This window comes from Schistocerca gregaria, chromosome 4 (genome assembly GCF_023897955.1).
Source record: "Schistocerca gregaria isolate iqSchGreg1 chromosome 4, iqSchGreg1.2, whole genome shotgun sequence".
Taxonomy (NCBI): Eukaryota; Metazoa; Arthropoda; class Insecta; order Orthoptera; family Acrididae; genus Schistocerca; species Schistocerca gregaria.
Genome location: NC_064923.1, coordinates 65,879,598 through 65,951,686, shown reverse-complemented (window position 1 = coordinate 65,951,686; position 72,089 = coordinate 65,879,598).

Here is a 72,089-nt window from a genome sequence, read left to right as displayed (position 1 = left end):
GAGGTCGCGGTAAATACTAGAAAACGAAGCACTAAAAGTATTAGATGAGTTTTGCTATATAAGGGCTAAATTTACAGAAGATAACTGAAGGAAAGAAAATACAATATCAAGAAAAGCTTTTGAGCCTAACAGTGATTCATGATCGAATACAAAGTTAGGTGTTAGCTTTCCATTTCTGTATCACTCTGGAGTACAGCTATACGTGCATGAGAATCGCGGATGACAAACACTGTAGTCAAAAAAAGGATTAATGCTTTTCGAAAGTGGAGCTACGGAAGAATTTTAATTGTTATAAGGGGTTATCGGATGGTCACTGAACGGATACTAGATACAGTCAGCGAGAAATGCGCCATATGACACGACTAAGAGGAGCAGTCCTATACCACTAAACACAGACGTTAAGTACCACATAAATTTCTAGAAGCAAATATTATTGCTAATAGTTTTGTATTTCTATAGCTTCAAAACTTCACTCATGAGGAAGACAAAATAAATTTTTCAAGTATCATACTTATTTGATACATTTATCATTAATAACTTCCGTAATTTAATGAAAATAATTACAACGCTGGGTGATATCAATACAGAAGTTACAGAAGAAATATGTGTTTTAGTACTCGTTACTTACCACATTGTGACTGTAGCAACGTTTCTGGACATTGCTTTGTTGCATCAGAATGGTCACGCTCGGCATTCCAGACGAGCCACGATAAAGAGTGAATTTGTGCATCTCGTGCAAGAGGAAAAATTGATGAGTGTGGGGTTAAGTCATGTTTTACGTGACGCAGGGCGAGTGATGTGTGTGGGCAAATGAATCACTGAGAACTGAGTAATGACGCTAGTCATTTAAAATTGCAAATCCACCATCTTTTCACTAACTTCAGTCATTGATACCTAGGCTAAGAACCTGCATCTTCCCTACTGTAATAGAACCTGTGAATTATTGAAAGAAACGTATTTAAAATAAATCGACATTTCAGTTTAGTTAGCAATTATGTTATCAGTTGAGTAATAACAACTCAATTAAACAGTCAATCCCTTAATTGTAAGAGTCAGAGACAGTGAAAAATCATTATAATTTAAATCAATATCTTGTAAAAGTAATAACAAAGGTATCTAAATTCAATAATACTAATAAACTAAAGATCTTTTAATTTCATGAAAGATTTTGAGAAAATTTTTTCAGTGCTTCGTGTGGCAGCTGCGATGAATTTTGGTCATCGTTACTTAATTTACAGATTTCTAAATAGTTTGGGAACACCAAAAGTTTGATACTCTATTTGTGAAGCTGATGAGCATTGCCTGAGAAGACAAACGTTATTGCGAGGTAAGACCTTTCTGATTGAAATGGATGGAGGGTCTGACGTTTAATCATTTCCGTAAATATTGTCAGATTTTTTTTTCTTTTTTTTAACGTATCGTATCCTCTAGTGATTCAGAAGCATTGTTGATATCTGGTTCTATGTATGATTAAGTGTGGAAACCATTTTGTCATAACCTGTTTGTTCAGGTAAGTTACGTAAAATTTATTGTTCTGACAAACTACTGTTTTATGGACAGAGTTTTGTTGTTTCAGACTGGCAGCGGAAATAAGAAATAACTTCATTGATTTACTCTCAGTTACTCAAAAATGTAATGGTAATTTTTGTTGACTTCGTTGTGTGTAATGTGTCTACTTTGAGAAGACCTTTCAAAATGATAAGATGTTATAATGGTAGGATGTTCAGTTGTGGAGTCAAAACAGTGGAGAGAGACTTAGATCTGACTATAATAAAGATACTGAAATTGATAAAGGTCGCAGTAACTACGTCCCTTTCTCTGGTTACAATAGCGTGGAGAGCTACATCAAACAAATTACAAACTATGGAACGTAATGTGAAACTTGATGGAGAACGTACTGTCCTAAACACTAAAGTTTAAAAAAAACTTTAAGAATATCTGAAAAGAAAACACCTGCTGATACGCAAGTTCCTGGTCTCGAGTGCCGACAGTGTACCAAAAGGACGGCGGAGCACGCCCATTGCAGGCGTAGACAGGCAACCCGCGTCTCCCGATGCAGGCACGCTCATTAATTATTCAGCGAAGCGTCTGACACGGCCCCTCTCGTGTTGTGGGCGGGAATCTCCGCTGGTAGCCGTCGCTTCTTCGGAAAACTTCTTCAGGCGAGGCATCATCTCTTTCGGAAACTCCGTTACTCTTACAAACACTTTTAATGAGGCAAATGTTTGGCTCTTAGCTGGCCGTAAGGCTTTTAATCTGACACAACTTGGTAAATGGCTAGCCAATTTCGCTTATTATCTCTCTCAATGAGCTTCTCTCGTAACCTCAGTAGGCTAAGAGGATTCGGTTTGAAAATATGCGTTCCTGTAAAGCTCAGATTTGCCACCGGCAATTAAGCTCAGAGCATCCAGATCTATGAGGATGGAACCTATTATCATAGAGCGCTTTTAATATAAGTCGGGGATGAGTATGCAGAAAATGAATTCTATCGGTGAATGGATAATATTAAAGACGGTTCTGTTTCGGTAACGATTTAAATCTATTGTCAGAAAATTCCAGCACTCAGTTTTATAGTGCGTGTTGTACAGCGATGCCATTTAATTGCGCTACAGATTCTGATTAATTCTTCAAAGCAACTACATAGAGACAGTATACAGGGGTTTCATACATACTTTTACAAACATTGGTAAAGGTTCTTTACATCAAAACAAGATGGAACAACAGTTAAACTTATGTCCGAATATCCTTCGTTTACGAGCTATTAATGGAAGTTTAGAATTAGATCGTGGGGACTCGTCAACACATAAACTCGTCATAAATGCTCGAAATGTCCTCCTCTTCCTCCTACACATACACGCACCTGTAGAATCATAGACTGCCGTACCCTTCGAAAAAGTCCCTAATCATTTCGAATTGTTTCGCGAGCTTCCATGACATGTTGATTAAGAGTTACTGCATCCAGTACCTTGCTACGTAGCTCCATCGTTTCAAGTACCCTCCCCTCTCCGCCCTCCCACAGACAGAGATAATTATATAGAGAATTTATGTCGGGAACGTGTAGGGCAGGGAATTGGTTCTGTTCTTCCTATCCATCAGTTGTGGTAGATACAAACCTGTGCATTTCGAACACTGGAACTTCCATGTGTTGGAGCTCCATCGTGCGTAAACCATACGTTCCTTCTTATTAGTAGGGGTACATCTTCATGCAGTTCTTGAAGTCTTTCTGAATAAAGTTCCTGTAGCCAGTAACCGCAAGAGTGCCGGGAGAACGTATAGCACGACCAAATTCTCACCTACAGATCCACGACACACATTAAACTTCACGGGCTCGCGCGGGCGGTGGAGTGACTGCCGTTTTGTAATTTGGCACATACTTACTCCAAAAAGGTAACGAGACGGCGGGAGGGACATGTATTCTCTAGTTGCACCTTTTTCCGACAGATGCTGCTCGAAGTTCGTCCAAGTCGCACCTATCTGCTTCTCAGGACGAGTTTAAATAGGTCCGAACACGTTCGGCGGTCAGTTTACCGCCTTGCGAGCGCTTACGAGACTTTGTTCTACTCGTCTACTTCGGAATGTTTGCATTTCATTTTGTAATTCCCCTATAATTCCTCAATTTTATACACTCTTCCAATTCTCTAGTCAATGTGCATTACTTTCTATAAATTTTGCCATTCACAAATTCTGTTTTCCTTTCTACTTTAGCACTTCGCTATTCTAAGAAATTTCTGTTGGCAAAATTAATAATTATTTTTGTTTTTTAAAGGGAACGACAAACCTTACGTCATACATAAAATCTTAGCTGAATTGGAGAGACAGGAAGCAGAGCGGAAAGACCATGAGGAATCCCTAGAATATTACGTTTCCGATGGCACAGATTATGAACAAGATGGGATTGAAGATGATATACATCAAGGTAAGTCGGAAATTGATTTGGAAAACGGGGGAGAAAATGACATAGATCAACAGGAGCTACCAACAAATTACATCATACTTTATATAGGTAAGGACATAGAAATTATTTGGGCTAGTAATGCCAATATTACCAGCACAAAATCAAAGTCAAAAAATATAACAAAATTCTACCAGGTCCTAGAGGACAAGCCAGACAATGTGAAACTCGACTAGAAAGTTTTCAGTGTATAATAATTGCCGAAATAGTAGAAGGGATTGTAAGGTACCCGAATATGCTGAAAGGAAAAAATTGGCACGTCAAACACAGGCAGGAGAAAGCAGTAACTCTGAAGTAATTGAAAGAGATTATAAGCAGACAACAGCGGCTGAAATGCTAGCATTGTTTGGTGCTCTGTTTTTGATTGGGGTCAAAAGAGGTAACCGTGGAAATTTCTCAGAATATTTCAATAGCAATGGAACAGGTCTGACAATTTTGCGAGCTAATTTCAGCCTAAATAGATTTAGAGTTTTGCTACGAGCTATACGATTTGATGACCTAAACACGAGATTCGAACGTCAAGCAAGGGACAATCTTGCTCCTATATCAGAAACTTTGTCTTCTTTCATAGCTAACAGCCAAAAATCATTCCGTTTAGGGGAATTTGTCACTGTTGATGAGATGTTGGTTGCGTTTAGAGGACGATGTTCATTCATCCAGTTCATGTCTCAAAAACCAGCCAAATACCGATTGAAAATGTATGCATTGTGTGATGCACGGACTTTTTATACATATAATTTAGAAGTATACTGCGAAAACCAAGTGCCAGGCCCTAACGTACTCTCCAACGAACCATACGACTTAGTCGCTAGATTGGTTCAATGCATAGAAGGAACAAATAGAAATGTAACAACTGATAATTATTTTTCAAAGTACCGGTTGGCTGAATACCTCTTTAGCAAAGGCCTCACGTTCTTAGGTACAATGAGAAAAAATAAAGAAGAAATTCCCCAGAATTTCTGACAGTAAATAGAAATGCAATGGCCGGAGACTACTTGTTCGGTTGTCAAGATGAGAAAACTGAGATTTCTATGATAACAAAAAAAAAAGGAAAACTGTTGTAGTGCTCTCCACAATGCATGATATCGACAGACTATAATTCAACCAAAGGTGGAGTTGATACTGTAGGCCTCATGTGCTCGAGAATTTAAACATCAAGAAAAACACAAAGGTGGCCTGGATGTATATTTTTCCGCTTTCTTGACTGGCCAGGAGTAAATTCGTTACGCATTTTTCAATTCAACAGAGGTAATACGAAAGAAAAGACTAGATGACAGTACTTACATGCGTTATCTTTGGAACTGATGAGCGGAAACCTGAAAGAAAGATCTAAAATGAAGCATTGACAAAAAGATTTGTTAGTATTTTTGGAAAATTACAGAGAGAGTGACGTAGTTTATCCAGCTATATCAACCCCTACTAGGAGAGGAATATGTTATTGGTGTGGCTCAAAAAGAATATAAAAACAAAGCGAGAATGCGGTGAATGTGGAAGAAACGTCTGTCTACGACATTCAACCACGACAGTTACGTGCAATAATTGTTGTCAGCCTCAAAACGAAAATTAAATTGATACAGAATGATGAGCATTATTCATCTGACAGAAATGTTTGTGACGTTTTCAATCAAAAATTATTTTTTCAAAGCAAAATTAGCTTTTCTTGTGACGATTTAAGACAGTGAGTAATTCTAGTCTGATGTATTACATTATATAGTCCCAAAACATTACAATTAAAAAAAATGCTCTTATATTTCATTCGGGTATTTGGCTTCCTTTTTGTATTCCTTTGTATATTTTATTGTTAGGTAAATAATTTTGATCACAAATGTGTTTCCAATATTGTGTGAGATATCCTACGCCGGTATTTTATGGAAATATGACTTTTAAAAACGGAAAACCTCAAGAGATTGACGAAAACTCTGAGGCGGTCGGCCGACCGCCCGCGCGAGCGCTGCCGTGGCTATTTCTAGCTCGAGCCTCAAATGTACCATGAAGATAGCTGTCGGCCCGTATGTGATGGTTGTGGAAATCTGTGGTCTTAGCTCTTCTAGGCGTTGCCTCGTCTGTGAATAAAACTGAAGAGCCAAGCAACTGACTCGCACTCTGTGCAACAAACGATAGGAGAAAGTTCTCCAGTTGTGTGTGATTGGCAGGTGTAAGGCCCTGCACACATTGGAGATGAGACGGATACATGAGTTCCTCCTGAAGTATCCTGAAAGTATAGGTGCACCATATGACAAGACCACTTGTCTTGGAGTGATATATGGATCTTCTTCGATCGCATATAGAACATTCTCGTCCTAGTCAAGCGAGCGAGGAACAATTAGTCTTCCTAGGCCAGTAGTCTGTGGTGTTACGAATCCTGTCTCAGGAACGTGTCAATGTACAGTACCAAAGATTGGGTGTCTCGGTTCTTCGGTTCGGAAAATCAGCCTGAGCCAGTCGTGTAGCTCGTGTTCCTTATCAGAACATAAAAATCGTGTCTGTCTGTTAACGAAATGACTATCCTGTCATCTTCGAGCGGAACACTTTGTGTTAACTCACTACTTGCAGTGAAGGTACGCAATGAAGACGCCGAAGACGGACGAATAATAAATGTGAACAAGTTTACCTGACAACACAACGCCGTCTAGGATGCTATTGGTCAAAACGATGCATAGATTAGTGAAGTAGTTGGGTTATAGCTGGAAACCCCTTAAGAGTCAAAGTTAATCAATAATTCTAAAATTAAGGATTATAGGACATCGGTTGATACGGACTTTTTGCCAGTCTTCGTTTGAGGAATCTGCCACAAAGTTTTAAAAGTATATGTGAAATACCCTGTATATATAGCTCTAGTTAGTGCAATTAATGTATATAGTTATCTCTTTGGCTGATTTGTTTTGAGTCCGAAAAAAATCCTTTACCACTTCACACTAGATATAAACATGAAACAATTCCTGAAGGCTTTACCCAAAGCAGAAAAATGTTTCAGAAATTCAATCTAGTACACTCTTTATCTGTTACAAGCAGAATTGAAAGAAGCTTTGTTTGTTGACATTCAAAAACTACCCGATTTCTGCTTTGAGCCAGAAACTTCAGAGAGAGATAGGAGAGAGAGAGAGAGAGAGAGAGAGAGAGAGAGAGAGAGAGAGAGAGAGAGAGAGAGAGAGAGAAGAGAGAAGGAGGGAGGGAGTGAGGAATAGGAAGAGGGAGAGTGACGGTTTGTTGTAATTCCGGCAAAATATTGTTAAGATCGTACACAATAAAAATAACGGACAACATACACGGTATTTCAGAAGGACGCCATACATATTACGAAAATGGGTACTTTCATCTGTGTATGTTCCACATCTCCACCTCCACCAGTTGCCTGATCTCAACCAAATTTGGTACACATATCCGTTAGTGTTAGACGCCAATCGATGTGGGGGTTGGAACCAACGTTCCATTACATAGTTCAGGAGACATGAGGTTATAAACAGTAAGATGCGAGAGAAACAGCCACATACTGCTTGACGTTTATATTTATTGCTTCATTGCTACTAGCTCTATTCGCAGTACATTTTGCATACCTTACACTTATATCCCGTTCAATGTTCGCACACAAACATATCATTGTGCGACACCTAGTTCAAAAGACATGATGTCATATACACTGAGATCCATGAAAAGATGCCGCATCATGCATGAAGGTCTTTTTTTCGTTACTGCGAAAAGTCTAGAACACTAGAATCAAGTAAAAGCAGCGATTTAGAAAACTTTCAAGTGCGAAGGAGGGACCGGGCTTGGGAGACAATAGCCATCTCCAGAACAACAAAGAGGCATTTCCATAGAGACATTTACAAAATCGCGTCATAGAGACGAGAAGTAGGTGCACCACTCTCCCTGCACATCTAACTAGAAATAATGCAACTGGCTAAATATCATTCAAAACTTACCCTCACAGAACGTGCTATGTGAAAGCAAATGATTAAGGACAAATTTGATTTTCACAAATTGCACCTAAAACTTCAATGCTCTTTCCAATCTTGACAACACCACATCTAAATCTTTTGTTGTCGTCTTCCGCTCTTTCATGCAGGCAGCATAATTCAGAATCCCTACTTCCAGTTCGTCTCTTTTGCTTATTTCTCGGTTCGCTCTTGATTGCGCGTGACTGGAGTTCGCAGGAGCATGGCCATCTAGGAAGAACATGTCACAAGTTGACACCGAATGAGCATTTCCCAGTAAGCTCTCGGATTAGAAATCATGTTCTCCGCTACTTTCAATCTCTGAAAGAACATCAATGACAATCTTCACTGATACCATTGCTATCTTTCGTCAAAAAGAAGAACTACGGGATCTGCTGAATGAAACGACAGTTTAGTGAGCCTATAATACATATTGAAAGAAGACTAATGAATGACGAAAGTAAAGAGTAGTAGCAGAAATAAAATTTGTCGTAAGCCAAACACCATGCACTGGGGTGGCGAGTGTCCTGGAATAGCGTAACGCAACATATACAGATGGCAGTAGCATCACGTCCACAAGGTATAAAACGGCAGAGCATTGGCGGAGCTGTCATTTGTACTCAGGTGATTCATGTGAAAAGAAATCTGACTTCATTACGGCTGTACGATTGGAAATAACACACTCTGAGCATGAAGTAGTACACTCCTGGAAATGGAAAAAAGAACACATTGACACCGGTGTGTCAGACCCACCATACTTGCTCCAGACACTGCGAGAGGGCTGTACAAGCAATGATCACACGTACGGCACAGCGGACACACCAAGAACCGCGGTGTTGGCCGTCAAATGGCGCTAGCTGCGCAGCATTTGTGCACCGCCGCCGTCAGTGTCAGCCAGTTTGCCGTGGCATACGGAGCTCCATCGCAGTCTTTAACACTGGTAGCATGCCGCGACAGCGTGGACGTGAACCGTATGTGCAGTTGACGGACTTTGAGCGAGGGCGTATAATGGGCATGCGGGAGGCCGGGTGGACGTACCGCCGAATTGCTCAACACGTGGGGCGTGAGGTCTCCACAGTACATCGATGTTGTCGCCAGTGGTCGGCGGAAGGTGCACGTGCCCGTCGACATGGGACCGGACCGCAGCGACGCACGGATGCACGCCAAGACCGTAGGATCCTACGCAGTGCCGTAGGGGACCGCACCGCCACTTCCCAGCAAATTAGGGACACTGTTGCTCCTGGGGTATCGGCGAGGACCATTCGCAACCGTCTCCATGAAGCTGGGCTACGGTTCCGCACGCCGTTAGGCCGTCTTCCGCTCACGCCCCAACATCGTGCAGCCCGCCTCCACAGGCGTGAATGGAGGGACGAATGGAGACGTGTCGTCTTCAGCGATGAGAGTCGCTTCTGCCTTGGTGCCAATGATGGTCGTATGCGTGTTTGGCGCCGTGTAGGTGAGCGCCACAATCAGGACTGCATACGACCGAGGCACACAGGGCCAACACCCGGCATCATGGTGTGGGGAGCGATCTCCTACACTGGCCGTACACCTCTAGTGATCGTCGAGGGGACACTGAATAGTGCACGGTACATCCAAACCGTCATCGTACCCATTGTTCTACCATTCCTAGACCGGCAAGGGAACTTGCTGTTCCAAAAGGACAATGCACGTCCGCATGTATCCCGTGCCACCCAACGTGCTCTAGAAGGTGTAAGTCAACTACCCTGGCCAGCAAGATCTCCGGATCTGTCCTCCAATGAGCATGTTTGGGACTGGATGAAACGTCGCCTCACGCGGTCTGCACGTCCAGCACGAACGCTGGTCCAACTGAGGCGCCAGGTGGAAATGGCATGGCAAGCCGTTCCACAGGACTACATCCAGCATCTGTACGATCGTCTCCACGGGAGAATAGCAGCCTGCATTGCTGCGAAAGGTGGATATACACTGTACTAGTGCCGACATTGTGCATGCTCTGTTGCCTGTGTCTATGTGCCTGTGGTTCTGTCAGTGTAATCATGTGATGTATCTGACCCTAGGAATGTGTCAATAAAGTTTCCCCTTCCTGGGACAATGAATTCACGGTGTTCTTATTTCAATTTCCAGGAGTGTAGTTGGAGCAATTTGGAAATCGTTATGGAATTCAATATACCCAAATTCACACTGTCAAGAGTGTGCCAAGAATACCAAATTTCAGCCATTTGCTCTCACCATGGACAATGTAGTGGTCAATGTCCTTTACTTAACGACCCAGAGCAGCAGCATTTACAAAGAGCTGTCAGTACTTACAGAGAAGCAACACCGCAGAAATAAGTGTGGGACGCATTATGAACGTATCAGTCAGGACAGTGCGAAGCAATTTGGCGTTAATGGGCTGTGGCAGCAGACTAACGACTCGAGTGCCTTTACTAACAGCATGACACGCCAGCGTCTCTTGTCACCACATCGTTTGGACCCTAGACGAATGGAAAATCTTGGCCTGATTGGATGAGTTTCGATTTCAGTTGGTAAGAGCTGGTGGTAGGGTTTGCGAGTGGCGTAAACCCCACGAAGCCATTGACCGAAGTTGTCATTAAAACACAATACAAGCTGGTGGTGACTCCGCAATGGTGTGGTCTGTGTTTACATGAAATGGACTTGGTCCTCTCGTGCATCTGAACCGATAGTTGGCTGTAAATGGTTATGTTCAGCTACTTGGGGACCATTTTCACCCATCCATGGACTTCATGTTCCCAAAAAGTAATAGAATTTTAATGGACGACAATGCTGTATGTCACTGCCCCGCAACTGTTCGTGACATGCTTCGGTCCTTCATGTTCCCAATAACTAAAATAATTTCAATGGACTACAATGCGGTATGTCACTGCCCTGCAACTGTTTGTGACATACTTCGGCCCTGATCTGTGGAACAAATTTCTGAGAATTTAGGCATCTAGCACAGCATTGTATGGAGGTGAATCATAGAAGGTGAGAAAAACAAAAAAATAACTTAATTCGAACGTTTGAGAGGTGACGCTACACAAGGGCGTCGGAAAATTCATGGATTGAAAAGGTAACGCATGCAGAAGTTCTTCGAAGGGTTCGAGAGCAGTGGAACATATACAAACCATTGACAAGAAGAAGGTAATGGTTGACACAACATGCGCTAAAACATCAAATTATAACTACGAAGATACTTGAGGGGACTGGAAGTGGTAAAAACTATCTAGGAATACAGAGACTGGAATATATCCCACAAATGAATGAACTCGTTTGGTGCAAGTGCTACTCTCAGATGAAAAGGCGAGAGAACTTAGTGGCTGGCTCATACGACTAATGATATGTGTCATTAGAAATTGTAGGTCGAAGTACTGTTGTTATAGGTATACATGTATGGGGACAATGTATGACTATAGTGCAAAACTATGATAAAATGGGACCTGTTTCGATATTTATTAACACTATCAACCACTGCGTTGGATATAGGGCATTTGACCGAAAGTATCCACACAGTAGTTAACGTCCACCCTTCCTGTTTATAATGCTTGAACTTGCTGGTGACACTTTCAATGAGGTTTAACAATTTCTGTGCAGAAATGGCGGCCTATTCTCCGTCAACTGCCGAAACCCGATAAGGTAGTGATGGACGATTGGATATGGGTGAGGGGGGGGGGGGGAATCGACGTTCTAGCTTTTCGCAAAAGTGTCCCATTGTGTCCAGGTCTGGTCTCCTGATAGTCCAATTCATTTCAGGAAAGTTCTGGTCCACAAACATATTTACTTACATATGCTACTGTATGATAGAGTGCATTGCCATGTGAATAGATTCATCGGCTCAGCACATTCCTTTGTTGTGCACAGATCACAATACTGTAAAATGTGTTGATGACATTCCGCATTCAGCCTATTCTTCAGCTCAAGAAGGGGTCTACTACACAACCACAAGGAAACTCCACGTGACGTAACACCAGCTTCTCCTCACATAACTGTGAGCATTGCACATGATGGCAGGGGACATTTCCATGCGATATTTCCTTATTAATAAACATCACTCGTTTCTAGTCACACACTGTCCAAGGGAATAGTTATTAATGCCAATTTGTCAGTAGACACAATGGCTTACGATAAGCTTCTCGACCACTGTATCTCAATACGTTGAACTCCCAGCGCAGTCATTGGGCTAGCTGAACATCTGGTATCGCTTTAGAACTTACGAGTGAGCCCTTCCGCTGATTTCGAGTAATTTGTTACATCCACACTCTTCAGTACTAGACGGTACTCAGTACATGAGACCTCCCTAGCCTAGGATTAAGAGTGGTTGTTCTTTCTCGTTTCCACTTCATGAACGCTTCACCAAGTCTACGAAGGCAGCTTTACAAGTTATGGGGCTCACATTTGAAATCGCTGAGATGTCCTGACTAACCGACCTTGCTGTTAATGTTTCTCTCCTGACAATACTACCCGCCACCTTTTATAGCAGTGAGTCTACCTATCGTGACATGTAGTGGTTATTCCGCACTACCTACTGCTCTCGAGGTACTTTAGGGCAGATACTGGATTCTCCAGTTGTCTCACCCCTCTTTTGTATGTGCTTGGCCGACATGGGCTCTAGCCCCTCAGTCACCACTTCGCTTTCTGTGCTATAAGTCTATGTTTCTGCTATTCTTTTTCCTCTCTCACATTCCATTGAATGGTCGTCTTGGTGCTGATCATGCTTGGTTCTGGTTTGTGATTTTGGACACTCGTAGTTTTATCTTCCAGTACATCATCAAACTTTTCATCCTGCACTACATCGTCCTCATTGTTGGATTTGAGCTACGATAACTCTTCGAAACTATAAGAAGAGCAGACTGAGCCTGGAAGGTCCCACAATGCTGTGTACATTCCACTAGTTTTGTCTTTTTAGCCCCCTCGCATTCTGGCAAAAGTAACACACCCAGAATCCAAAATGGTAGACATCCACTTGTGCTAGGGTCGTCAAGTAGCAGCTCAATGGTAGCTTCTGACAACACAAGGAAAACACAACTGGCACCTGCACTGGAAACTGCCTGTGTACGATAAGCATTATTTGCCCCTCGTAGGGCATAGCGGTTCCACCTAATAGTTACCTCCGCAGGTAGCCTTTACTGAGGAGCGCCCCATTCAGAGTGGGTGGCACAAGCGCAGATAACTCGCGAGTTCATTGGTCCAAACATTATTTTGCTGGTGGTTGTACAGGATTACTACAATGTGAGGTGGTCTGAGCCCACAAGTTTTGCTTCCTGGATTATGGGCTCGGGGAAATGCAGCGCTAAGAAGCCAGTAGGAAAACACTTCTTGGCTCTAGGACTGATGAGGATGCCTTATTGTTCACAAAAACATAATGCTTTGTTGACCAACTTGAGGGCATGTTTGGGGAAGTAGCAGCGATTTCGGAATTGAAAACTGGTTCAGTTCTGATTAAAATGGTACCCTTATCAGTATCTGTTAACCAGAGCGCACCATCTTCCAGAGAGAAAAGAAAATACAAGAATGTTATCTGAATCACATACAGGAGGCTAAAAAGCTATATTATCGTTGTTAAGATGATGATTGCTATGATTATAACGTCATAGTCCCCTCTAGACAGAGTACCCTCACACTTAATGCCATCTACTTCATACCATCCCGGTCACTCGACTGCACCTTGTCCCCTCATCATTGGAAGCCATCTCCTGTTGTTTCTCCCGTAACTGCTTTGAGAGTGCTGACTCCCCACCGATCAGGAAAGTCTATTCCTAATCGCCATCTGGAGAAGCAACACCTTACTCCAAACTCTCTTAACAGGAAGGGATCCCTTGGGGCACTACTCTCCCAGGACCATCCTGATCTGCAACTAGGTACCATACTCTGAGTGAAGGAGTCACAGGTTGCTTGTCATAGGGCTTCACGTTCCTCCTCTGTCCCTGAAACTAGAAAGTTCCAGAATATCGCAATCATCCAAGAAAACAGGGACACAATGTTGACCTCCAAGTCAGCAGAGGTTCCAGTGGTCCCTGTTATAATGGACGATATAACACTCATTGCTACAGTGGTCATTCTCAGCTTTATTCCTGGAGAGGGTTGGTTCAAATGGCTATAAGCACTATGGGAACATCTGAGGTCATCAGTCCCCTAGACTCAGAACTACTTAAACCTTCCATAAGGGCATCACACACATCCATGCCTGAGGCTGGATTCGAACCTGCGACAGTAGCAGCAGTGCGGTTTCTGACTGAAGCGGATAGATCCGCTCATCCACTGTGGCCGGTCCTGGAGAGCGCTGAGGTGATTCTACAATATATAAAATATCAGATCACTTCATTAGAAACTGCAATGTACTATGAGCTTTTGTGCAAAGTTCTATCCAATTATCACGCCTCTGGCTGAGTAGAGAGACAAAGGTGTCATGTTTGGTGATGATTGCTAATTGGGACAGGTGTACTGCGCTCAGATATAGTACGCTGCCGTCTAAATCAAAACATTGTAGCGGTTTAATAGCGCACCGCTATAAATTGAGTCCATTTCCTTTTCGGCCTTTCGAGTGCTTAATATGCCAAGCAAATACGGAATTGCTGTGCAGTTAATTGAATTTCCCGTCAAGCGTAAGCAGGGTGTTGCAGTGGCATATGGAATCTCTTCTAGTTGTGTCTACACAATTGTATCGTTCGTCTTTGCTCCTGGCACCTGGCGCCGAATATATTTCCTTGTAGTTCTATCATTAGGTAACAGCCTTTCCTTGTTACCTTGCACTTCAGACGATTCTGCAGACAACATGCCACCGTACTCCACATGATCCAGTAGTGTAATTGGGATGGATGTCCCTGTAGCACAAGATCCTCCCACACAATCTGAGTCAGTCGGAATGTGTACTAATGCTCTATCCTAACAACCATCACCCTGATGCATGACCCGCCTTCTTCGCCTCTTAATGGCCCGACATGATGCTAATAGTGTGATCGTCCAGTGGAACTGTAGCAGGTTTTTCCACCACCTGGCAGAGCTACGATGTATCTTAGGCACTTGCCCTGCTTTGTGCAAAGCCACATAGAAACCCGGGTCACAGCATTGCAAACTTCTTTTCTCTGCAGCTGTTGGGGCTGTTTTATGACTGGAAATCACACAGAGGTCGGCCGGTATGGACGAGCGGTTCTGGATGCTTCAGTCAGGAACCACGCGACCACTACGATCGCAAGTTCCAATCCCGCCTCGGGCATGGATGTGTGTGATGTCCTTAGGTTAGTTACGTTCAAGTAGTTCTAGGTTCTAGGGGACTGATGAACTCAGATGTTAAGTCCCATAGTGCTCAGAGCCATTTAAACCATTACACACAGCGTCAGATGTACGTTCTTAGATCTATTTCCACTTAACACGTGCCGCTCAGTAGGACTTTGGAGTCTGTGGCTGCTCATGTGAGGATATCTCTGTATTTTACCATCTGCAATGTGTATCTCCTTTCCGATTGTGAAGTGTCTGACAACACATTGTTAGCACTGGTTTCTCAGCTCACCCCACACTTTCTGAGCGACTTCAGTGCCCACAGACCTTTGTACTGTGGAACTTTAACCCCTTTGCTCTCAATATCAGTGCCTCCCTGCCCAATTCTGTGTGCCATATGAATTTTATTCGTCCACTGATCTCACCTTTTGCAACCCTGGTCTTCTCCCATCACGAAGGTGAGAAAGCATGACCGTCCCAGAACACCAAAGCAGTTAAATAGATCCTTGCAGTAGACAGTTATCGCCAAATTTGACTCACTAATGTTCTCTACAAGTTGCTTGAACCTATGATGAGCCAGCAGCTATGTCGATACCCTGGGCCTCGGTGTATTTTGACTGTCACAGAAGGATTTCGCCAAGGTGGCCCTTCTGCTGACAATTTGGTCTGCCTAGAGTAATCCATATGAACACCTTTGCCTGGTCTCATAATCTTATCGGACTGTTCTCCGACTTCGAATTCGAAACGCCTTATGACCTGGTTCCAACTACCTGCCCCTCCTCCCCCCCCCCCCCCTCTCCGCCAACCCTCGAGCACAGCACACTGCAATATAGGCTCTGTATTGTGTGTTCCCCTTTTATCTAGTGGCTATCAATCATCTAACTACAGCTGTCGGGTCTACTATATCTTCCGCCCAGAACGCTAACGATTTTTGTATTTACTATTATTCCTCCACTTTTAGTGCTGCTCAATGCCGACTGCAGGGTGCTATAAGAACGGAATAGTTGTGGGATCTCCCCAATATCTTTTGGTTTTCAGGTGCCAAGACATGGGTCATACACTTCTTTCGTCATTGTGCTGTCTGTCCGTAACAAGAATTCTACCTAGACGACCACTGCTCAGTGTTGTGGAGTCTTATTGCTATCCGGGACTGGTCTTACATTGATGGTTGAAGTGCCTTTCTCATCTTCGCCACTTTAATGAACGTCCTGGTCACATCCTATTAATATTCTTAGCTGCCTCACTAACACAAAGTTCGGTACAGGACGCTCTAGACATTTCCAGCCTCACAGAACTTTGGTCCTGCTACATCTTTATTATTGGAGTCTGGCATAAGGCTCGGCATCGCCGTCAGTATTGCAGATGCTGGACCTGATGCACCACTGTGAGGTCCGACTTGCGACATATGCTTTTCGGACCAGTTCTGCAAGCAACCGACTCAGGGACGCTCGGAGACCTGTGATAAACATTAGGTACCAACAAACGCTGCTCAGCTAGGTAATACATTTTCGATGCTTCCTTTATCACCGGAATAAACCTGTCTTTCAAAGATTTTTTTTTACATAATGAACCATGGACCTTGCCGTTGGTGGGGAGGTTTGCGTGCCTCATCGATACATATAGCCGTACTGTAGGTGCAACCACAACGGAGGGGTATCTGTTGAGAGGCCAGACAAACGTGTGGTTCCTGAAGAGGGGCAGCAGCCTTTTCAGTAGTTGCAGGGGCCACAGTCTGGGTGAGTGACTGATCTAGCCTTGTAACAATAACCAAAACAGCCTTGCTGTGCCGGTACTGCGAATGGCTGAAAGCAAGGGGAAACTACAGCCGTAATTTTTCCCGAGGGCATACAGCTTTACTGTATGATTAAATGATGATGGCATCCTCTTGGGTAAAATATTCCGGAGGTAAAATAGTCCCCCATTCAGATCTCCGGGAGGGGACTACTCAAGAGGATGTCGTTAGCAGGAGAAAGAAAACTGGCGTTCTACGGGTCGGAGCGTGGAATGTCAGACCCCTTAATCGGGAGGTAGGTTAGAAAATTTAAAAAGGGAAATGGATAGATTAAAGTTAGATATAGTGGGAATTAGTGAAGTTCGGTGGCAGGAGGAACAAGACTTCTGGTCAGGTGATTACTCGGTTATAAACACAAAATCAAATAGGGGTAATGCAGGATTAGGTTTAATAATGAATAGGAAAATAGGAATGCGGGTAAGCTACTACAAACAACATAGTGAACGCATTATTGTGGCCAAGATAGATACGAAGCCCACACCTACTACAGTAGGACAAGTTTATATGCTAACTACCTCTGCAGATGACGAAGAAATGGAAGAAATGTATGATCAAATAAAAGAAATTATTCAGATTGTGAAGGGTGACGAAAATTTAATAGTCATGGGTGACTGGAATTCGGTAGTAGGAAAAGGGAGAGAAGGAAACGTAGTAGGTGAATATGGACTGGGGCAAAGAAATGAAAGAGGAAGCCGCCTGGTAGAATTTTGCACAGAGCACAACTTAATCATGGGTAACACTTGGTTCAAGAATCATAAAAGAAGGCTGTATACATGGAAGAAGCCTGGAGATACTGACAGGTTTCAGATAGATTATATAATGGTAAGACAGAGATTTAGGAACCAGGTTTTAAATTGTAAGACATTTCCAGGGGCAGATGTGGACTCTGACCACAATCTGTTGGTTATGACCTGTAGATTAAAACTGAAGAAACTGCAAAAAGGTGGGAATTTAAGGAGATGGGACCTGGATAAACTAAAAGAACCAGAGGTTGTACAGAGTTTCAAGAAGAGCATAAGGGAGCAATTGACAGGAATGGGGGAAAGAAATACAATAGAAGAAGAATGGGTAGCTTTGAGGGATGAAGTAGTGAAGGCAGCAGAGAATCAAGTAGGTAAAAAGACGAGGGCTAGTAGAAATCCTTGGGTAACAGAAGAAATATTGAATTTAATTGATGAAAGGAGAAAATATAAAAATGCAGTAAATGAAGCAGACAAAAAGGAATACAAACGTTTCAAAAATGACATCGACAGGAAGTGCAAAATGGCTAAGCAGGGATGGCTAGAGGACAAATGTAAGGATGTAGAGGCTTATCTCACTAGGGGTAATATAGATACTGCCTACAGGAAAATTAAAGAGACCTTTGGAGAAAAGAGGACCACTTGTACGAATATTAAGAGCTCAGATGGAAACCCAGTTCTAACCAAAGAAGGGAAAGCAGAAAGGTGGAAGGAGTATACAGAGGGTCTATACAAGGGCGATGTACTTAAGGACAATATTATGGAAATGGAAGAGGATGTAGATGGAGATGAAGTGGGAGATACGATACTGCGTGAAGAGTTTGACAGAGCACTGAAAGACATGAGTCGAAACTAGGCCTCTGGAGTAGACAACATTCCATTGGAACTACTGACGGCCTTGGGAGAGCCAGTCCTGACAAAACTCTACCATTTGGTGAGGAAGATGTATGAGACAGGTGAAATACCCTCAGACTTCAAGAAGAATATAATAATTCCAATCCCAAAGAAAGCAGGTGTTGACAGATGTGAAAATTACCGAACTATCAGTTTAATAAGTCACAGCTGCAAAATACTAACGCGAGTTCTTTACAGACGAATGGAAAAACTAGTAGAAGCCAACCTCGGGAAGATCAGTTTCGATTCTGTAGAAACACTGGAACACGTGACTTATCTTAGAAGCTAGATTAAGGAAGGGCAAACCTACGTTTCTAGCATTTGTAGACTTAAAGAAAGCTTTTGCCAAAGTTGACTGGAATACTCTCTTTCAAATTCTGAAGGTGGTAGGGGTAAAATACAGGGAGCTAAAGACTATTTACAATTTGTACAGAAACCAGATGGCAGGTATAAGAGTCGAGGGACATGAAAGGGAAGCAGTGGTTGGGAAGGGAGTGAGACAGGGCTGTAGTCTATCCCCGATGTTATTCAATCTGTATATTGAGCTAGCAGTAAAGGAAACAAAAGAAAAATTCGGAGTAGGTATTAAAGTCCATGGAGAAGAAATAAAAACTTTGAGGTTCGCCGATGACATCGTAATTCTGTCAGAGACAGCAAAGGACTTGGAAGAGCAGTTGAATGGAATGGACAGTGTCTTGAGAGGAGTATATAAGATGAACATCAACAAAAGCAAAACGAGGATAATGGAATGTAGTCGAATTAAGTCGGGTGATGCTGAGGGAATTAGATTAGAAAGTGAGACACTTAAAGTAGTAAAGGAGTTTTTCTTTTTGGGGAGCAAAATAACTGATGATTGTCGAAATAGAGAGGATCTAAAATGTAGACTGGCAATGGAAAGGAAAGCGTTTCTGAAGAAGAGAAGTTTGTTAACATCGACTATAGATTTAAGTGTCAGGAAGTCATTTCTGAAAGTATTTGTATGGAGTGCAGCGATGTATGGAAGTGAATCATGGACGATAAATAGTTTGGACAAGAAGAGAATAGAAGCTTTCGAAATGTGGTGCTACAGAAGAATGCTGAAGATTAGATGAGTAGATCACATAACTAATGAGGAAGTATTGAATCGGATTGGGGAGAAGAGAAGTTTGTGGCACAACTTGACCAGAAGAAGGGATCGGTTGGTAGGACATGTTCTGGGACATCAAGGGATCACCAATTTAGTATTGGAGGGCAGTGTGGAGGGTAAAAATCGGTAGAGGGAGACCAAGAGATGACTACACTAAGCAGATTGAGAAGGATGTAGGTTGCCGTAGGTACTGGGAGATGAAGAAGCTTGCACAGGATAGAATAGCATGGAGAGCTGCATCAAACCAGTTTCAGGACTGAAGACCATAACAACAACAACAATTTGAATCTTGACAGTTGAGCTCCAAACTCCTTCGGTTTTTTTTCCATATTGGTGGATCTCACAGTTAATATTTCTTTTGGGAGCTGAGGTGAAGTTTATGTTTGTAGTTAAATCATCTAATACAGTTATTTGTTTTCACCTACGCTACCAGGTAACAAAGACGAGTCCAAAAATTCGTAGTTGTGGACTTGCAAGCACTTGCATATTTGCCAAACTCTACCGTGTCCACCCTACTTATTTTACTATCTCACCTTGTTACCTATCTTCTGTTCTCTTTCTTCATCTGAAATGTCCTCCTCGGTGGATAAACTAAAATATAACCAGAAGCATAAGCCATTCTCGACTCATATTTGAAAATTGCATTGCAAAATTTTCTTGTTTTTCACATTATTTCATCGGTTTTTTATTACATTATCTTGCCTTATCCTTCATGGTTATTGTATTTGACATTTACAATGGTTCATGGATTGTCTATCCTTTTTTGTAGATCCTTGACTTAGTTTATCCTTCAAGCTGGATCGTTTTAGGTTCACACGTTTATCATGTCTCATTCCTGTGCCTTCGTCTCAGTTTTCCTCCAAACGTTCAGCTGTCTGTTCTGTCAACAGTAAAAGGAGATACAAAAAGAACTATCCCATAATACTCTCATCAGACTACCATATAACCATAACTAATAATATAAACCGATGTAATGTTTCATATTTCAACTATAGCCTCACAGTGCAACTTTCCAGCACTTATGCTAAAACCTTTCAGTGCGGCGTTCCTTCAAGCCTGCTCTTTGAACACGCATTTCATTGCTGCCTAATATTACTCCCATAAACTCAAATTATCAAACTCCATGGCTTCTTGCTCAGTGCTCAGATCTCTGATCTACTGGTCGAAAACACTTCCTGTCCTTCAATGTCAGCATTATCTCATAAATCTTCTATTTCTTTACTTTCTGTAATCGAAGCTAGAGTGACATATTCCATCAAATCACTTGGTAAAACCTCCTCAGAAACTCTTGTTGACTCGTGGCTAGCTTCGAAAACTACTTCACCCCACTTGGTCCTCTTCGATCACAAACGATATGAGAACCATGTCTAATGAATGACATCCTTCCCCCAATGTTTATACACAGTCTATAAATTTTAATATGATAATATCATTCTTCAAATTCACTCATATAAACCCGTAATTTAAATGTAGTGACATCCCCTAAAGTTTCAGAATATCGAGTCCTAGCGTGGCTTTCAATGTCAAATTCTTCACAATCAAGAAATTGGCAACAAGAGCTTGTTACTGGGACTCAAAATCCACTTTCACTAGCTTCTTAAACTCATCAACCTTTCTGTTCTCCACGCCACATATTCTTATGTTCTGCATCTTAAGTAATAGCCACTCCTTCTCGTATACCATAACTCAAAATTTCCATGTGCGACACCGACACTTGGCTACCTCAATCAAGTATATACTGCACTACGTTTTCTGATAAGATCGCACTTATGATATTTGCATTGTTCTCCATGCTACTGTCAAATCCCTTGACTGGTCGTAACTAATTATGACGCTAGAGCCTCCACCACAACTCAGCTTCTCGGTGCATTCTTTTCTTCTTCATTCCGCCCTTTTTTGTTTTGTCAGGTCCAAGAACATACACAATTACGAGTCTTCCATCTTGCCGATCGTCATGTCTCCAGTTACCTTACCGATATCACATCTTCATTTACTTCTCCTATCACCTGTTAAACACTGTGTTTCTGTGTTAATTTGGCCCAACTCATCCATTTCCAATTGTGGCTGTCTCGCTCTCCAGTTCTGCTTATTCGTTTCTATTTTCAAATGTGAAGTAAGTCTGAATAAAGTGCCCAGTTTCCATCGCTTCTTTACTTCGACTGTAACCTAACTGTTGCAGTAAATGCTGAAACCCACGTACATCATGCATGTTCCTAGTATCGATTATTGTTTCTCCCTGTATTTGACACAGAAGTTTACTTAAACAAATTTGTGTTAGTTCTGCTGGCTTACTACGCACATCTAAGAATTGGCTCCTGTCGACCATCTCCTTGAAACGAAGTTTCGAGTCCTGCCACCTCTAATCTGCATAATGGGCCAATATCAATATCCCTGTTTCAACTTGGTCTAGTTTTTGCCTTGAACCAATACTCTTGAAGGAAGACAAGTTTAAAGTCTTCACTTGACTTACATTCTCCTGCAACAACTCACATTCTCACTGCTGCCTCCTCTTTAGAAAATGTATGCAGATAAAGTTAATTTCTGAACATTGGTCTGCAATCTCAATAAAGCCGCTTGGAAATTCCCAATACAAATCTTTAATTGTGGGTTTTATATGCTTCCAGAACCAGCGAATATTTTTGCATTCGTGATAATTGTTTTTTTTTAATTTCTTTTTCGTCTATTTCACATGATAAGGTTTCGACAGTTGTAGTGGTGACTACCAGTGGAGTCGAATGCGCCAGTACGCTCTTCATGTGACATAATCTGGCTAAATTCTCTCTCTGCTTCCTCTCCATTTCTCTCCTCTTTGCTTTAGTTGATCATTTTCACTCTTCTACTACTGCTCGAACTTCAACAGCTTTCCTTTTATTTCATTCGAGCATCTACCATTTACCTATCTACTGATGTAAATTTACAGCTCCTTGAACAGTACCAAATTTCCAATCTCTTCACGCTCGTGAGAGTTTAGCAGGTTTTGTTCCATCGGACGTGGTTTCATTGCCTGTCGGTAACTACTCAATGGCGGTGGTTAATATCTCCCTTGATCTATTGCCTTGTCCTAATGTATTCTTCTGTGAATCAGTGCTATGACTGTCAGTATCAATACCTTGTCTTAAATCGTCTGTGGTTCCTTTAATATTTTGCGTCAGCGTATCTGCTTTCGTATTAAAGTCTTGTGCCTGATAACCAACCTTCTTTGTGCACTGTTTTCGTGCATACGTATCCTGAAAATCAATCTCATTTACTAATATTTAACTTTATTCTTCACATCTCTTCACCTGATCATCGAGTTCCTTGATCATGGTCAGTATGTGTTCGTCTACCTTTTCGTTAACATCTTTATATTGCTTTTTTTAATATAGTGCATCCTAATTTTCATACCATTAAATTAAAATTAATTTATTTTGATAATTTAATGATTACTGATACGGCAAATACGAGTCCTCGTTTATAAGTTCAGTTTTAAATAGAGAAAAAGTTACGTAGGTCTGACTATCGCATCAAGCCTTCTCAGTAAATATATCCTGAGCAAAGCCCTTAAACTGTAACTTGTAGATGGTGGAGGTGCTTTTATATTGAATCTTTAATCTTCTATATTAATATTGCTTTGTATATATTACATACAGTATGTACATCGCTACCCACCCAAGAATGATAAAAAAGCTCATTCCACTACGAAATTATAGAAGTGTTTCAATTACACATGAATTCAAAAGAAATAGCTGGACAATAACAATCTAAGGTTCAAATGGCTCTGAGCTCTATGCGACTTAACTTCTAAGGTCATCAGTCGCCTAGAACTTAGAACTAATTAAACCTAACTAACCTAAGGACATCACACACATCTATGCCCGAGGCAGGATTCGAACCTGCGACCGTAGCGGACGCTCCGTTCCAGACTGTAGCGCCTAGAACCGCACGGCCACTCCGGCCGGCTAACAATCTAAGGTCCCGGCATTCTTGGACAAAGGTATCTTGAGTGTGATTAAAATGAAGTTTTACCTGAGTAGACGATTTGTATTCGCGTTAACTGGTATCGTTAGTTTCTATAGATGGCAAAGCATGTGTTTTGATATATGCCTCTAGCTTAAATCAGGTTGAACCTCTAACTTCAAACTAATGTTCAGAATGAAGACTGAAGTTACTAAACATTGTTAAAATTGACTAGACTTTTAGTACGGTTCACCTCGCATTGCGGTTGGATCTCACCATACGCGTAATATGCACGTGGTGGCTGAAGTGGTAGCAAAGTCAGTCATTGTCTCTGTACCAACAACTTGTCTCCGTCTCGAAGTTCAAATCAGCCGTATGAGAGCCTCCAATCACCATAGTGAGTTCCGCCAGTTAAGTTGCCTGTCAGAGAAGTATGCCTGTCAAGTTGCTGAAATGAAACGTAACATTCTGTAGTGTACTTCTCACAAGGAAGACTTGATGCTCTGATCCGACCCGCCATTGCATAATTTACATTGGCTAAATGACAAACGTTTCGTCAACTAATATGAAGTTGTCTTAAAGGACGCTGACTTCGCTTGTTTACTCTCATTTTAGTTGTGTAACCAGTTACAAAATTCACTATACTTGATGCTCGAATACTGTATGCTACTCTCTTCCCCTTTGTCGGTGTTTATATGCTGTCCAATGAGGGAGGACCTCTGTGAACACTGCTGTGATTCTTCTCCCCCTCTAAATTATTTATGTTAACCAACAGTAGCTCTTTCGCCATTCCATTAAACATTCTGTTTTGCTGGACTTGATTGTCATGTCGTGTCTCACGGTCTTCAAAGGTGCTCTAATCTTTTTTGGTTCTCGTGCGCTCTCTAAGATGTTGCCTTAACAGCCAGCGTATTTTGACCAGTTCTGACTGACTGTAGTTCGGTCCACAATAGATGCTCTTCCGAAACTCTTGCCAGAAATGATACCTGCCCCGTCGACATACATCTCGCTAAAAACAGACCATGTAGCTCCTACTCAACTTGGAGATATAGTATGTATTTTGACTTTGAGGCTTGCGGCACCAAGAAGGTTTTTCTCATTTGCGAGCATGCCTTCGTAGAATTCTGCTGGATGCGGTTTGCATTGCCGTTTTCATGACTCATGGCGCTTCCCTCTGCCTACAGCCAAGTGCAACTTGCTTCCATAGAAGCTTGTCATTTAAGTGCACATGTCACTCAGTTTAGGAAATTGTAATATATCTAGTTAAATCCTTTTAATTTCTGGTACAAATTCAAAGCTCATTTTCTGGTTGCGATTAATTTATCCCCATACGATTTGAAATTTTCATCTGAGTCTTACATCAGCTATCGGGCAGTTTGGATGAGAAGACGGATGCACAATGTCGATGCAAATTCTTTGGCTGTTCAAAGTGTTTTTAATAATCTCGCCTTTATGGGGCACATAGTTTTTGATCTTACGCTGGTGTGGATGGAGAGTCACCTAATCACAGCCGTTTCTACCATTATGCGGCCGGCAAAATTTTTGTGATGGCAAAGGGCGAAAAAAATTAATTTCAAATCTGAGCAAACTAGGAGAAAAAACGAAGAAGAGGTAATATTGAAACACTCAATTGTTTACAAGAGCATACAAATTAGTTACTTAATAGTTCTAGTCGGTACGAAACGGAAACAAACATGACATTCAATAATCTCTGTCAAGCATTAAAGCGGAGCACATGAGCTGGCATGCGATCATGCTGAGACTTGATACCATACCTCCCACACTCCCTCTTCTGAGTACATTGTTTCGGAAATTAAAAAAAAAAAAAAACTGAGGACAAGAAGTAAGAAATTGAGTACATTTTTTGTCCTCGGTCATTTTTAAAGGTACTGAGAATAAAGTATGATATTGAGGTCTGTTCTCTAAAACTGAGGGTTTCTGATCACCTTACTTTGGTGATTAAAGATTAATAATACATTTGCATTATTTTGCCGTTGGATGTTAGTGGTGGTGGTGTTGCAGGCGGCGATACTGGGGAGACAAACAGTACTAGAAACGAGGGGGCATCCTATTTCAATTCTCGCCTAGGGTGGAAAAACACCTACCAACGCCCTTGAACCTACGAAGATTAGCCAGAAACTAATGCACCGCATATTTTTTCTCAGCTGAAAACAATGCTACGCATGAGAAACGTTACATATTATTGATTGGGGTCTCCTGATTGAGCGCGCCATGTTTCCGTCACTTCTGACAAATAGCGTTGTTGAAGGAGAGTTTCAAAATGGTGTCTGTAGGTAATGTACGTACGCTACAAGCAGCGTGCCATCATTGAATTTCTCACTGCAGAGACAGAAACTGTGGGAACTATTCACAAACGCTTGTGCAAAGTCTGTGGAGCGTCTGCTGTTTACAGAAGAACAGTTAGTCGCTCGGCACGGAGGACATCAGAAGGCAGATCATCTGTGTTCCATGATATACAGCGGTCGGGGACAACATCCGCGGCTGTCACACCTGATTGCAGAGAGTTGATGTTGCCATTCGCGAGAAGCATGCAGTTGACGCTGCATCTGTCTATCAGCAAAGGAAGTTTGAATGCAATTATCGGCAGTCTTGGAGATTCAAAAGTGTACGCATGGTAGGTCCCACGGTGTCTAACGGTGGATCACAAATCGCACAGAAGAAACATTTCTCTTGAAGTGTTACAACGTTTTGAAACCGAGGGGGAGGCCTTCTTGTCCCGGAATGTGACGGGTGATGAAACCTGGGTTCACCATTTTGACCAGAAAAAAAACGACAGTCGATGGAACGGCTCCATTCCCACTCCCCAGAGAAGAAGATCGTGATCACTGTGTTCTGGAACTATGAGGTTTTGAGTCTCGTTGATGTGATGCCAAGAGGCGGTACCATTAATTCAGAAGTATATGTCAACACATAAACAAAACACAAAACGCGCTTCCGGCGACTTCGGTTCCACAGCAACCCAGGAGATGTTTTGCTGGAACACGATAACACTCGACGCCAAAAATGTCTGAGTACTGCTGAACACATCGCAAAACAGGAATGGACAGCGTTACACCACCCACCCAACACACATGTCCTGGCCACCTCGGACTTCCACTTGTTTGGGCCATTTAAGGATGCCATTCATGGAAGTTATTTTGAGGACGTTGAGGTCATGATTCACATAGTGAAGTACTGGCTCCACCACCATGAGAAGGGTTGGTGCAGCCAGGGCATACACGCCGTTATTTCGCACTGGAAGAAGGCTACAGAACGGGTTGAAGACTACTAGGAAAAAATAGGATGCGTAGATAAAACGCCATTCTTTCGCGTGTGTGATTCTCATTAAGTGCAATAAAGAATATTTGAAGAAAAAAATGCGGTGGATTACTTTCTGGGCAACCCTCATAATTTAAAGTAACAAGAAAGGAAGAAAACTTCTGTGCATTCCACTCACAGTCAGCTACATGGGTAGCAGCTTCTAACGTTTATTGCAAACTTGGCACATTTAAGGAAATCCAACACTTCTCAAGTCAATGGCAGAAGTCCATAAAATCGTAGCCTAGCTTATCAAATATTATTCCAAGTTTCTAGTGCAAGATATCCATTCGACCTAGAACGAGGAAGCTCAATCAGTTGTGCAGCGATTGTGCATAATGTAAATGTCACTGAGATGTTGTGGACAATGCTGTTCATCTCAACCTTCTAAGCCATAAATTCGAATGATTCAGATGTGACATTTGAATGCAACGTTACAGAGCGCTCTTTATCGACGAAGTAATTACTTTATACTAAAACAAAAACAATGAGGCGATTGAGCATACAATTTGTTTATCACATTAAAATCTTACTCTGATGTATGTTTATTATGTAATTAATCATATAAATACTCTTAATAATTAAACCATTATTAATTAAATGATGTCTTTTACTTACATCTACGGAGTTGGAGACTTACATGATGTGATGAAGTTGGCCATACTATATCTATTATGTCACTAAGAACTGTATGTTGGCATTTAATCTACCTTGCGCGTATAATTCAGTTATATACATGGATTAACGTAAATGTGTTTAAGTCGGAAAATCATTACCATAGTAGAATTTAGTGAGAACTCTGTTGTGTGATATAGAAATTTAATATTAGTTTAGGTTAATTTTGATTTAAATTGTGACACAAGAATTACCAGTCCGTAAGAGCCGATCAGAAAACATGCAGTTGCAATAAGCGTTGTAAGTATTTGTTAAATGAAACTATTTCACAATATGTAGACAAACTGTCCTTTCTGACCAAAACCCGATACAAATTCAGTATGCACATTGTCAAGGTATTTAATTACCCACAATTCGGTTTGTAGCAAAGGAACGCGTGAATGTGTTACTATAATCTAAAGTAAATGTGGTTTCCAAGATGCTGCAAACAAATTTTTTGTATTGTGTATTTGTGCTTATTTCATTCAACCACTGTGTAGAATACTGTATAACGCCTCTCCAAAGACAGGAATAATACTGGATATAAAACTTCCTGGCAGATTAAAACTCTGTGCCGGACCGAAACTCGAACTCGGGACCTTTGCCTTTCGCCGGCAAGTGCTCTACCAACTGAGCTATCCAAGCACGACTCACAGCCTTACTTCCGCCAGTACCTCGTCTCCTACCTTCTAAACTTTACAGAAGCTCTCCTGCGAACTGTGAGGACGGAGCGTGAGTCGTGCTTGGGTAGCTCAGTTGGTAGAGCACTTTCCTGCGAAAGGCTAAGGTCCCGAGTTCGAGTGTCGGTCCGGCACAGAGTTTTAATCTGCCAGAAAGTTTCACAACAGCGCACACTCTGCTGCAGAGTGAAAATCTCATTCTGAATACTGGATATACTTTTCTTTCTGCCAGTACATTGCCATTGGTAATGACAGGTTTGAAACCTAATAATTCACTTAATTGAGATTGTAGAAGATGATCAATCAAACAAAAGGCGAACATTTCGTCGAAATGTAAACTATATCGAGCTTTGGAGCAGCTCATCGCCTGGCGAGCGGGCCTGCTCCTGCTGCGAGATTTCAGAAAAATTAGCTGTGTGACGCAGCAATCTCGCGGGCTCATTCTTCACGCTAGGTGATTAATTGCAGCGCCGGTGCTCCTGCGATGAGCGACCATTAGTCGCTGTGCCTCGCGCTGAGGAGGTTAACGACACACTTCGCAGAAACACCTCGGGCTGCCCGTCGCCCACCCACCGGAGAGCTCCATTCCCACACGCTCTAGCCGCCCCTCCGCCGAGAAAACGTGAAAGCCGTTCATTCAGGTACAAAATATTTCCACACTAAGAACCTTATGAGTTGTAATAAGCTTCAGAATAGCACCGTCGACAACGGCAGCCTCTTTCTCCTTGCCCATCTACCACGCAAGCAAGAAGTTTTACAGCTATAAATCGCAATATACCGAAAGTTTCACGAAATTTTCTGCTTGAAATAACCCAGGAACTTTTCTAACGAGAATACTGTCGTTATTACAACTTCTGTGACTTTTCCGTTTACTCTCAAAAATAGAACTATTACTCTGTAACGAGGAGTGCAATCAACTGAGTCAGTTATCCTGGAATAATATAGAGCGTTTTAAAAATGATTTGAAAATTCCTATAAATTAATTCATAGTACCTAGATGGATGATTGTAGTGTCAATTTGTAAGGAAATACATCAAGTTTTGCCTCGCGAAGTTCACTAGTGCCGAATCGCAACGCAAGGAGCGCTAGCGGCAGTTGCGTTAAAGATGGCTGCCTACACTGAATCCGAGCGTGCTGACTGTGTGAGGAATCGAAGTCGGCGATAACAGTTCAGCATAATTTCCTTACTAACTACGCTGAACATCCCCCCAGTAGGCCTAAAATTTGTGGGTGGGATAGATTTTTTGTAGGGTGCTCGGTAGGATGCGGGAAATCGTCGTGTCGTCCAATCACATCTGATGACGTCGTTGAGCGAGTGATACAACGTTTAGTCAACAGCCCTACGAATTCGACCTGGAGTGCAACGCGCAAACTGGAAACCCCACATAGGAGTGTTTGGCGCGTGTTGAGAACCGTTTGCATTTCAAACCGTACAGGTTGACGATCGTACAAGCAACAAAAGACAGTGATAAAATTGCTCACAATAACTTGTGTGCGGATATGTTAAATATACTACATGAGGACAAACATTTTTTGGACAAAATCATCTTTTCTGACGAGTCGACTTTTCACTTAAGTGGCAAGATTAACACACGTAACTGTAGGATTTGGGGCAGTGAAAATCCACATCAAACATTGCAACACGTTCATGATAGCCTTAACTGAAGGTTCTTTTACGCAATTAGCAGTGTGCGGCTCCTTCTTTTCCGCAAGAGAATCATCAACTGGATAGCGTTCACGAATACGTTACAACTGTTTTTGATACCACAGATCGATGAGGATGACCAAGAGCGATATGTTTTCTTTATGCAAGATGGTGCACCAGCCCAATACCTGGCAAACATACGGGATTTTCTCAGTGACTATTTTCCAGGTCGATGGATTGGCCATGATGCGCAAATTTCATGGCCCCCATGTTCCCCAGGCCTGATAACATTCTTTTTTTTTTAATGGGGATTCATCAAGAATATCGTGTTTGTACTTCCTGTGTCAACTTCTCTACTTGAAGTTAGAGCAAGAATTTACACCGCCACTGAGAGAGTTACGCCTGCAATGTAGCAGTGAGTTTGGGAAGGATAACTAACGGAAGCCACATACAACATCGTCACTTTAAGGTAAAAGAACTTGATGTGTTTCCCTACAAAATAACACTAAACCCAGATCTACGAAATCTTCCAATAAATTTATATGAAATTTTAAAGTTGTAAAGTCAGTTTTGAAACAACCTTATAACATTTATTGGGAAAACAACAATGTATGTCACTCAGTGTGGCCCAGTGGCAGCTTTGTTGCCGCCAGAAGACAAATGCGTGCCATAATAGCAGCTTAAAGTTGTGCATTTATTCCCTAAATGTCGCTAGCTTTACACACGACTAGCAGCAAACATAATTACCGGAAACATATAATTAACCTTATTAGGAAATACAAGACCATATACAGCAATAAATTTAATTTCACAACTAATTATTGGACAAATACTTCTATTAATTCTAGAATCAGCAATAGCTATAATTCAAGCTTATGTTTACTCAATTTTAAGAACTTTATATTCTAGAGAAGTATACTAAACTTACGTTAACAACTCTGACTCAGCAATATGACGTTTCCAATGCTCGTGCAGTTCAAGAACGCCTTAAGGCCAACTGACGAATTTACAGAATTCATTCTACACGTAGCTACGCATCACATCGTTCTACTTGCAATTCCGACCGCGCGTAGTCGACACCACCGACTTCGTCAACTTTATGGTGCATGTAGAGCATGGCAGCAAATGAAAGTGAGAGAGACCGGGGCTCCTGAGGGCCATGTGTTTAGAAATAACGGAAAAAAATAATATTTGGGGTGCGTTTGGCCAGGGTTGAGGCGTTGGGGCGTTTAAGTCAAAACATAATGACCACTGCCCACCGTGACGATGAATGCCGTCTGGTGGTGTTGACGGCACGTGATGCAGTAGCAAAAATATGTAAGAGGAGCAGACACTTAAGGGGGATCCTCATGGGCAGAAAATGAGGAAATTTATTGAGATGGGCAGCGTGGAGGTTAAAAATCGTTGAGGGAGACCAAGAGATGAATACACTAAACAGATTCAGAAGGATGTAGGCTTCAGTACGTATTGGGAGATGAAGAAGCTTGCACAGGATAGAGTAGCATGGAGAGCTGCATGAAACCAGTCTCTGGACTGAAGACCACAGCAACTACAAGTGACTATTACTACAATTACGCAGAGCCTGTGAACGAGTACGTCGAAAACGGGGAAGCTGGTTGTGTGGTCACGTGGTTCCGTCGTGAGAATCTGCGGATAGGGGTAGAAGGACAGTGAAACTACCACTAGGCACTAAATGGTTGGGCGTCCACGACTCTTTACAGAACGTGGGTTGCAGAACGTAGGATAATGGTGATTCGTGGCATCTCTGCCGAAACAGAACAACGCTAGTGCACGCACAGGTGTTTTGGAACACTCTGTCCATTGTGCTTTGTTGAACGTGGAGCTCATTAGCAGACCACCCTTGCGTGTTCACTTGTTGACCCAATTAAATCGTCAATTCGACCGCCGAACAGTAGAAACGTTTCGGATTTTCTGGTGAACCACATTAATATTATACTAGGTCTATGGTCGTCACCACAATCGCGTCACCGAGATGAACGGTGGCTCAAATCGGCCAGCACGCCACGGAAAAAGGATGGTGAGTGCATAATTATGCTATGGGAGAATTTCTCCTGCGCCTACACGATACCTGCAGTAGTAATCGAAGACATTGTCAACAACCTGTATCCCTTCATGCTTAATCCTTTACCCGACAGAGATGTCGTCTTTGAGCGGTATAGTTGTTCGGATCTCGGAGCCAGAACCATGCTCCAATGATTTAATGAGCATTATGGTGTTAACTGTCGTTGACGTCTCGCTGACCCAGTTTGGCTGATGTAAATGATATGAAGGTATCTGCGTAGCTGCCGGGCGCCATCACCGCGAACACAAGTCAGCGGCCAGTTATCTAAATGAATTCCATGAAGTGTGGGTAGACATCTTGTTGTAGTTGCCAGCAGAGCAAACACCGTGTTAGGAAAGGACGCCGAAATGCACGCGTTTTAGCTCACGCAGGCTGGCGTGAGGAGGGAAGAAGTATACTGACGTGAGGTCAGAAACATGGCAAGGAATTAGAATTCGGAAAGCTGACGTCATTAGTTTCATACTTAACGTTATCCATTAATGATGATCATCGCTCTTGACGGTACATGATTCACAATATTATCTGTTCAGAATAGTTACTGAATATGGCGCCTTGCTAGGTCGTAGCAAATGACTTAGCTGAAGTCTATGCTAAACTGTCGTCTCGGCAAATGAGAGCGTACGTGGACAGTGAACCATCGCTAGCAAAGTCGGCTGTACAACTGGGGCGAGTGCTAGGGAGTCTCTCTAGACTAGACCTGCCGTGTGGCTGCAATCGGTCTGCAATCACTGATACTGGCGACACGCTGGTCCGACGTATACTAACGGACCGCGCGCCGATTTAAAGGCTACCACCTAGCAAGTGTGGTGTCTGGCGGTGACAACACACATCTAATGCCACATACCTCCACAAACCTACCAACGACCTATCGTATCGCTGTTGCTAATGATCAGTGATGTATTTCTTTCCTTAGACGGACAAACAAGTTATTAAGAAGGTTGTCATAATGCGCTGTTCGTCAGTGTATGTTTGCATAATCTTTGAGTGCCGGTAGGCGCTGCACTTACAGTGTAAAAGTGCATTCCGAATGGTATGTACTCAAATCGCTGGGCGGTAACATTTTATTTTTACCTTTTATTTTCAATTGTTACGTTATTTCCTGAGCAAATAAATTTAAATAACGCACAACACAGTATTTATTGATATTTTTAAAAATGTGTGTAAAGGAAATACAAAAGATAATTTCACAGAAAGAGATTGTAGGGTATACACGAAAATTAGACACTTTTATTACTTCACAGCTGATTTACATATGCTGGGGTGTCATGCACTATAAAAACCGGGGAATCAGTAATTTACTCGACCTCTTACACATAATATAAATAGCGCTTTTTTGATATGACGTGGATGTTTTATAGTTTCTGTGTAGATACAAAATTTGTTTACATTCATAAAAAATTCTCTCTCATTGCACAGTTGGCAGGATAAAAAACGCGTAACGCACCATTTTGCCAAATTTTGGCTAGGATAGCTGGTGATCGACAGTGTAATGTATTGTTATATGAGATGTGATTTCTTTGTCTTTCTCGATAAAGGCACTTGTGAAGAGTTTTTATCAAATTCTTTTCCTGACTATAAAAATACACCCATAAGGGTAGCGTTAACAGATTGTATTTGTGAGGAATCACTTAAATACTTCATCTTCGTACTCAATAATCTTGTTGTATAACTGTGGTTGTGCTTCTCCTCTGCACCAGACACATATGTTCTCTTGCACTTAAGATTTCAAAACATGATTCACAAAATTCATGTTCACGCATTTTACCAAAATTTTAATAAATGCCATATACTGAGCATTATTTCGGTTCATCAGCAATAATGAAACTAAAATTGGAAATAAATCTGTATGGTACCCCTTATTTTCAGATAAGAGACCATTTTACTTTATTTCCAGTTTTACTATTTCAAGTACGTGAAGTGAAAGTAACAGCGCTGCAGTACAGAAGGAGTATGAAGGCGGCGGCGGCAGAGCGTAGCAGAGGCAGTTGGCCATCTGGCGCACTCAGATCAAGTGAAATGAGATGCTGATGCACAGATCGTTCGTGAGGTCAGCAAATAATTACATAGAGAATGTATATTTATTATGGCAAAAATCAAGTAACTATTATTAATAAAATTTTCTAACAAAAGTTGCCTTCGGCCAGCCAGACACTGGGAGGATTCTGTGTTGTTTTGGTCTTCAGTCCAGAGACTGGTTTGATGCAGCTCTCCATGCTACTCTATAACTGTGCAAGCTTCTTCATCTCCCAGTACCTACTGCCACGTACATCGTTCTGAATATGTTTAGTGCATTCATCTCTTGGTCTCCCTATACGATTTTTATCCTCCACGCTGCCCTCCAATACGAAATTGGTGATCCCTTGATGCCTCAGAATATGACCTACCAACAGATCCGTTCTTCTTGTCAAGTTGTGCCACAAATTTCTCTTCTCTCCAGTTCTATTCCGTACCTGCTCGTTAGTTATGTGACCTACCCATCCAATCTTCAGCAATCTTCTGTAGCACCATTTTTCGAAACCTTCTGTTCTCTTCTTCTAAAAAATATTTATTGTCTATATTTCACTTCCATACATGGCTACACTCTTACAAATGCTTACAGAAAGTATTTCCTAACACTTAATTCTATACTCGATGTTAACAAATTTCTCTTCTTCAGGAACCCTTTCCTTGCCATTGCCAGTCTTCATTTTATATCCTCTCTACTTCGACCATCATCAGTTATTTAGCACCCCAAATAGCAAAACTCCTTCACTACTTTATGTGTCTCATTTCCTAATCTAATTCCCTCAGCACCACCCGAGTTAACTGGACTGCATTCCATTATCCTCGTTTTCCTTTTTTTGATGTACATCTTATATCATCCTTTCAAGACACTGTCCATTCTGTTCAACTGCTCTTCCAAATCCTCTACTGTCTCTCACAGAATTACAATGTCATCGGCAAATCTGAAAGTTTTTATTTCTTCTTCATGGATTTTAATACCTACCCCGAATTTTTCTTTTGTTTCCATCACTGCTTGCTCAATGTAAAGATTGAATAACGTCGGGGAAAGGCTAAAACACTGTCTCACTCCCTTCCCAACCACTGCATCCCTTTGATGTCCCTCGACTCTTATAACTGCCATCTGGTTTCTGTACTAATTGTAAATAGCCTTTCGCTCCATGTATTTTAACCCTGCCACCTTCAGAATTTGAAGGAGAGTATTCCAGTCAACATTGTCAAAAGATTTCTCTAAGTCTACATATGCTACAAACGTAGGTTTGCCTTTCCTTAATCTTGCTTCTAAGATAAGTCGTAGGGTCCGTATTGCCTCACGTTCTCCAATATTTCTACGGAATCCAAACTGATCATCCCCGAGGTCGGCTTCTACCAGTTTTTCCATTCGTCTGTAAGGAATTTGCGTCAGTATTTTGCCGCAAAAATTCAGGTGGGAAAGCATAGCCATGCCTATTTATACTGTGAGCCCCGTATACCACCATCTACAGACTCACCGACTAAACTGAGAAATTTCTGGGGGCTTAGTACGAGTGGGGCGGACTACCCTTACATTACCGTTGGGTACCCTTTCAGCTGCACCAACCACAGCCTGGAAACTGCACTAAACTTCATGTACTGCACCGCGCGTGCCGTAAATCTTGGAATTTCTAAATGATTGGCATCATGCAGCTTACACGTCTGTCAGGCTGTCATCTTCATTTCTGGTCAGTCACTGCCTGTTCCATGACACTTGACTAAATCAGAGTAGGTCGGAACCCTTGTTAGTGTAACAATCTCTGAATTGGGTTACGACTTACATTACAGTCTTAATAGAAGGTATATTTTCAGATGAACAATTGTAAACAGATGTAAACGCAAATGATGACAACGTATCACAATGGTGTAGAAGAAGTCGAGAGGAACCTTCCGATGTTCGACATTTGTCGGAAAACTACCTCAAACTGGAGTACAGAAATCGACTGAGCTAAAACGTATGAGCTTTACTTAATGTTGTCAATATTCCTTTGGTGTCTGCACATCAACTGTAAGCCCCAGAGAAAAAAATGACAAGGGTATTTCTTGTAGATAATTGAGTGTAATTTAATTTTATGCTGGGATATATTACGCTAGGCCTGGTTTCTACTCATTCACGGAAAACTTACCAAAGGGCCATCAAACGTACCCACCCTGCCTCACCGTCACCGCTCAGGACATTAAGTTTGTTGATCATGACACACCCTCCTGCCACTGCACAAAACATTGCGAGTGCATTAGTTATTTGCCACATTCGACCTTATCTGATCTTCATTATCTGGCTTCGCCGTGCACTTACAAACTGTAAAACTGTCTGTGAAAATTTCATTTCCCAGTTTTGTGAATTTTATCAACATTAAATTAACATTTATGTTGCATTCTTCGTCTGGCCTTCTTTCTATGGAACTATTTTTTCGCTTATGGGGATCAAATTGAGCTCAAATTGAAAACTTGATTAGTTTAAGCATGACGTTTACAAAATCTTATTTGTTTCGAAATAATAATGTTAACGAACAAGCCGGTGTTGTTATAGCCCTGACAAAGAAAACTTTCGAATATGGGAAGTGGTTCGGATAATCTTCATCCAGTGTTTGAAGGTAGTGCATTGAACAACGTACCTCTCCAGGGGGGGAGAGGGGGGGAGGGTGCGAGTGGAGTTGAAAGTCCATTTTGTTGGGTCTCTAATATGTCGAGAACCGTAGCCTCTGTCGACAATCATATCCGATAACGAAAATTAAAACTACGTAAAATATCCTACAGAAAATTCGGTTTAATTTTTTTCCCTCTACGATAAACACCTTTCGCGCAGGGAGACAGATAATGATAATCTCTAGCGCCGACCATCAGCTATAGATTGAGGAGAGGGGGTGGGGGTTTAGTAGGCTAAATCATAGTAGCTCACCGACTTAATGGACCACAAAATGAACTGCATCAAATTGTTCAAATTGTTCAAATTGTTCACCTCACTCCCTGTATACCGCTGTGGTGCGTTGAAAACAATTGTTGTTTATATTTCGCACAAAGTCGTTTTGTGCCAGAGAAATGTCATGTCGAGTAATACTGCACGTTGGTAGGCACCCGTCTGCCTCAAAGAATCTGTAATCACCTCTCTATCTTCTAATGTAGCTCGTCTTTGGGGGAAGACTACAAGTTTATAGCGAGTAGTCAGAACTTTCACGGGAGCCAGCCACCAAGAAAGCTTCGCGGCAGAACCACTTTACGTTGTCGCGAAGTCACCGGATGAAATGAGTCTCTTCTTGCGTCTGGTGTTGTGATGACTTCGTCATTGATTTAATACATATACTTAGTTTTTAGAAAATGATGTGGGCACTCTGAAGTGATTTCGTTCCTGATTATTGTGAAATTGTTGTTGGCTATTACTTATCGCTGCATTTAAATAATTGTAAATTTTGTGGTTTTCCAGTTTGTGGAACTTTACATTCCAGGAGCTATTTTGCAGTCGTGTTTTAAATATGGGAAATTTGATGCCTATTTTCAAGTTCAAAACTTTTTGCAGCACTATCAAACTTTTGTTCAGTCACCCTAATTTTCAAGGTCATTGTGTCATTGGTCTTCTACTCATAAGATTAATATTTGCTGCGTTGATAGAAATATATGGTGATTTTCTTTGGTCTATTATATGAGGTTAATAAAGACACTGTCCTAGGATTGCAATTATATGGGCAATGTATTACCTTCTATTAATGGAAGGAATATCATGGTGCGCTTGAGAATATCTTCGGTTTTTTACGAACTTAATAACATCTCCTCGTTCATGTTCAACTTGAGGTCACACGTGATGCATATTTCCATATGCGCTCCCTTAAGCATTACGGCCTATATTGCACTAACTTTGCTTTAACAGCATTTAAAGACGAGAGAGGATGAACTGTCTTCAGCAGCGGTGAGATTTTTTTAAATTTTTTTTAAGGGGAGTCGGAACGAACCATCTCCTCCATGTTAATTTTAGCAAATAGAAGGATCATTTTTTCTAAAACCATTAAACATATTTCTCTGAAATTTGGACTACATCTTCAGTGAATATTTCTCTACAAAGTTATAATGCCATGTTAAGAAATATTTATGTTTTACAATTTTTTTAAACAGATGCTTATTTTTTCTCTACAATTTAGCACTTTTTCTTCTATAACTCTCGAATTACAACTTTTTTTACAATTTGTTATAAAATTGAAGGAAAAGTAGTTAACAATATTGTCTATAAATTTTATTGATACACTGTTAGCAGTTTCTGCGAAAATGTTCCTCAAAGATGAAAATTTTAATGTTACAGGAAATAGCTTCCGTAGATTCTTAATACATTCCTGCCCCATATGATGGATTATCAATATCCTCTTCTTTTTCCAGTGTTAGTTTCCTTTTCACTGGTCTTTTCTTCCCTTTTGCTGCATGTTGTAGGCTTTTGCATCTTCTGCTCTTAGTTTTTTTTTTTTTTCAACAATTAGGCGCAATGTGGAAATGGCGTTGTGTCCTGGTTGGAAACCTAAACGTTTCAGCACATCACATTTGATAAAGTTTCCTTCATTGTATGTTGCCACTGCATCATACACTCCACAGTGCAATGTTTTTATGTGTACAAACACTCTTTTGGGAATCCTAATCCAAATTAAATTATTTACTCTTTTCCAATACTTGGGTGTGACAAATCTCTGAAAATGGCCCTCAGTACATCAATTACAGCATTAGGGAAACTGTTTTTATGGGAATATTCCTTTCCTGATTGGTACGAGTCATCACCCATGGGGAACACTGCATGTTGTGGGTGCTCAGTTATTGATGCAATATGAAAAAATAATGCCCATACTGCTCTCCTCATACGCTCAGTGCTACAGGTACGAGCAAAATTCATCAAATACGCAATATTGAACAGCGAAACAACACAAAGGAAGCTCCACAAGTCAACACACACGGTATAGCGTTTTTATCTGTGACAAGTGACTGTTCATATCGGTAAACGCTACTCCACTTAATCCTCAAACTAGTAGGTGAGTAAACCTGTCTGATCACATTAGCCATACAACTTTCGAAAACAAAACACTGTCTGATTCCGCAAAGATACCCTGCTTGCAGCCAGCTAGCGGCGCCGTCAGAGGTGACATACCAAGTCGCTACAACCGTTCATGTCGAGCGGCAGCGATAAAAAACACACCTGGAATCACTTAGATGGATCAAACTTGATTTGTTTTATTCAGAAAACTAGAAATAATTTTATAATGAAATGAATAAAAAAAGGTTCATTTTGTCATTTTAATTGTTCCGGATCCCCTTAAATGAAATTTTAAGCTATCCAGTTAAGTTTGTGGTGCTCTAGAACTTTAAGACATACGCCTGCTGAGATGGAAACTTCGAAATTTGTCTTAGTTTAACTCATGCTAAACCTCCCTGTGGCTGCCCCTTAAATTATTCCGTTGTCTTATGAGAAAGTTCTTGCCAGTTTTCCTTTTTCGAGTCATCAGTCTTCTGACTGGTGTGATGCAGCCGGCTACGAATTCCTCTCCTGTGCCAACGTTTTCGTCTCAGAATAGCACTTGCACACTCTGTCTTCAGTTAGAGTTTACACGCTCTACAGCTCCCTCTAGTATCATTGATGTTATTACCTATCATCCTCTTCCTTCTTCTTGTCACTGTTTTCCATGTATTCTTTTCCTCGCCAATTCTGCGGAGAACTTCCTCGTTACCTACCTTATCAGTACAGATAATTTTCAACGTGCTTGTGTAGCAACACATCTCAAATGTTTTCATTCTCGTTTGCTACGAGTTTCGCTTACTCCGTGTCTCACTACCATACAATGCTGAGCTGCAAACGCACATACATAGAAATTTCTTCTTCAGATTATGAACTATGTTGATACCAGCACATTTCTCTCGGCCAGAAACACCTTTTTTGACAATGCCACTCTGTCTCTCACACCTTCCTTGCTCCGTTCGTCATGGGCTGCTTTGCTGCCTAGGTATCAGAATACATCTACTTCTTGATCGCCAGTTCAGATGTCTCGTTTCTCGAAGTTCTCATTTCTGCTACTACCTATTGGTTTCTCCTTTCTTCCATTTGCTTTTGATCCAAATTGTATACTCATCAGACTATTTCAGCCCGCAGCTCGTGGTCGTGCGGTAGCGTTCTCGCTTCCCATGCCCGGGTTCCCGGGTTCGATTTCCGGCGGGGTCAGAGATTTTCTCTGCCTCGTGATGGCTGGGTGTGGTGTGATGTCCTTAGGTTAGGTAGGTTTAAGTAGTTCTAAGTTCTGATGACCATAGATGTTAAGTCCCATAGTGCTCAGACGAGAGGGAGACTATTTAACCCATTCAGCATATCCTGTAATTCTCGTTCACGTTCATTGAGGATAGGAATGTCATCAGCAAATATTGACATTTATATCCTTTCACCTCTTATTTTAATCACTCTCTTGAACCCCTGATTTATGTCCGTCTTTGCTTCTTCGGTGTACAGATCGAACAATCGGGGAGACACACTGCATTCCTGTCTTCATTCTTCGTCTTCCACTCTTATTGTTCCCTCTTGGTTCTTGTACATATTGTATATTACCCATGTTTCCATATAGCCTACCCCTTTTTATCTAGGAATTTCGAATATCTTGCACCATTTCACACTGTCGAGCGCTTTTTTCAGGTCGACAGTTTCTATGAACGCGTCTTGATTTTCCTTCACTCTTGCTTCCATTATCAACTCCAACGTCAGAACGGCCTCTCTGATGCCTTTACCTTCCTAAAGACAAATTGATCATCATCTAACATATCCCCAATTCTCTTTTCCATTCTTCTGTACACTGTTCTTGACGACGCCTTGGATGCATGAGTTGTTAAGCTGATTGTGCTATAATTCTCACACTTGTAGGACCTTGAAAATCTTCCGAATTGGTTGGACGATGTTTTCCCGAAAGTCTGATGGTATACCGCTAGTCTCATATAATCCGCACACCAACGAGTATAATCGTTCTGTTGGTACTTGCCCAAATTATTTTAGAACCTCAGTGGAATGTTATTTATTCCTCCTGTCATATTTAATTCTTCCGGATCTCTTCTAAATTCTGATTCCCACACAGGATCCGCTGTCTCTTTCGTATAGATTCCTGTTTCATCCACTGTCACGTCATCGGTTATGTTCACCCCCTTGCGGAAACCGTCACTATACTCTTTTCACCTTTCCGGTCTCTCCTGTGCATTTGACAGTGGAATCTGCACTCTTATTGTTACCACCCTTGGTTTCAGTTTCAATCAAGAACGTTTTGACTTTTCTGTATGCTTAGTTTGTCATTCCGACAGTCACTTCCTATTCATTTCATTCGTATGTACCATTTAATTCTGTATTCCTGAATTTTCCGGATCATTTGTTTACCACTCTCTTTCAGAGATCAGTTGAAGTATTTCTACTGTTACCCGTGGTTTGTTCACAGTTACCTATGTTTTCCTTCTCCAACTTCTGCTATTGTCCCTTCCAGAGATATCCAGTCCTCTTCAAATGAACTCCCTACTGAGTTAAGCATTTTCGCAGTATCGGTAGACTCAACCCTACAGTAACTCACCGTCTCTCCTACCTTTCTGTTCGTAAAGAATCCTACTCCCGCAGTGCCATTTTCTGCTCATGTTCATGTTACCTCATATTCATCTGACCAGAAATCCTTGTCTTCCGCCTACTTCACTGATACAGACTGTATCTAGAGTGAGCGTTAGCATTTCTATCTTCGGGTTTTCTACATTTCCTACCACATTCAAACTTCTGACATTCCCCTACCCGACTCGTAGAACATTATCCTTTCATTGGCATTCACTATACTTCTGATGGCCATCTATATCTACATCTATGTAATTACTCTGCTATTCACAATAAATTGCCTGGCAGAGGGTTCAATGAACCACTTTCAAGCTGTCTCTCTACCGTTCCACTCTCGAACGGCACGCGGGAAAAACGAGAATTAAAATTTTTCTGTGCCTGGCCTGATTTCTCACATTTTATTGTGATGATCATTTCTCCCTGTGTAGGTGGGTTCCTACAGAATATTTTCGCAATTGGAGGAGAAAACAGGTGATACAAATTTTATGATCCTGTCGCAACGAATAACGCCTTTGTTTAAATGTTTGCCACTCCAATTCACGCATCATGTCTGTGACACTATCTCCCCTATTTCGAGATAATACAAAATGAGCTGCCCTTCTTTCTATTTTTTTGGTGTCATCCGTCAGTACCACCTGATGCGAATCCCACACCGCCATCTCCTCCTTAGCAATCCTCTTGGGGAGATTCGAAAGGAGGACTAGCCCGGAATCATTTACCAGTGGAGAGATCATGATACGTTTTCAGTTATAGGCCTAATGTCCTGTGAATATACATTATTGGTCTTTGATGTAGTGGCTTCCGTTGCTTTCTGCCTCCTCGTGCTTTATATCATTGCTAACTCTTCCCCCATTTACGGGTAATTCCTTAAACAGAGGGTAAGGGAGTGACCTCAACATCTGTCCGACCCTCCGCTGCAGAGTGAGGTTGACATTTCATGCTAGAAGGCCTCGGCAGCCACAGCTGGAGAATTTTATTCAAAATTTAAGCAGTGGCTTGGTTCTAATCTGGAAACGAGGACGGTCTAATTACTAATCAAAGACACTACCCCTAGACCACCCATTGTAAAAGAAAATTTGTCGCATTGCGTTTATTCACATATGGGTCAGCATCTTCATATGACGTAATGTCTCAGGTCATAGAAAAAACGCCTCGTGGTATTAGCCGAGCGGTCTGATGCGCTGCAGTCATGGACTGTGCGGCTGGTCTCGGAGGAGGTTCGAGTCATCCCTCGAGCATGGGTGTGTGTGTTTGTCCTTAGGATAATTTAGGTTAAGTAGGGTGTACGCTTAGGGACTGATAACCTTAGCAGTTGAGTCCCATAATATTTCACACCCATTTGAACATTTTTTTGAACATAGAAAAACCGGTGTCATAGTCACTTAGTAACTAAACGAGAGGCTTCCAATACATCCTCATTCATATTTTAATGAATAGTTTTACAAAACTAATCTTAAGAATCACCTTGTGGTCCTATTCACCTTCTTCAAGTAAGGCGAACTGTCTACAAGTCTGGTTCAAATGGCTCTGAGCACTGTGGAACTTAACATCTGAGGTCATCAGTCCCCTAGAACTTATAACTACTTAAGCCTAACTAAGCTAAGGACATTACACACATCCATGCCCGAGGCAGGATTCAACCTGCGACCATAGCGGACGCACGTTTTCAGACTGAGGCGCCGAGAAACGCTTGCCCACACCGGCCGGCTATGAGTCTGGCGAGATCGACGAGTATAAGTATGTTTATATCACAGTAATGTAACAACATAGTTTTGATAAAGAATGCTCTTCCTCAACATTGCACCGATACATTCCTCATTCTCCGATTCCCTGACGTTGCTTGACATCGAATGCATTATCACGGATCGGAGATAGTCGGTATTGGTATTTATTCTTGCTTAGTTTACAAATTGCGACATTATCTTTATGTGTTTCTTCGACGGCTTTTAAAGAACATGATTATGATGATTTATACTGTAGGTGCAGTTTGTAGTTAGCCTAGCCTTTCTTCGAACTGTCAGGCAGAAAAGACTTTTTCCCTGATCGAAGGTTTCTTTGATTTAATTTTTAATTTCTGGATATGTAAGAGGTAGAGCTCTCTGTTTCCTGGCTAAAATCCGCTGTGTCGTGTTGACTTCTATCCTTTCCCATTTGCAACTGAAGAAGGAAACAAAATAAAGCAAAACTAAAACAGAATAATAATTTTAGTAAACTGACGTAGAAATGTATGATCAGCAATGTGCTGGTCTAGTTCGCTAGAAATATAAATAGATTTTTACTGTGTTTTTAGTTTTTATTACTGCGAAAACGTAGTAACTAACCGGTAACATCATAATTTCTGTTCGAGCATACAAGTTCATGAAGCAAAGAGTACTTTGTATAATGGTAAACGAATTGTCAGACACATATCAATTCGAATATAAAGCAATTTTACAAAGCAGAATATTCTCAGTGCTCAAGACAAACAGTAAAGTCACCAAAAAATATCAACACCGCAGTGAACACACTTGTGAATGCGTTCTGCTTGTACTCCAAGTTCCTACAGTCACCGCTATATGACAACATTTTCTTTACAGTTTGGTATGTGACAACTAGGAGTATACTTCTAGTATTGAATAGGTTCACCTCCAGACTCGAATCGATCGAAATTTCGCTAAATAATACTGCAGATATCGACCAGTAATGGCAGTTTAATGACCTCTGTGGTGAATGGGCACGCATCGTTGGTTATTAGCACATGAATAGTGGGCTCGATTACGCATGATAACGATAGGTTTAGTGAAATGAACGTCTTCACTGTTTATTGCCTATATACGCTTGCTAATGACGCTGAAGTAATTGAATCCCATCTTACTGCTCACATTAGCCTCCCCTGGAATTGAAAATGGCTACTACTTCTCCTGAGGTCAAAATCAGACGCTTGGCTAAATGTGAAACGAGAAACAGAAGATGGCTAAAATTTAAATCACGTACCATATGTGAACTACATTAAGGTAACATCCAATGTGAAAGAACTAGTTATTTTTTTTATCTTCACAGCTGTACGTAATCCATATTCACACTAGCACTACAGAAACAACCGAATACACCCGTAGAACCTTGTCATAGTGCACTGCTGCTTGAAGACACACAATAGAATGATCAGGATTTAGGGTCGCGTCAGTTGCTGAAGACCTTAGACTGGACAAAATGTGATATGTTATCGGCCATGTCTTCGCCTCAACCAATTCAGGGAATTCGCATGAAGAGGAAATATAGCGGAAAAGGAAATTCCAGTACCAGACTGATTTTCACAGTGCCTTGTTGCTCATTTTAAACTGTTCAACTCTTTATCACAAAACTTCCAGTGGTTTAAGCTTGATTTATGCCGCTGGTACTATATGAGCACTGTTACCGTTCGTAAGCGAGAAACGTTCGTGAACTTTACGATAGACATTGCAGAAGTTAAATAACCTAATACAGGGCGTCCAAGGATCAGTGGTCAGTCTTAAAGGATTCCTAGTAGGAAACACTGGATCTAAAATGTGTGCCTTCAGAGCTATGAACTCTTCATCTTCAATAATACGAAAGAGATGTGTTCTAGGGCAAATTGCTCACTTTCCATAGTTTGGGAGGAGGCAGTATGGATCAACACAAGACAAAATTGTCTACAAAACATCGGCACTAAAATGCATAGCTTAAAACATACGAGCATTTGGTCCGTAATAACACATCTGACAATATGTAAAGCTTGCTGTAGAAGAGATTTATTTCCCAGTATCGAAGACCGGTGGTAGTAGCTCTTGAGATATGCATTTTAGGGCCCCTATTTTACCTCGAATGATCGGTACCGAATATTAATTATTTATCCGGGGACAACGTGTATCAACATTACCTTTTACGAACTACTAAGAAGAATGCTATACTTTTTTGACTCAGAACGCATCGTTATCCTAACAAACCATATATGTACGCCACACACGTTTGCAGTGCGCAGTGGCTAACCTATTGTATTGAACTGCGTCCCACATTTCTCCACCCGATAGCTGAGATCGAAATATCCACATCCAAGATAGACACAGAATCGTCCAAACCAGAAGACCACGATCAATTCTGGGGACGATGCTTCAAAACACTGGCTATGCTTCCACCCCACGAGCAACGTCATCTGATTTCACCATTCGAGGATGGCCTCTGAACCTTGTCGGCAGGCGTCAACTGTGCAGAAATGAGCCGTGATTAGCATCCTGGTGTTCTCAGTGAGCTTTCTTCGTATAACCAAAGAAATCCTGTAACAAGCAAACAGTATCGGTACTCATCTTCTCTACTGACCTGCCCGCTACTTCCCAGGAGATCTCCATCACCCGCTCACCATTGGAGCTCCCAATGACAAGCGATCGCACCCTCGGCGCTTGTCCGGACCACTTAGAAAGATCAGCCATTGTTCCAAAAGCCGACGAGTAAGCCGTGCGGCCTGTAGTGGTTGGCAGGAGAGCAAACACCGTGTTACTGGAGGAGGCCGAAAGGCACGCGATTTAGCTCACGCAGACCGGCGTCAGGTCTTGAACAGGACAAGGAAATTATTCTTTAGAAAAACGGACGTAGCTGGTGGAATACTTAACTTTAATCCATTAATGACGAACGTCGGTTTTCACGGTGCATGATTTACAATATCAATAGTAACTGATAATGGCGCCTTGCTAGGTCGTAGCAAATAACGTAGCGGAAGGCTATGCTAAACTATCGTCTCGGCAAATGAGAGCGTATTTAGTCAGTGAACCATCGCTAGCAGAGTTGGCTGTACAACTGGGGCGAGTGCTATAAAGTCTCTCTAGACTAGACCTGCCGTGTGGCGGCGCTGGGTCTGCAATCACTGATAGTGGCGACACGCGGGTCCGACGTATACTACCGGACCGCGGCCGATTTAAAGGCTACAACTGCCGGTGACACCACACGGCCAGTGCCCACTTCCGCACTTCGCCCAGAGATTCACGACCACGCCACTGCTAGTCCCTAAATGTCAGGTATGTGTTTAGAAGCCAAGACTTGCGAAATGGAGGGAACAGCGGCCAAACTTATCACGGGCGACATTATAGGCTCTAGAGGTGTAGGTCCATTCGTCTCAGGTCAGCAGCCTGAAGCACTTGGACTATTAACCACTTTTCGTATTGCATCACAAGCAATGCGACGTTAACCCAGGAAGTCCCTTGGTAAAATCTAAGTTTCTCTGCTACGCTGCCTCTGCATGGTCCAGTCACATTAATGTGGTCACTGCCTATGTTAGAAGTCAACGTGCAATAACCACGCACAGACGGCATGTGGAAACACTGGCAGTGGATCGTGTCCGGGTGATCTCGAAAACAGGTAAGTGGTTGTCGTAAAGCGGAAACGGAATGATTTATCCGACTTCCAAAACATCTACATCTACATGGATACTCTGCAAATCACATTTAATAGCGAGGTAGAGGGTTCACAGAACGGCCTCCAAACTTTTCTATTTTTCAAATCTCGTATAACGCACGGAAACAACTAACAAATATATATTTCCGTACGAGATCTGGTTTCCATTTTATCATAGTGATCGTTTCTCCCTATGCAGGCTGTTGTCAACTAAATACTTTCACATTCGGAGGAGAAAGTTGGTGATTGGAATTTCGTGAGAAGATTCCGCCGCAACGAAAGACGCCTTTGTTTTGGTTATGTCCATCCCAAATCCTGTATTATTTCGGTGACACACTCTCCCCTATTTCCCGATAATACAAAATGTGTTACTCTTCTTTGAACTTCCTCGATGTACTCCCACAATCCTATTTGGTATGCATCCCACAACAGTACTCCAAAATAGGACGGACAAGCATAGGGTAGGCAGTGTCCTTAGTAGATACATTTACGAACGGCCCTGTTAATAAAAAGCAGGCTTTGGTTAGCCTTCCCCACAACATCTTCTATGTGTTCTTTCGAATTTAACTGATAGGTATTTAGATGAATTTACGGCATTCAGATTTGACTGATTTATCGCCTAACCGAAGTTTGACGGGTTCCTTTGAGCACTCATTTAGATGACCTCACACTTTCCGACATTAAGGGACGATTGCCAATTTTTCGCAATATACAGATGTATATTTTAAATCGTTTTGCAATTTGTTTTGATCTTCTGATAAATTTATTAGTCGATAAACAACAGCATTATCTGCAAATAACCTAAGACGGCTGCTCAGATTGTCTCCCAAATCGCTTATGTAGATATGAAACAGCAATTACTATGAACTGTGAACTTCGTGACAGGAAATCACGAATCTAGTCACATAACTGAGACGATATTCGATAAGCATGCAATTTGACTACAAGCCGCTTGTGTGGTAGAGTAGCAAAAGCCTTCCGGGAAAAAATCTGAAATACGGAAATCAATATGAAATCCCTTGTCAGGAGCACTCAACACTTCATGCTTGTAAAGAGCTGGCTGTGTTTCACAAGAACGATTCTTCCTAAATCCATGTTGACTGTTGTCAATAGACCGTTTTCTTCGAGGTAATTCATAGCGTTCGAACACAATGGTCCAGAATCCTGCCGCATTTCGACGTTAATGGTATGGATCTGTAATTTAGTGGCTTACTCGTTGTACCGTTCTTGAATATTGGCTTCATTTGTACAACTTCCCAGTCTTTGTGTATGGATCCCCCGACAAGCGAACGGTTGGGTGTGATTTTTAAGCATAGAGCTATTGCAACAGCATACTCTGAAAGGAACCTAATTGATATACACTCCTGGAAATTGCAATAAGAACACCGTGAATTCATTGTCCCAGGAAGGGGAAACTTTATTGACACATTCCTGGGGTCACATACATCACATGACCACACTGACAGGACCACAGGAACATAGACACAGGCAACAGAGCATGCACAATGTCGGAACTAGTACAGTGTATATCCACCATTCGCAGCAATGCAGGCTGCTATTCTCCCATGGAGACGATCGCAGAGATGCTGGATGTAGTCCTGTGGGACGTCTTGCCATGCCATTTCCACCTGGCGCCTCAGTTGGATCAGCGTTCGTGCTGGACGTGCAGACCGCGTGAGATGACGCTTCATCCAGTCCCAAACATGCTCAATGGGGGACAGATCCGGAGATCTTGCTGGCCAGGGTAGTTGACTTACACCTTCTAGAGCACTTTGGGTGGCACGGGATGCATGCGGAAGTGCATTGTCCTGTTGGAACAGCAAGTTTCCTTGCCGGTCTAGGAATGGTAGAACGATGGGTTCGATGGTTTGGATGTACCGTTCACTATTCAGTGTCCCCTCGACGATCACCAGAGGTGTACGGCCAGTACTGTGGAGACCTCACGCCGCACGTGTTGAGCAATTTGGCGGTACGTCCACCCGGCCTCCCGCATGCCCACTATACGCCCTCGCTCAAAGTCCGTCAACTGCACATACTGTTCACGTCCACGCTGTCGCGGCATGCTACCAGTGTTAAAGACTGCGATGGAGCTCCGTATGCCACGGCAAACTGGCTGACACTGACGGCGGCGGTGCACAAATGTTGCGCAGCTAGCGCCATTCGACGGCCAACATCGCGGTTCCTGGTGTGTCCGCTGTGCCGTGCTTGTGATCATTGCTTGTACAGCCCTCTCGCAGTGTCCGGAGCAAGTATGGTGGGTCTAACACACCGGTGTCAATGTGTTCTTTTTTCCATTTCCAGGAGTGTACATTGTGGGCCAGAAGACTTCCTTTTGGTACGTGATTTAAGTTGCTTCACTACTCCGAGGATATTTCGTGGTGTCACCGCCAGACACCACACTTGCTAGGTGGTAGGTAGCCGCTGTCCGTTAGTATACGTCGGACCCGCGGGTCGCCAGTATCAGTGATTGCAGACCGAACGCCCCCACATGTCAGGTCTAGTCCAGAGAGACTCCATAGCACTCGCCCCAGTTGTACAGCCGACTTTGCTAGCGATGGTTCACTGTCTACATACGCTCTCATTTGCCGAGACCACAGTTTAGCATAGCCCTAAGCTACGTCGTTTGCTACGACCTAGCAAGGCGCCATATACACTTACCATAAGAACTATCTTCATGAATGTATTCTGAACAGATAATATTGTGAATCTTGTACCGTCAAGAGCGACGTTCATCATTAATAGATTAAAGTTTAGTATCAGACTAACTATGTCCGCTTTCTGAAATCTCATTCCTTGTCATGTTCCAGACCGTACGTCAGTATAGGTCTTCCCTCCTCACGCCAGCCTTGCGCGAGCTAAAACGCGTGCATTTCGGCTCTTCTGCTAACACAAAATATTTGCATATACGTTACTCATGTTGGCTGCTGTCCATGTTTCTAATTCTTCAAATACTTCGTATCCTTCAAATACTTTGTCTTCTTCTGTAAAGGCATTTCGGAAAGCTATGTCTAGTAACTCTGCTTTGGCAGCATTGTCTTCGATAGTGTGTCCATTGGTATCTCACAGAGAAGGCATCGATTGTTTCTTGCCGCTAGCATACTTCACAAACAACCAGAATCTTTTTGGATTTTCTGGCAGGTTTCGAGACAAAGTTACGTTGTGGAAACTACTATAAGCACCTCGTATTGAAGTCCGCACTAAATTTCGAGCTTCTGTAAAAGATCGCCAATCTAGGGATTGTGTGTGTTTAAATTTGGCATGTTTTTTTCGTTGTATCTGCAACAGTGATGTGACCCGTTTTGTGTACCAAGGAGGATCAGCTCCGTCGTTTATCAATGTATTTGTTATAAATATCTCAATTGGTGCCGATACTATTTCTTTGAATTCATGCCACATCTGAGTTACAATTACATCGTTAATTTGGGAGGAATGGGGATTGTCTCTCAGGAAGCCGTCAAGTGAATTTTTATTTGCTCTTTTGAACAGGTAATATTTATTTTTTATTTTTGGAGGATTAAGGTGTTACAGTATTCAATCACGCCACGACAACCCTGTGGTCTCCAATCCGTATATCTGTTTTGAAGCTCGTAGTTAACAGAGCATTATTTGTTGCTAAGAGGTCAAGTTTACTATTCGCGTGGGCTCATAAACTAGCTGCTCGAAATAATTTTCAGAGATTGCGTTTAGCTCAAATTCGGATGGTGTTTTATGCGTACCTCTGGAATTAAACATGTATTTTCGCCAAAATATCGAGGGTACATTACCTACAAGCGAATGAGTCGGGTACGTGTTTGAAATGAAACTCATGTTTTCTTTGAACCTCTCAGCGATTGTAATATCTGAATTGGGAGGTCGGTAGAAGTATCCAATTATTATTTTATTCCGGTTGCTAACATGGGGGCGTGATCATTCGCTTTCTGGCCGATAATGGAAGCATTTCCGAGATGGCTGAGTTTTCAAACTGTTCGCGTGAGGCCATGGTTAAAGTGTACCGTGCATGGTGAAACAGAACTATTCAAAACCGGCCCGATGTAGCCGTCGCACATCATAGGGCTGAACGATGTTCAAGTGAATAGAGGTGCAACTATTGAGCAACTACCATCCAGATGAACCAGCTACCAACAATGTCTCCTGTTCAGCAAACGTTGTCTTATTCATGCACTCATGCTGACTGCTATTCATAAGCGACGAACGCTGGAATTTACACGCTATTACTGCATCAATTTACGAGTGTAGAAGGCAATGTACACCGCATTTTTTTCTTCGGCAGTTCTTTGTTGAACCTAATGAGAATTACACACACATGAAAGAATGGTGTTTTGTCTACACACCCTCCTTTTCCTCGTAATCTTCATCCCGTTGTATGGCAGCGCGAAACAAGGGCGTGTATCACTGTCGGTACAAACCATTGTCCTGGTGGCGGAGCCAGCGCTTCACTGTGTGAATCACCTCCTCATCTTCCTCAAAATGTCTTCCACGAATGGAATACTTTAATGGTCCAGACAAGTGGAAGACCACTGCAATATGTCAAATGTAATAGCCACGGATGGTTTCCCCAATCGCTGCAAATCGTAGAGCTCCGCCAAACCGCCTTCTGATTACCTCACTCTCCACGCACAGCGACTAACTTTATATCTGTCGACAGATGATGATACACTCACTTTGTACAAGCATTTGTGAATATTCCCTACAGTTTCTTTCTCTGCAGTGAAAAGTTCAATGACGGCACGTTGCTTGTAACCTATATCACCTACAGACACCATTTTTAAACCGCGCTGCAGCTTCGCTACCAGTCAGAAGTACCGGAAACTTAGCGCGCTCACTCAGGAGACTTCAAGTAACACATACATAGCGTTTCGCATTCGTAACATTGTTTTAGGACGACAAAAAAGAATGGGGTGCATTACCTTCTCGGCAACACTCGTATTACTTCCTAAAATCGGATGACTTATATATAATGGACTAATTCTTACGCAGAAAACTTTGAGTAAGTTAGTAAATACTTTTCTACACAGTGTAATACTAAGATATAATTCTCCTCTCTTCATTAGCACGTAAAAACTATGAAAACTGAGCCGGCTAGTGTGGCCGAGCGGGTCTAGGCGCTTCAGTGTGGAACCGCGCGACCACTACGGTCGCAGTTTCTAAACCTGCCTTGGGCATGGATGTGTGTGATGTCCTTAGGTTTAAGTAGTTCTAAGTTCTAGGGGACTGATGACCTCAGATGTAAAGTCCCATCGTGATTAGAGCCATTTGAACCATTTTTTGCAGTGTTAGACTGATTGTTGATGCCTACCTTCACACATATTATGCAACATTCATGATCGAAGGGCTCACTAGATGTTATTGAACTACACGGCATTCTGCCTTAAAGACATGCAGAATCTCTGGAACCGCAAAAACGAAACATTTATTTGCGACAAAGGACTAGTAATTACAATTTAATATTATAAAGGCAAGTTGTAGTGTTAATTTTTAACGTCTTTGTCACTAGTTGGCTAGATACAGACTGCAAACTCATATTGGGATCGAGCGGGGATGAAAATCGGCATGTCGGTTTTCAAAGGAACTATGCCGCCATCTGCCCTTAAACATATAACGCAAATACTGTTTGATTTACAGGAAAACGGTCCTGAGTGCATGGTTTTATTATTGAATCATTTGGGCCAGTATCCTACAGGTGAATGTCAGTCGCTGTCAGCGATTACAAAGTCTTTCTGACGACACGGATCGAGCATCTCCGTAGGCGCAGGCATGAGAGCTCATTTTTCAACCAGCCGTGCCAATGCGTATGTGATATATGATGGGAAAGCACAAATATTTTATGGAATGCACTTTCCCTCAACTAAAAGATAAAGCGTAGCACTTTTACACCACTTGATTTATAGTTTTATGATCCGTAATGGGTACTACGCGAAATATCTCACTTCATACGCTCTGCATTAGACGCATCGAGGCTTCTTGTTTCGGTATCCTTTATGCAGCAACTAAGTACAGCTGTGTGCGTTTCAGCAATCACATCGGATGATGTTCGGTTATTGTCTCATATAACGCCATTAAGTCGGAGATGACCGTACACTACATCACCGAACACTCTCCGTTTATTTCGTTGTCCGTTTACGTTGCCAGTAGACTGTCATTGGAGAATTTATCGTCACAGACCCCTGGGACACCGGCACCACTTAATCCGTGTAAGCTTACCAAGCTACGGTGACACTAACGTCCTAAATTAAGTGAGGACATGTATCACTGTGGTGTACAGAGGCATGAAACGTGTAGACTCTCGGATTCTAATGTTCAACGACACACTCTGTGACGCACGTTACTCATGCAGGCATCATTTAAGTCCACTGGTCTTTTTCGTTGTATTTCTTTGTTTTCTTGTGTAATATTCTGTTTCGTGGAAAGGTTGTAAGAGAGGTTCTTAATATAGGACTAAGATCACAGAAACGCCCGAGTGAAGTTTAAGACAAAACTATCGTAATATTCTCAGAGAAATACTGCACTGTGTAAGGTGTGTCTCCATTTCTAGTTACAATTATATTGTGGCTCTTTTTAAAACTAATTCTATGTGTTATTCTATTCGACTTAATTTACATCACACCCTGTCTCTCCTCAGTTCTGGGAGTTGGATCTTCATTCTCTACGAATTTCCTAAAGTATGAGAAGTATCCTCTTTATTATTGCTCGACAAGTTTGTTCTCCCACATCACTCCGTTAACAGAATGATTGAAGAAAGACAGAATGTCCAGACAACCATTAGTTGTATACTGTCAAGCGGAAGAACCACCCGTCCTTTCCTTACTTGCTGTTCGCACGACTTCAAAATAAAACAATAATGTGAATAGAAGCTTTGCCCATTGTAGGTGACATATTTCTGATACTGTTCATGATGACATTCTATTTACCTTAAGGCACACCTCATGGCGGTGTTCTTCGGGTGATGTAGTATCCGATAATACCATCAATGGCCTCAGTCACACTACTGGCCATTAAAATTGCTACAACACGAAGATGTGCTAAAGACGCGAAATTTAACCGACAGGAAGATAACACTGTGATGTGTAAATGGTTAGCTTTTCAGAGCAAGCATTCACACAAGGTTGGCGCCGGTGGCGACACCTACAATGTGCTGATATAAGGAAAGTTTCCAACCGATTCCTCATACAGAAACAGCAGTTGACCGGCGTTGTCTGGTGAAACGTTGTTGTGATGCCGCGTGTAAGGAGGATAAATGCGTACCATCACGTTTCCGACTTTGATAAAGGTCGGATTGTAGCCTATCACGATTGTGGTTTATCGTATCGCGACATTGCTGCTCGCATTGGTCGAGATCCAATGACTGTTAACAGAATATGGAATCGGTGGTTTCAGGAGGGTAATACGGAACGCCGTGCTGGATCCCGACGGCCTCGTATCACTAACAGTCGAGTTGACAGGCATCTTATCCTCATGGCTGTAACGGATCGTGCAACCACGTCTCAATCTCTGCGTCAACAGATGGGGACGTTTGCAAGACAACAACCAACTGCACGAACAATTCGACGACGTTTGCAGCAACATGGACTATCAGCTCTGAGACCATGGCTGCGGTTACCCTTGAAGCTGCATCACAGACAATAGTGCATGCGATAGTGTACTCAACGACGAACGTGGGTGTACGAATTAGAAAACATCATTTTTTCTGATGAATCCAGGTTCTTCTCAGAGCATCGTGATGGTCGCATCCGTGTTAGGCGGCATCGCGGTGGACGCACATTGGAAGCGTGTATTCCTCATCGCCATACTGGCGTATCACCCGGCGTGATGGTATGGGGTGGCATTGGTAACAGTTTCGGTCACCTCTTCTTCTGATCGACGGCACTTTGAACAGTGGACGCTACGTTTCAGATGTGTTACGACCCGTGGCTCTACCCTTCATTCGATCCCTGCGAAACCCTACATTTCAGCAGGATAATGCACGACCGCAATTTGTAGGTCATGTACGGACCTTTCTGGATACAGAAAATGTTCGACTGCTGCCCTGGCCAGCACATTCTCCAGATCTTTCACCAACTGAAAACGACTGGTCAATGGTGGCCGAGCAACTCGTCACAATATGCCAATCACTGCTCTTGATGAACTGTGGTAACGTGTTGAAGCTGCATATGCAAATGTACCTGTACAGTCGTAATCAAAAGTATCCGAACGACCTGAATTGCATTTCGCCTGATTCGCATGCAACCAGCATAGCTCAGTTGTCTAGCAGGTCCTCTAATCGCTCCTTGGTACAGTCGTTTGACTATTGAAAAGGGTTCCAACAAGTTTCCACTAGTTAACACTGTTTTGTATCGCAATAACTCAAGATGTACAACAATTTGTATCCTTATTTTAGATTTAAACACCTAAAAGTTGGTAAGAGAAATCGATATCTAACATTTGATTTTCCTTAACTAAAAATCCGATTACGCGTTGGGTTCGTATCTCCGTCACAGAACTTCACATAATGTGATTCATCTTTGAGTGCATACACACTTTGTTACTTCTGAATGGAGGCATATGAGACATCTTTCGCGGTTAGTTAACAGGGATGAAAGGGTGTTGATAGGAGTCCCGATTTATTACAGAAACTGTAGTTTTTTATTTTGAAGTTTAGATTTGGTTACTAATACAGCGAAAATTTCAGTAACTCATAGCAGTATTCAATTTCTTTACAACAATTTTTTACCCTCTCTCTCATACTTTTTCACTTTTATCTCTCTCTCTCTCTCTCTCTCTCTCTCTCTCTCTCTCTCTCTCTCACACACACACACACACACACACACACACACACATACACACACACACACACACAGACTCACACACATTCCTTTTTTATATTTATTTGTTTGGTGTGCTCGACTATCAGCGAGGCACGAAAACGTCCGTGAATGAGTTTCTTAGTTTTGAGTACAGTTACGAAAGAAATATAAAAACAACTATGAAAGTTACTGATTTATGATGCTTAGTTTGCAGACAGTTCTGAGTATGACTAGTGACTGCGCTCGAGTCTCTAAACCTAGTTACAGAAATGCGAGTTGGACGCATTACGTTTTCCACGCCGTAGCAGCCGCGTCTTTGGGACGCCGGAATGGTCACTGCCCAGATCGCTGTAGGATCACCACGGTTTGTCTTTTTCCTGCTCGTACTGTAACTGAGATTTGGGAACAAGGCAAGGTATGTTTGGCAACTCTGTGATCGACGAGTTACTTCCTGGTGTGCACGGAATTAAGCCTCAAAGTTCAGTTGATATTTCCTGTCATTTCCATTGAATAATCTGACATATTACCGCTTGAGGTGTAACGAAAGATTGTAAATTTACGATTTTCAGCCCAGGAAAGCCGTTGCAAGTGGAAATCGCAACTAATCTCGTCCTTTAAATAGCGATTTGCGAGCTCTAGCCACTATTGCCTTCGTAAGTGGAAATCGCGATACATATCTCTTTGCTAGCTGTGTGGTGAAGTATTGAGCTGTGAAGAAGTGTCTGTTAAAGTTCGAGGTTCCATTCTCGCCGACTGTAGCGTTTTTATCCCTTCTGTGAAAGAGCTACAAACAGTCAGATCAAACATCGATAACAATGATGAAAAACTTACAAAGCTGCACAACAGGTGACTCCACATTCCGCTGCTGAGTAGCAAATTTTTGGTTTCTAGGAATGCATAACTTTATTTATGAAATGTAACATTTGCATACCTGTTGAGTATGACACAGCATACCAATTAAACAAAGACCTAATCGTTATCTACGTGAGTAGCATTTTACTAATTCTTGCCGATAGAGGCACGCTTGTGTGCCGATACTTTTATTAAAACAGACTTTCGTCGTAAGGTTATCGTGGGTAATTTTATTTCATTTCTTATAATACAGTGCTCATTTTTCGTAAGCTTTCTTTTGGTGTTGTTAAACCAATACTAAACGTGAGAGCGAAATTAATCATCAACGATATATGCGAATTCTCTGATGATATCTATAACAGTCAGAGAATGCGTATACAGTTTATTGATTACATTCATGTAGAAAACTTGTTCTGAGTTAAAGCTGTCAAACAAGATTTGAAGAAGAATAAAATGCCACTAACAGCAGACAGCAAACGTAGAAAATACTTTTCAGACTTTTTTGGCACGATGCGCTCTCCCCGTACATAATACTAAAGTTTCGAGATGCATCTGCTGCCTGGTGGTCTATTAAATCGGAAAAGAACAAAATGTCGCAGAAGTTGGCCCTTTTTCCGAGTTTTGGGTCAAGAAGTAAAGGGAATTATGTTCAAAGTTCCATTAAATTGGTAACTTCAGCAGACCCCAGAATTGCGTCTTAAAAAATGTAGCAGCAAATTTAAAAGAAAGCGAGACGCCTTATCTAAGGTGCGCGACGCTTACCATTACGCTGCCACCTATCACATGCATACAGCAGCTCCAGAAGCCAAGAATAGTTCCTCCAGAACTTAGGCATTCCACAGTGCCGTGAGATAATACGTATGGCCGGATCTAGACTTCTGAGAGGCAGACAGTTGCAGCTGTGCTTTTGCACTGTACGATATTTTCAACAAACAGATAGCGCAATAGAGTAGCTCAAATGGAAAGGAACAGTTCCTATTTAAATTTCTGCATCCTGCACTGTTGACAGTTCTGTGTAGGTGGTAGTTGCGTGATTTTATTTCTGTGATTACCAACTAGAGTCGAATGTATGCACTGGGTAGCCGAGACAGCTAGTTCATGGCGATTCGGTCAACCAAGTAAATGAATGTACTGAACATGCTGCAAACTACTACAGGTAGCCCGTGTGTCAGGATTTCTCATCGGATGTGCCGCAACGGTGTTATGTGTCGCACTGGAGAGGATTCAGGGGTCTGTAGGATTAATGATAGGTTACTATGCTGATGATCTGGGTTCGATTCCAATTTCTGCCCATGATTTTTTATAGGGAGAGACAGATTCTATTCTGTTCTGGCTACGCCAAGTGAAGAAGGTATAATGGCATTGAGGTCTGGAATTCACATTAAACATGATATTCCTTTTCTAACAAGTAGACATTAGGTTGAACCACAAGAAAGTCAGGAGTGGTGAAATGTGAGAACTCTATCACCAGTAACCTTTCTTATACTAGTTATTTATTTCTAGCGACGAAACAAACGCTATGCAGGTTCACAGGACACTTATTCCATCTTTTATTTGAGCTTCTGTATGTTGATAAAATTGGTTCTGAACTTGGAATGCAACCCAGACCGCCCTTAACTCGGAGTTTGATCCCTTCAGCTCCACTACTATTTGCTGTTTGTTCAAAACTGCAGATTCCTCAACATCTACACATATTCGGCGTCAATGAGTTCGAATCCAGGCCTGGCACTAAAGTTTTCATTATGTATTATCAAGATCTGTCATGAGAACACTTATCTGCTGGTGGATAATAATTTTGATTTTTAATGCATTTTCATTCGCTGTCAACGCTAAGGAAATTTGACGCTTTTGGCTCCTATTGAGACATAAAACTATTTGAGAGATCACTGTAAGTTCAACGATATTATTCCGAGCTTCTGGCGGAGAAAAATTCGGTAGCTGACGTCTCTTTTTGTGTAGTCAACAACAATATGTGTAGGTTCGATTCCCAGTCAGCACTGATCCCTTCGTCATATTATTTCTAGTTCAAAAATGCTCACATGTCGTTGCTCGTGTAACAAACCCATATTTAACGTTCGGTTTCTCTAGAATATAACAGCGATACGTGCCGGGTTGGAGTCCTGGGAAGGAAAACATTAATTTTTCGTCTCGTCATTTAAGTTAAAACATCTAGCTACTGTCGAGAAAATGGATACGTGAAAGTTGATTGTGCTTCGATAATAATCCGATTAGGTTCTGGGTTCGAATCCCTATCCAATGCAAAGCTTTACCTCAAGGCATTTCAAGTAAGTTACTTGTGAATAAGCAATATTTAACTTCTCTCGTAGTTCGTTAACACTGACAATAGATGCTGGGTACGAATTCGCGTCCTTTAAAAACGATTACGTTATGTAATTTAAAGTTGATACTTGCTAACTGATACTGTCTAAAATCGAGGTATATCACTCTCTGTATGTCTAGTCAGGAATGACTGTTAGTTTCCGTCAGTCACGAAATATTTGATTAGTCTGCATGATCTGGGTTTGAAACCACATGCAGAACCAGACGGTTCGTCGTGTCATTTGAAGTTCACGCATATTCTCAACTACCTTCACGTGAATAACTTAAATTTTTAATCTAATTTTGTGTTAAATAACAAGTAAGACATGTTAGTTTGAAGAGGAAATCATGACTACGACGAACTTACTACGTGCGCTACCTATCTGACGTAATAATGAGAGTGGTATCATTTCAGGTATCTCATTTATTGCATAAGTGTGAGCTCACAATCCTTATGGACAGTTTTAACTATGAATTACTTATTTATTTATTTATCTACATGTCAAGTTCCGTAGGACCAAATTGAGGAGCAAATCTCCAAGGTCATGGAACGTGTCAGTACATGAACATACAACATAAAAGTAATAACAGATAAAAATATATGTTCATGAACCTGAAAGAAAATCAGTCCATACGTTTAAGCAAACACTATCAGAAATACAATGAAATTCAGCTTAATTTTTCAAGGAACTCCTCGACATAATAGAAGGAGTGACCCATGAGGAAACTCTTCAGGTTCGATTTGAAAGCACGTGGATTACTGCAAAGATTTTTGAATTCGAGTGGTAGCTTATTGAAAATGGATGCAGCAGTATACTGCACACCTTTTTGCACAAGAGTTAAGGAAGTCCGATCCAAATGGAGGTTTGATTTCTGTCGAGTATTAACCGAGTGAAAGCTGCTTACTGTTGGAAATAAACTAATGTTGGTAACAAGAAACGACAATAAGGAATATACACATTGAGAGGCCATGTCAAAATACCCAGACTCGTGAACAGAAGTCGACAAGAGGTTCGTGAACTCACACCACTTATTACCCGAACCGCCCGTTTATGAACCAAAAATATCCCTCTAGAATGGGAAGATTTACCCCAAAACATAATACCATACGACGCAAGCGAATGGAAATAAGCATAGTAGACTAATTTACGTGTCTATGTATCACTCACTTTAGATACCGTTCGAATAGTGAAAATCGCAGTATTAAGTCTTTGAACAAGATCCTGAACGTGAGCTTTCCACAACAGCTTACTATCTATCTGAACACTTAGGAATTTGAACTGTTCAGTTTCACTAATCATATGCCCGTTCTGTGAGATTAAAACGTCAGGTTTTGTTGAATTGTTTGTTAGAAACTGTAAAAACTGGTGTTCCATGATATATCTAGTATCTTGAGTTATTGCGATACAGAGCAGAGTTTTCTAGTGGTGACTTGTTGGAACCATTTTCAGTAGTCAAACGACTATACCAAGGAGCGATTAGAGGACCTGCTAGACAGCTGAGTTATGTGGGTTGTATGCGAATCAGGCGAAATGCAATTCAGGTCCGGATACTTTCAGCATGACTGAACGTGCCATCCAAACTCTGTTTAACTCAACGCCTAGGAGTATCAAGGCAGTTATTGTTCTGGGTACTGATTTCTCAGGAGCTATGCACCCAAATTGCGTGAAAATGTAATAGCATGTCAATTCCAGTTTAATATACACTCCTGGAAATTGAAATAAGAACACCGTGAATTCATTGTCCCAGGAAGGGGAAACTTTATTGACACATTCCTAGGGTCAGATACATCACATGATCACACTGACAGAACCACAGGCACATAGACACAGGCAACAGAGCATGCACAATGTCGGCACTAGTACAGTGTATATCCACCTTTCGCAGCAATGCAGGCTGCTATTCTCCCATGGAGACGATCGTAGAGATGCTGGATGTAGTCCTGCGGAACAGCTTGCCATGCCATTTCCACCTGGTGCCTCAGTTGGACCAGCGTTCATGCTGGACGTGCAGACCGCGTGAGACGACGCTTCATCCAGTCCCAAACATGCTCTATGGGGGACAGATCCGGAGATCTTGCTGGCCAGGGTAGTTGACTTACACCTTCTAGAGCACGTTGGGTGGCATGGGACACATGCGGACGTGCATTGTCCTGTTGGAACAGCAAGTTCCCTTCCCTGGTCTAGGAATGGTAGAACGATGGGTTCGATGACGGTTTTGATGTACCGTGCACTATTCAGTGTCCCCTCGACGATCACCAGAGGTGTACGGCCAGTGTAGGAGATCGCTCCCCACACCATGATGCCGGATGTTGGCCTTGTGTGCCTCGGTCGTATGCAGTCCTGATTGTGGCGCTCACCTGCACGGCGCCAAACACGCATACGACTATCATTGGCACCAAGGCAGAAGCGACTCTCATCGCTGAAGACGACACGTCTCCATTCGTCCCTCCATTCACGCCTGTCGCTACACCCCTGGAGGCGGGCTGCACGATGTTGGGGCGTGAGCGGAAGACGGCCTAACGGTGTGCGGGACCGTAGCTCAGCTTCATGGAGACGGTTGCGAATGGTCCTCGCCGATACCCCAGGAACAACAGTGTCCCTAATCTGCTGGGAAGTGGCGGTGCGTAGGATCCTACGGTCTTGGCGTGCATCCGTGCGTCGCTGCGGTCCGGTCCCAGGTCGACGGGCACGTGCACCTTCCGCCGACCACTGGCGACAACATCGATGTACTGTGGAGACCTCACGCCCCACGTGTTGAGCAATTCGGCGGTACGTCCACCCGGCCTCCCGCATGCCCACTATACGCCCTCGCTCAAAGTCCGTCAACTGCACATACGGTTCACGTCCACGCTGTCGCGGCATGCTACCAGTGTTAAAGACTGCGATGGAGCTCCGTATGCCACGGCAAACTGGCTGGCACTGACGGCGGCGGTGCACAAATGCTGCGCAGCTAGCGCCATTCGACGTCCAACACCGCGGTTCCTGGTGTGTCCGTTGTGCCGTGCGTGTGATCATTGCTTGTACAGCCCTCTCGCAGTGTCCGGAGCAAGTATGGTGGGTCTGACACACCCGTGTCAATGTGTTCTTTTTTCCATTTCCAGGAGTGTATTTGTCCAATGAATACCCATTTATCATCCGTATTTCTTCTTGGTGTAGCAATTTTAATGACCAGTAGTGTATTTCCGAGTTACTTTTCATCGTGTGAAAGGGATATCGTCGTTCATGTTGCAGGAGATGCATGTGATTGTTTCGTAGTACAACCATGTTATGCGAACACAGATTACAATTTGAAGCGCCAGTTTGAAGGTTTCTTGTTACTTCTACGAAAGAAAGTCACGACAGGAAGAGAACGAGCGGCGACATCAAATGTGACTGAATGCCTTTCCAACGTCTTACAAAATTAGATGTGAACTGTGTTATCTGTTAAATACCGAAGGCAACAGAAAGCGTGATAATACTACGGAACGGAAAGCTAGAAGTTTCTTTCTGTATGAAAGTATGCAAATGTGTGCTACGAGCAGAAGAGTACAAAATAATAACTACCTTTGTAACGTAGAGATGGATAAAGGCAATCCGGAAAATACTTTACTACTACGATCTCGTTTTAAAAAAATGGTTCTAATGGCTCTGAGCACTATGGGACTTAACGTCTGCGGTCATCAGTCCCCTAGAACTTAGAACTAATTAAACCTAACTAACCTAAGGACATCACGCACATCCATGCCCGAGGCAGGATTCGAATCTGTGACTGTAGACGTCGCGCGTTTCCAGACTGTAACGCTTAGAACCACTCGGCCACTCTGGCCGACCAGAGCCGAAGTATCCAATTATCATATCAACGAAGCTACTGCTGCATAACGCGCTCCAACGCTAATAAAACAGCATTCATTTACTGAACTAGGACGTGTTTACACCGAACCATTGCTATGTTACAGAATGCCGTCGAGCTAAACACCAGCCCCTAAAAACTCACCAAAATGTTAATAATGGATCCTTAGCATCAGAAAATAATGCACTGTTTTTGGATCTTGCGAAAATTAGCTCTCTTTTCCTGAGGTGAATGAGAAGGCAAATTCCAGCTACTTTGCGTTTGGAACGTTTTTTAAGGTACTCACTGAGTGCCCAGAAATCAAGAGAACGATACTCTGTACTGAAGCAGTTGGACTAAATCTCTAATATGGAATTAGTGGTCGGTCGAATAGCTACTTCTATGACAACGTGCCACTAAGGTTCATTACAGTACATGCTTTCACACCAAATCTGCGGTGGCGCAAATACTTTTCGTCAGGCTAAATGTGAATGATATGTAATAAAAGTGTTTCCGTTTATCACGCTGGTGTAAACTGTGTAGCACATGTGCAATACTTTTGTTGAAACTGCAGTGTGCCCGTACAAAGTAGAATTTGTGGCGCACTTACGGAGCACTGCTCACAGCTCACTACATAATTAGAAGAAATCAACTAAGCCCACTTCTCAGTTCATATAGCTATGTACAATAATATTAATGCCAAACTGCTGAAAAGACGATTAAAGCACCGATTTATAGCGGAAGATTGTTGGTATCTGATGATGGCGGTGTGAGAACTACTGATGGTTTTGCATATTAAAATTAAGGACTGAATGTTATAATAGGAAGTGATTTTTTATTTACCTACATATTTCTTTCATTTGTGGTAATAACTGAAAATGATTGCAATAAAGTAGTCTTTGAAGTACGCTTAATTTATTGAACACCATATTATGTGGTTCAAATTCGCGTCCATGTATCCGGATTTAGGATTTCCGTGATTTTCCCTAAATCACTACAGGAAAATATCGGTGCGGTTTTCTTCCCCAACCGTGAAACGATCCGAGCTTTTGCTCCGTGTCTAAAGACCTAGTTATCAACGGGACTTTAACTTAATAATCTTTTCTCCTTCCACGCTTTGACGCTGAAATTATTTCAGAAAATTTAATTATTAACGAATGTAGAATTTGCATACTACTTTTGAGTGTGATGCGATGGCGGCCGAGGTATGATCAACAGATAATGATGACATATACATGTAGTGGTGATGTAGGGGGCTGACAGACTTCGGTTCTTAGTACGATACCAGGGAAATGCTAAAACGTTAACAAAGAACATTGCTTATAAAGCACTCAAGTGAACCATCCCAGATTATTTTTCGGTTGGAAACTAGCTTGTAGATCTTATGAAATAATTTGAGCTGTATTGAGTCGTTTTATTTTTAGATCACTACCGGTTTCATGACACTAAGAGCCACATCTTCCGGTGAACATCTGCATAACTATAAATCAAGATGAAATAACTGACCTTAGGATTCACTGGGATGATTATTTTCTAAAATTATTTTAGGAGTTTTAAAAATTAGAAAAAAAGCTTTGAACACGTTTGGGTAAAAGATATTTATACTAACATAGCAAAAACCTTAAAGCAAAGAATCTTGGTACTTCTATCCAACATTCGTTGCACGTCAGAATGAAACGCCGCTGAAAGGCCGTATGACATTGAATCAAACAGCCGGATGCATGGATTCCAGTTCAGTATCGTGGATATGGAATAAACAAATTATAACACAGTGATACATTGGTAAGGTGAAAATATGCAAAAATCCAATAAGACCTAAATTGTGACTAGCCTGAAGAAACCAGTAGGTGGTTTCAACAAAATGGAGTGATGATCTAAGTAAGATGGACAAAATGTGTCAAGTAAATAGCTGTTGACGGGAAAGTAGAACATCAATAACACATTCACGCCTCTCAGGTCTATACGCTATTGTGGGACGCGATATTGCACCCGTATTGTCTCTTACTGCATGAAAATAAACAGCATACTTATAGACGGCTCGCGCATGTACTATTGAGCACAGGAACAACCTGATTTTTTGCGGGAACCTGAATATCGGGATCTTAGTATCATGAAACCGGAAGTCATCTAAAAATAAAGGATTAAATAGGACTAAATACATCTGAAGTGATTTAGCTATTTATTAATACTCATGATGTTGTTGAAATGTATGGGAGCCGTGACAAATAGGACTGTAGTTGATTTTGAACAAATACAGACAGCACGAATCCTTACATGTCTGTCTGACCTGTGGCAGAGCATCATGGAAGCGTAAAGTAAACTAGAAAACTATACAATGAAAACCCGTATAGTAAGTATCAGGGATCTAGTTTACAAGATGAATCTAGGACTATAGTACAACTCGAATGTATAGCTTCTGTTGGTATTGGAAATACAATATTATAGTAATTCCAGCAACCACAGAGAAGATTATGCAAACGTTGTTTACGTATTCCAAATATTACTCAAAGGGGAGGAAGCACTAGTGACCGACACAATAGGAAGTACCGTTCGTCATGCGGGCTGCAAAATATGGGTATAGATTTAGGTATCTTTCCGTGATTTTAGGCAATCGATTTCTTATCGTCTAAAAAACAATCCTGTCACCAAGTCCTCCTACGATTTCGCGTGTAACGATGTACGAATGTGAGTCAAATGAAAACCTTAAATTTATAAAAACAAATCGAAATTTAGCGCCGTTTTCCTGTAAGTTGATAAGCGTGCTACAAACAGCCTGCAGGAGGCTTGTAGGTGGCAGCATAGTGCAGATGCACACATACCGTCGCAGTACCAGTATCAAGATGGCCGCCCCACTTCCTACTTTCACCAGGGAAGAACACCGTTCTGTTATTCGGGTTTTGCGTAGCGAAAGTGTGAAATCTACTGAAAGTCACCGACGATTTAAGGTTCAGTAAGGTGATGCATATTTGTCACAGCAGCAAATCTACGGATGGAGTAGGAAGTTCGCAAATAGTGTGACTTCAGTGGAAGATGCTCCTCGTCCAGGTCAGGCACAAGGTGTTGTGACTCCACAGAACATTGCAGCAGTAGAAGTCATAGTGAAGCAAAACCGCCGAGTGACACTGAATGACATTGCAGCATGTTTACAGATTAGCCATGAGCCAGCACACCACATTGTGTATGATGTGCTCCAGTTTCACAAAGTGTCTGCAAGATGAGTGCCATGGAAGCTGACTCCTGAAATGAGAGAACGACATGTTGATGCTTGTGAAGAACTTCTTCGGCGCTTTGAACGAGAAGGTAATAGCTTCCTTGCAAGAATCGCTACTGGGGACGAAACCTGGATTCACGTCCACCAACTGGAAACGAAGGGAGCGAGCAAGGAATGGCGCCATTCCTCATCACCACAACCAAAGAAGTTTCGAAGAGAACCATCAACAGGGAAGGTTATGCAGACTCTCTTTTGGGAAGAAAAATGCGTAATTTTGGAGCATTTCATGCCAAGAGGGACCACTGTCACGAGTGCATCATTCAGAGATCTCCTAATAAATCATCTGCGTCCTGCAATCTAATCAAAGCTACGTGGATTTCGGTCAGCAGGTGTCATTTTACAGCATGACAATGGAAGGCTCCACACTGCCCGTACAACAGTTGCTACAATCACAGACCTGCATTTTGAGTGTCTTCCTCATCCACCATACTCGCTAGACCTTGCCCCAAGTGATTTCCATTTGTTTGAACCACTCAAAGACGCAATGGGAGGAAAGAAGTTCCGTTCTGATGCAGAGATACGCCACGAGGTGCATGAGTGGTTGCGCGGAGTACGAAAAAAATTTTTTTCTTTAGGAATTTATGCACTTTGTAAGCGCTGGAGAACTTGCATTGAGCTTGGGTGAGACTGAAAAGTGACACAGCTTTGTACCACTTCGGCAGAGTAAATAATATTTTAAAAAATTCTAGGTTTTCATTTCACTCGCTCTCGTACCTACAATGTGAATTTGGTCGTTAGAAGGCACGAGTGCCTGTTGACGTAAGGTTCAGTCGTAGTCCTTCCAGAAATGCTTCAAAGAGACACGGTAGTCTGGCAACTAAAAGAAGTGCCACCTTGGTCCATCCGCTGTTTCCTACAGGAGACGAGGTTTTAAGTAGCACCCAAGGCGAGCAGTGGTCCTGAACTTTTACACTGTCTTGAAGAAGTCAATGCGCACTTCTGCGTCTCTGGGTCGCATGACACGAAAGGTGTGGTGTCATTGGTGTCAAGCAGTACCAGTGTTCAATATTGATCAAGTATCAGAATCATTTTGGGAGAGCAAATCGCTGAGTCATTGTCTTGCTTGCTAATAACTACAGCAGTTTTAATACATTTTATGTAGGTAGCTCGACAAATTATCATCGCAGGCGAGGCATATAAGACATTCTTTCTCTCACTCATACTCGTTTACTCGTGTATTTCAGTTGTTATCTTGTGTACCGATTTTGTTCCACTTACCGAACAGTGACTGCTGGTCGATAAAAGTGTAAAAATTGAAGGCCTTATTGCATGTTTTGATACTAATTTCAGTGCTGTCATAGTAATTGATTAATGTAGGGTTCTTCTGCCGTTCAACACACCTGTTTCTGTCAGTCTGACTACGAGTGTGTTTTACAGGAGAATAATCATAAGCTCATTGATTAAGCTAGAGGTCAAGATCCCTTTGACCTACAGGTACGAAACTAACTCGATGCCTGCCAAGAAAGAATTGGAGAACTGAAACCTAGATCACACATTCGCACGAAACAAAATATTCTTATAACGGCGGTGGAAGAGACTACGTTGATGGATGAAGATACAATGGGTTTACAGAGCTACGAGCTGTGCTAAAGACAATTAGGTGAGAGAATGATAAAGAATATACCTCAGTTGAGTAAGAGTTTCAGTGTCAACAACAGAAAATTTCATTCTGTCCTTCTCATCTAGGAATGGGAGATGTACTCTGCTGTATCGTTCGAACCTCTCAACTAAACCTATTAGAGCATTAACTTTCACTCTCTAATCAATAACATGAATAGGAAAAGTATTGAAAAAGTAGTGAACATGTTCATAGACGTAGAAGAAAAAATAGATGAGGTTGTTGAACACCATATGATTGTCATAGTATGTGACTACGTGACCCAGACTGGGATGGCGAGGAGGTTCAAGACCATAGTCAGCCAGTATCCATGGCACAGGAGAAAGAAAAAAAAAGAACGGAGAGCGACTTATGCACCTGTGCAGGAACCAAAATCCTTATTTAAGTATGCATAGTGATAGTGTTGTGCTCAATGTGTCAGATGAATATGTACCTCGAATACAGGAGTAAAGTTTAATTCTTAAGTACCTCGCTGGCTCACACAGCAAATAATTTATGTACATTCAACTAAAGTGCATCTGATCATGGCAGCACGCTGCTGAAAGGCATCGTGTTAATAAGTATTAGTAAAAGTTGTCCGAAATAGCAAAAATTACTTCTTAGACATAGAACGGAGTCGCTGATCTTAAGCAAATCCATTAAAAATGGATAATTTAACTCATACATGCGGAAGATATATGAACTCGCCCCACACGCGAACTGCCTTGTTTTGAGTTACTGACTTCACTACAGTTTCCATGCGGTTCTGGGGGCTGGACAGAGTTTGTGTGGGAGATGCAACGTAAATTACCTCTTTTGCAAAGAAATTATGCAAAAGTTCGCATGGTGTGAGTTAAGAAAATCGTGGCGACCCAAGTAACGTATCCATCGTTGAGGATAGGGCTGTCTCAAAAGTTCTCGGACGTAACAATGGGGCTGAGCTCCATCCTCTTGAAAAATAAAGCTTCGCAGTCTTCTACATCTGCATCTAAATCGACATGGCTACTCCGCAATTCACACTTAAGTGCCTGGCAGAGGGTTCATCCAAACATTTTCTTACTATTTCTCTCACATTACACTCTCGAATGGCGCTTGCGAAACAGAACACATAAATCTTTCCGTTCGATCTCTGATTTCTCTTATTTTATTATGATAATCATTTCTGCCTACGTGGGTGGGTGTGGACAAAATACTTACGCATTCGGAAGAGAAAGTTGGTGATTGAAGTTTCGTAAATAGATCTCGCCGCAAAGAAAACCGCCTTTGTTTCATTGACTGCCACCCCAACTCGCGTATCGTATCAGTGAAACTCACCCCTACGAGCTACCCTTCTCTTCACTTTTTCGATGTCCTCAGTCAATCCTACATGGTAACGATCCCATACCACGCAGCAGTATTCCAGTAGAGGACGGACAAGTTTATTGTAGACTGTCTCTTTAGTAGTTTTGTCGCTTCTTCTAACGGTTCTGCCAACAAAGCGCAGTTGAAGTTGCTCGTAATTGTAATTCATGGGTATTTAGTGGAATTGACAGCCCTTAGGTTTGTGCGATTTATCGTATACCCAAAATTTAACGGATTTCCCTTAGTACCCGTACGGATGACCTTTCAATTTTTCTTTGTTTAGCACTGATTGCCACTTTTCGCACCATACAGAAATTCTCTATAGATCATTTTGTAACTGGCATTGATCGTCTGATGATTTTTCTAGACGGTAAATTATAGCGTCATCTGCAAACAATGCATGGGGGTTGCTCAGATTATCACCCAGATCATTTACGTAAATGGGGAACAGCAGAGGCCCCATGGTACTACCATGCGGAACGCCAGATATCATTTCTGTTCTACTCGATGATTTACCGTCTATCACTACGAACTGTGACCTCTCTGAGAGGAAATCACGAATCCAGTCACACAACTGAGACGATACTCCGTATGCACGCAATTTGATTAATAGTCGCTTGTGAGGAACGGCATCAAAAGCCTTCTGGAAATCTAGGAATATGGGTTGAACCGATCTGAGATCCCTTGTCGATAGCATTACTTCAAGGGAATAAAGAGCTAGCTGTGTAGCACAAGAACGATATTTTCTGAATCCGTGTTGGTTATGTGTCAATAAGTCATTTTCTTCTCTTAGTGTTCGAGTACAGTATATGCTCCAAAATCCTACTGCTAATTGAGGTCAGTGATATGGATTTTTAATTCAGCGAGTTACTCCTAGTTCTTTTCTTGAATATTGATGTGACCTGTGTTACTTTCCAGTCTTCAGGAACAGTTTCGTCAAGTGAGCGGTTGTATTTGATTGCCAAGAAAGGAGCTATTGTGTCTGCATACTCTGACAGGAACCTGACTGGTATACCATCTGGTCAGGAAGACTTGCCTTTCTTAAGTGATCTGAGTTGTTTCGCAACACCTAAGATATCTGCTTTTGTGTCACTCACGCTAACAACTGTTCTAGTTTCGAATTCTTCGATAGGTTAACGAACAAACCGTAGCTACAACATATCCAGCAACATTATTCTTCTGAAATTTCGTAGCTTTACACTTTTTTAGTTGGTTGTTCGATCCGGAATCGGTGTCGAAATGTCCTCTCCGTATGCCGGCTCAGTTTTTACAAACTACAGAAAGTAGAAAATCTTACGCGGCTGTGTGCTGGCACGAGCACCCCAGCGGCCATTTGTACCACCTTCAATGCTATAGCAGTGATGAACTAAACTTTAGGCGCCCTTCATCGCGACTTCTTCATATACAGTTTACATTTTACGAGATAAAACTCCTTTTTAATAACAATCCTGCAGCATATGTGCATGTCTTGTCCCTCTTATGTTGTGGTAAGTTTCAGTTCAGTATATTTTAATAACCAAAGGTGGTGTAACTATCAACCACCTCTACAAACTGTTGGCAACTTTTCCTTAAATATCTTGGTATCGCTTGATAAAGGGATGACACTCTTAGAGCCATAAAATGAAAAAGATGTCGTTTAAAAATTTCGTAAATGTTTTCCAGCAGGCATTTCCTTAAATTTGCTTTGCTCGTTAAAGAGTAATTTCTTTTTTTCTCTTTGTCTCGAACGTCGACCCTCAGGATTAGAAAACTGGCAAAAAAAATCAGATTTATCTTTTTGTCTTGCCTAAATGAGATTCACAATAGAAGTTGCTCCACAACTGTGTTCCCTTGGCAGGCATAAGATTTATCTTAGATATTGCTTGATCAATTAAAACCAGGATATCACATGTGACTTCAGGCACTCACTACGATCCAGAATGTAGCCCATTTAGGTTTCTTTCGTATGGTGATGAATTTGCTCGATTTGCGGCAGTCATACACAACTGTTTGCTCGAAGAAAGATCCGTGTCTAAAGAGTGGAAAGTGAAAGTTGCATGGGTCGCACTACTATACGAAAAAGGAAATAGAAGTATACCACTGAGTTGTACACCCACTTTACTGCCATCGATTTGGTTTTGGATTTTGAAAAAATATATTGCGTTCCGAAATGTCTTGACAGAAGCGGTCTATTGAGACATAACCATCATTGATTAAAACACACCGTTCTTGTGAATGGTAACCAGCTCTTTATTCACTGGAAGTAATGAGCCCTGTCGACAGAGGATCTGAAGTCGAATCCCTATTTCTAGATTTTTATAATGCTTTTGACAACGATCCTCACAAGCGTTTTGCCATCGAAGTGTGAGCCTATGGAGTATCGTTTCAGTTGTGTGACTGGATCTGTGATATTCTGTCAGGAAGGTCACTGTTCGTGATAATTGACGGGAGGTGATAGACTGGAAAAGAAGTGATGTGTAGTGTTCCTAAGAAAACGTTATATGCCTCTTCTGTTCTTAACCAATATAAATGATATAAGGCATCTGAACATCCCTCTGTTTACAAACTATGCTGTCATTTACTGTCTAGTAAACTTGTTAGAAGAACAATACGAATTCCAAACTGAATTACACAATCTATGTGTTTAGCACAATGAAACGTTTGGGGTCCTCCATATGAGTACTAAAATAATTATTAACTATCTGTTCACATCATAAAAGATACAATTTAAGAGGCTATCGATTTAACTAAACAGCTAGGAATTATAATTATGAATAACCTTAACTGGAACCATCACATAGATTGGCGAGGAAGGCAAATCGAAGACTTCGTTTTATCGGCAGGATACTTACATGCAAAATGTCCACTAAATAAACTGCATACACTATTCTTGTTCGTGCTCTTCGGGAGATCTGCTGAGCAGTATGTGATGCTCACACAACAGGCTTCACGAAAAGCACTGAAACAGCTCCAAGAAAGGCAGCTCGTTGTGTATTGTCTAGGGATAGTTGAGAGAGTGTCACTGATATGACAAGCGAGTTGCAGGGACAGTAGTTAAAAGAAAGGCGTATTTCGTTGTGGCCAGATCTTTTCATGAAATTTCAACTCGCAACTTTCTCATCCGAATGTGAGGTTACTTTGTTGTCTGCCATCCACATAGATAGATGTGACCATATTCATAAAACAATACAAAGCAAAGCTTCAACGGAAAGGTTTA